Below are 63,510 nucleotides of genomic sequence, written 5' to 3'. Positions count from 1 at the left end.
TATAAAAGATGCAGAAAATTCCTAACTGAAAATAACATTTTACATATATGCATGTAAATGCATGCATATAATTCATGTACGCATGAAAAAAGAGAAAGTATGTTTGGAAGAATAGTAATAAGGCAAACATGCAGCCTATAAGCAGAGTTGTGAGATTTCCACTACACGCCCTTTTAAAATAATGCACATGGGAAAGGAATCTGGCAAACGCTTGTACTTGTATAACTGATTGACTTTGCTGCGTGGCAAAAAGTAACACAACACTGTAAATCAACTATACGCCCAAAATAAAAATTTTTAAAAAGAAATACAAACTACTAGATACAAAATTAAAAATTTATTAATACCAGGAAGTAATGTTATAGCATATGGAATATAGCCAATATTTTATAATAACTTTACATAGCACATAATCCGTAAAATACTGAATCACTACGTTGTACACCTGAAACTAACATAATACTGTAGATTAACTATACTTGAATTAAAAAAAAAATGTGTTCAAAAAATAAAATAATGCAGACTTCATATTTATTTATGCATAAATGATGACCTTGTAATTCTGTTAGATTTGGGGGTGGAGGGAGAGTGTGGAGTTAGTGTGTTTGTAATGTTGGGGGCGCCAGGAGCCGGTAAGGCGGAGCCCAGGACACAAGCGTCAGCCCAGGGCCCCAGACCCGCAGGGATCAAGGCCGCACTGATGGATTGGATCGTTAAAGCCGGTGGTGGGGGGGCCCGGCGATGGGGGTGAGGGAGGCCCCTGCAGGGAGCAGGGGTGGGGCGCAGAGAAAGGGAAGCCCTCTCACTGCCTATCCTATCTTATTTCTCAGGGAAAGCCTCTCCTCTCCTAGAAGGGGAAGCAGAAAGGAGACTTTCGCAGGGCTGAGGGTGACAGCAGGAATGGAAGCCTGATGTTGAGAGAATGCTCGTCTGTCTGTTCACTTCTGCTCCCCGCACCTCCAGGGTGCAGGGTCGGGTGCAGGCAGGAGCACCGCCCTCAGCTGCGCCCACCACCCTGCGGGCGGCCCGTGCCATCCTGATGACCCCGCCCGGGCACCTGTCACACAGAGGGAGCCCAGAGCACGTCGTGTCCTCGGGGAGGAAGGTGAGGAAGAAGTATCAGGTGCCACATTCCAGGAAAGGGCCAGATTACTAAAGATGCCGCTAGCTCAGGGAAACGGCAGAAACCAGGCTAATGAAATTCAGTCTCAACGCTGGAAGGTCAGGCGTTGGAGCAGAATCCTTAATACATTTAAATAGAGCTTTAACAGGGAGACCACTGAGCTTGGTGAGCAAAGAGCCTGGGGGCAAGATCATAACATCATCCAGAGTCTAGCTGCCCACGGGGCTTCCCTCCAGGCCAGAGGGGTTCTGAGTGCTTGGGTCTGGTCGCCTCTCACGTCTCATTTAGAATCCGGGGTGTGACGCTGGGCTCGCAGCTACTCAGAAACAGATCTTATGTTACAGAGAAGCAGAAGAAATGAAAGGGACGGTCTGCCTGCAGCTCTGAACCTGGTGTAGTATTTCTTAAAGGCATTCCACCCTCTTCCCCAACTGGGCACAGACAGAATCTCTCCCCTTTGGCTCATGTGTTGCGAGTTTCGAAGACGGGTCCCTGCAATTCCTTCCACTGTTTTCCTCCTTCTTTTGCTGACTCGGTTCTTCTTTCGGCTGTGTAATTTCGCAACAGAGTTCCTAAATTAATTGTAGGGAGAGAGCCAGGGATCTGAACCGAGAAAAAGCATATGGAATAAATTTTGAAATTAGCATTGATTGAGCAGAGTCAGGTACATATGAGCTGCGAGCAGGCTACAACTTCATGAAATCAGAAACAGCCTCAAACTACAGACCTGCCTTCAGCAGGACCAATTAAAGCCCAGACACACGAGGAGAGGCCACGGAGCGTGTGGCAGAGGTCGGAGCTGCAGGACTGTGCTCCCGTCGTCCAGCTGGAATGCCGCCATCACATGACTGATGCTGAACGCGCATCATGAGGTCCTGCTCGCGTATCTCCATGTGCCGCGAGAGAGGCCGCCTCTGCCCCGCACTGTCCAGGGCGGTGGCTCTTGGGCACGGAGAATGTGCCCGGTCCTGTAAGTGCAGGATACACACGTGGGTGTCTGAGAACATAGAATCTCTCACTAATCATTTTGATGCTGTCTGTCAACGGATAAAGGGGTAAAGAAGCCCATGATGTATATATATGTATATGTACAATGGAATATTACTCAGCCATAAAAAAGAATGAAATTCTGCCATTTGCAGCATAGATGGACTTGTAAGGCCTTGTGCCAAGTCAGACAGAAAAAGACAAATACCATATGGTGTCACTTACATGCAGAATCTATAAAGTACACACAACTAGTGAATATAACGAAAAAGAAACAGACCCACAGATACAGAGAACAAACCAGTGGTTACCATAGACAGAGGGAAGGGGGCAGGACATAATAGGGGTAGGAGATTAAGAGGTCAAACTACTGTGTATGAAATAAATAAGCTACAAGGATGGATGATACACACGGGATGTAACCAATATTTTATAATAGTTATGCATGGAGCGTGGTCTTTAAAGAGTGTGAATCACGGTGTTGCACCCTGTATGTACAATTATGTTGTACACAGTTATATAATATTGCAAATCAGCTATACCTCAATTAAACATTTTAGGTTAATTACATATGGAAATGCCATTTCTGATATGTTGGGTTAAATAAAATATACCATTAAAAAGAATCACCCTTTTCTTTTCCTTTTCTTACTACGGCTGCTATAAGATTAAAATTTTTTTTGGCCATGCCCTGCAGCATGCGGAGTCTTAGTTCCCCAATCACGGGTCGAAGGTAGGACCTTTGTATTAGGAGCACAGTCTTAACCTCTGGACAGCAGGCAAGTCTCTGTTTTAAGATTCACAATTCTCATTATATTGGAGAGCTCTGCTCTCAACATTAATAGGGTGGAACAGATTTCCAGGCCCGCAGGCTTCATTCCCCTTGTTAAATCCAGGAGATGGAACAAACTGATCAGTCAGAAGTTTGTTTCACTTTCTTTTTCTCAGGAAGATGAAGTCAGACTGCTCAGGCCTGATATTGCTGTCATCTGGAGTGGACGTTTGGGGCCAGGGAATGGTGGTGATTTAATTAATAATATTGGAGACATGCAGCTGGGAGAAATAAAGGACATTGGGGAAGACTAGTTCTTTGGGCATTGTTTCATATCAATTCACATGAATTAAACCCATAAAGTGCACACAAACCCCCATCCCGGCGTGGGGAAACACTGTCATCACAGAGAACAGAAAATACCACCCTTATTCATCCCCGCGCTGCCAGAACTGAGAAACATTAATCCGAACAGAACACTACACTCTCTGTTGCATCCGGACTGTTGGATCTGAAAAAGAAATGCAGAACTCTTTCTGATGGTGGATTTCTTTTTTTCCTGCCCTGAGTGAGTCAGAGAACAGACTGTGGTCTAAGGGGGAAAAAAAAAAAAGAGCCTTCTGCAAACGCGCAGAGGCCTGTGGACGGGTGTGGAATTATTCATGAGGCTGCAAGGCTGGTGAGCATGCCCTTCTCCCACCGCAAGGCTGTGACGGATAATTCTTGCGGTCCAGGTGGCCTCTCATTTGGCAGCTGCCGTCTGAAAGCCACAAGGAAGGCGAGCAGTCGCTCGGCACAATCTTTTCTACGCTGCTTAAGTGAGGAGACTGATTCATGTGAACCCACAAACTAACTTTGTATCAGTTTAGACAATTCCATATCCTCAATTTACCAGTGAATGCTGGTAAATTATAATTTACCAGTAAATGCTATGTGAATATAAACTACTTGGGGCTTAAGATGGAGAGCTGAATGATTTATACAAATTCAACATTCTTACTGAGACCATGTTTTTAGATTTGTTGGAAATTAAGTGACACCAAACTCTTTTACTCCCCACTTTAGAAAAATAGCTCCAATTCTACTTGGAAGCGTCAGCAGCATTTTTAACTAGATGTCAGAAATGACCTTGGGCAAACCACCGTCGGGAGAAGACATCTGATCGAAGGTCAAGCTCAGCCTTTTTTAAAAAAAAACCAGAAATGTTCTTCGTAAGTGAGTCCCAGAGCTCCCTTTATATAGAAATAGGTTACCCGGTAGGCTTTGGGGTTGCCAACGGTTCCAAATCTTACTAATCTTCTCTGGAATGAAACCAGCAAACCATTCAAAGAGAAAAGAGTGTCTGGAACATTGACTAATCCCTGAGTCCTTTTCTTTTTCTATTAAAAAAAGGATTACTTGCTTAATGTAATTGTTTCTTTTTAAAATTCCTGGCAGTGTTGCTAAACATATTTCGCTGATGTCGCTGAGTGATAGTAAAGATTTCATCAGCCACATCCAAACACAAGCCTGTGATGTGCCTGCTTCCAAGACTCTCGGTGTAACCTATATCAGAATTTAGAGAGAAAATACAAAATATGAGAGATTAAAACCACCCTTACATTTGTTTAACTCGTGTGCTTATCACAGCGTCACAGAAATGTGAGAGCTAGAAAGAATCTTTGTTAACAGCAGTTCAGGGGAGCCCTGCCGGGCACGGGGGAGGAAGCCCCATTCCCTGAGTTCTGAACTTGGCTCTGGGACCTAAATAGGCCAGGACTACCAGGCAGATCGTCTGACTGCCTGCAAACGCAGTTTCCTCCTGTGCAAGACGGCGGTGATGACGACCACAGCACCACCCCACGGGGCTGCGGAGACGAAAGGAGATAACGACACACCTCACACAAAGCAGGGACTCAGGAATACTGCCTTATTGGATAATTTAGGGACTTCCCTGGTGGCTCAGACGCTAAAGAATCCTCCTGCAACGCAGGAGACCTGGGTTCCATCCCTGGGTTGGGAAGGTTCCCTGGAGAAGGGGACGGCTACCCACTCTAGTATTCTGGCCTGGAGAATTCCATGGACAGAGGATCCTGGAGGGCCACAGTCCATGGGGTCACAGAGAGTCTGACATGACTGAGCGACCTTCACTCTCACTGGATAATTTAATCCAGAAATTGGATTCAGAGGTGAGGGAACGATACAGGGAGATTCACCTCTGGTCCCTCCACGGAGCGGAGATGGAGCTCAGCTCTGATCACTTTTCCTCCACTTCTGTTCTGGGCTTTAAAATTAATTCCCATAGTCTTGTTGCACTTATTTCTTTTTTTTTATCACGGATCCTAAAATGCAGCCAAATACAAACACCTGCAGGTTTGTTTTTTCTTTTTTTTGTACAGCCAGATAACATACCCTTATTTTAATAATTTGAAAATTATGAATTTGGATAAATTGCGATAGATTTGCATGCTACGACCATTAATTAGCATGAGTTAATCAGTTTTCTTTATCTTAACATAATAGAAGTCTTTGAATGTGCTCGCTTTACTTCTGAACACTTTCTAAACGTTTTCTTTTGGTTTGTCTCCCTCTGGTGGATTAAAGAAGTTCAGTTCAGTAGCTCAGTCATGTCCGACTCCGACCCCATGGACTGCAGCAGGCCAGGGTTCTCTGTCCATCACCAACTCCCAGAGTTTACTCAAACTCATGTCCGTCGAGTCAGTGATGCCATCCAACCATCTCATCCTCTGTCGTCCCCTTCTCCTCCTGCCCTCAATCTTTCCCAGCATCAGGGTCTTTTCCAATGAGTTGGTTCTTCACATCTGGCCAAAGTGTTGGAGTTTCAGCTTCAGCATCAGTCCTTCCAATGAACATTCAGGACTGATTTCCTTTAGGATGGACTGGTTGGATCTCCTTGCACTCCAAGGGACTCTCAAGAGTCTTCTCTATCACAGTTCAAAAGCATCAATTCTTCGGCGCTCAGTTTTCTTTATAGTCCAACTCTCACATCCATACATAACTACTGGAAAAACCATAGCTTTAACTACAAACCTTTGTTGACAAAGTAATGTCTCTGCTTTTTAATATGCTGTCTAGGTTGGTCATAGCTTTTCTTCCAAGGAGTAAGCATCTTTTAATTTCATGGCTGCAATCACCATCTGCAGTGATTTGGGTACCCCCAAAAATAAAGTCTCTCACTGTTTCCATTGTTTCCCCATCTATTTGCCATGAAGTGATGGGACCAGATGCCATGATCTTAGTTTTCTGAATGTTGAGTTTTAAGCCAACTTTTTCACTCTCCACTTTCACTTTCATCAAGAGGTTCCTTAGTTCTTCTTCACTTTCTGTCATAAGGGTGGGGTCACCTGCATATCTGAGGTTACTGATATTTCTCCTGGCAATCTTGATTCCAGCTTGTGCTTCATCCAGCCCAGCGTTTCTCATGATATACTCTGCATATAAGTTAAATAAGCAGGGTGACAATATACAGCCTTGACGTACTCCTTTTCCTATTTGGAACCAGTCTGTTGTTCCATGTCCAGTTCTAACTGTTGCTTCTTGACCTGCATACAGATTTCTCAGGAGGCAGGTCAGGTCATCTGGTACTGCCATCTTTTTAAGAATTTTCCAGTCTGTTGTGATCCACACTGTCAAAGGCTTTGGCGTAGTCAATAAAGCAAAATGCATCAATTAAAATTTACAGTCATGTGTCATCTGTTTCTAATAATTTCTCTTACACTGTCTGGTTTGGTTTTCCTAGTTATTATTGACATCTCGTCCTTTTACAGGCCAAGAAGCCAAGGGATAGAGAGGTAAAGTGATCCAAGTGGCAAGCAGATTGTATGACTTTAGATTCCTGGAGGAGCTATTATTTTAAGGAGTCAAATCCGAAGACAGGTTTGAACTACAAGGTGTTTTAATCAGCAGCTGTGTCATAGTGAGGAAATATTCCGCCTGCCTGAAGCAGGGGGAAGGGGCAGCGCTCTGACACCACGTGTATGGATGTTGGAGGAGATGACGTGTCCCCAAAGTCTAGACTCGAGGCCCCAGGGCTGGAGATGAAGTGCGCTGCCTGCGGGCTGCTCACCCTTGAACCTTGTGTGGTCACATCTGCATTCTCTAGACTCCTTTTTATTTTTAGTTCAATATTATTTTATTTTTTTTAATGAAGTATAGTTGATTTACAATACCATGTTAGTTTCAGGTGTATAGATTCCTTTTTCTTTCTTCCATCAAAAAGCATAGAAGATCCGAAGTTCTAAAAAATGCTAATCATGTTAGAGCAAAATGGAGATTAGTTCTGCTTCCCCTTGGAGATGGTTTTTCATTGCTTTCTCCTGATTTCTAATAGAGTCCAGTAAGTCCCGTACAAAAGAACAAGCTATTTCATCTTGCAGTTATTTCTAGGGATTAAGTCATAATCCTCAACCTTCATAAAGTAAAATGTGTCACCACTGCAGCAGACAGCCTGTGCATGCGTGATCGCGGTGCGTCAGTACTGGCCAGGGCGCTGCAGCATTTTGGAGAATGCTTTTAGGCGATGCAATTTAGTAGCTTACGTTTGTAGAGCATAATCCTGTACCCAGCTGCACACTAAGCACTTTGCACGCATAATCTAATTTAATCCTCACGATGACTCTCTAAGGTAGGTGGCATTTGCATCTGCAACTCCCAGATGCAGAAGCGGAGGTCCCCAGAAGTGACTTTCCCTGCTGGCGAGCTGTGGGCAGGATCTGAAGAGAGGAACACCATCTCAGTGTGATAAATAACAGACTGAAATCCCTCTTGTGTAACCCGGAGCTGGCTCACAGGGGGCTCTTGATTCTGTTGAGGATTGTTCCCGTAGTTGGAAATAAATCAGGAGCTTCATGCAGAGCAAGAAGAAGAAGAGGGACGTGTGTGCAGGAAGCGAGTCCTGTGACTGCTGTGCCAGGCGCGGGGGGCTCAGCGGGCACAGACAAAGCCCTGCTCCATCCTGTGCTCAGCCTGGGGCGGAGGCAGGTCCTCAGGCCGTGCACTGTCCGCCAGTTAATTTGTAATTGCAACTTTAATGACTTCAATTGTTGTAATATAATTTATTATTTTCCCCCTTATTTTTAACCATTTAATGCATGCTCTTATGGTAAGCCATGCAGAGTTTTTCTGTTTGGGGCCCACAAACTATTTGGTTTCTACTGAAACATTTTCTAAGAATAAATTTTTGTAGTGCAGTAAGTAACTAGGGCAAAGAATATGGATCTTTTTATGTTTCCTTCTAAAAATGATCATATTGCTTTCTAGAGGGGTCTGGTATTTACTCAGCAAGTATTTACTGAGCTTCTTTTACATGTCAGACCTTACACTAAACAGTAGGGATAGAAGTGAGTGGGTGTACACACAAAAATAATTCAGATAAAAATGAAATGTAAAACCCAGCCATTAAATGCAACCATAAAAAAAATTTAGGTATAAGTAAAAAAAAAATTTTTTCTTTACAATTTCAGTACCAGCGATTTTTGCATCAGAATTAAAAGTGCACATTTCTAGTGACAGAAACTGGTAAGTTGCTTGAGAGGAGGGTCCACACCCACTCGCTTCTCTCCCTACTGCTCAGTGTAAGCTCTGACAGGTAAAAGCAGCTCAATAAATGCTTGTTGAGCAAATAGTGAAGGAGGAGAGTGAAAAGGTTGGCTCAAAGCTCAACATTCAGAAAACTAAGATCATGACATCCAGTCCTATCACTTCAGGGCAAATAGATGGGGAAACAGTGGAAACAGTGGCTAACTTTATTTTTGGGGGCTCCAAAATCACTGCAGATGGTGACTGCAGCCATGAAATTAAAAGACGTTTACTCCTTGGAAAGAAAGTTGTGACCAACCTAGACAGCATATTAAAAAGTAGAAACATTACATTGTCAACAAAGGTTCATCTAGTCAAGGCTATGGTTTTTCCAGTGGTCACGTATGGACGTGAGAGTTGGAGTATAAAGCTGATGCTTTTGAACTGTGGTGTTGGAGAAGACTCTTGAGAGTCCCTTGGACTGCAAGGAGATCCAACCAGTCCATCCTAAAGGAGATCAGTCCTGGGTGTTCACTGGAAGGACTGATGTTGAAGCGGAAACTCCAATACTTTGGTCAGCGGATGTGAAGAACTGACTCATTTGAAAAGACCCTGATGCTGGGAAAGATTGAGGGCAGGAGGAGAAGGGGACGACAGAGGATGAGATGGCTGGATGGCATCAGCGACTAAATGGTAAACTCTGGGAGTTGGCGATGAACAGGGAGGCCTGGCATGTTGCGGTTCATGGGGTCGAAAAGAGTCGGACACGACTGAACTGAACTGAACTATAAACTTCTACTGATAAACTTCTTTTACTTGTAATATTGAAAGGTATCTTTATATCTTGTTATATTTAATGTATTTTTCTAGTTTACTACATTTTCTTTTCATTATTTTGAACTGTCTATGAGTTTAGAATTTTTATGTGTTTGTCAGTCTTCTCCTTTGCCATATCTTCTTTCGCTCTCTAGACTTGATCATTTTCCCACAGACCTGATAAATACTACATTCTTTTTTTCTGATGGTTGCTCTAGAACTTAATTTTAATAAATTTTAGAATGATTTTTAGAGAGTTTTAGAATGAGCATTTTATTATACATTCAATTTTTCTGTACATTGAGTCCATTCTAGTTTCTTTCTATCCCACTGAATCCAATTTCTTTATCTGCACTTTTCACTGTTTAAAAAAGTTACTTAAAAATATCGTTTCGACTAGAGTTCGTCTCGTTCATCTGGTTAGTTTTCAGCAAGTATACTTATTTTTTCATGCTTCAAAACCTTATTAGGATATTTCTAGAAACTGAGTGATATCTCACGAGATGGGTTTGTAATTCTAGTTACACCTCCAGCTAGCTGTCTAATTTTTCACAAGCTTAACTGTAAACTTCAGTCCCTCACTGGTAAACTGGGGAATCATATTAATATTTACCTGGTAAAATATTCAGGATTAAATGAAAAACTTCCATCTAAGGCATTCAGCGCACTTTCCATCACTAGCTTTTGCACAAGAAAGCCTAGAAAAGCGTGAATGGCTGTGACTACCTTGCGGGCAAGCAGCTATTTCTGCACAGAGAAGTTCTGGGGCGACGTGGACGGACGGTGGTCACTTTGCTCCGGGGCTGGACAAGCGCATCAGCGTCCGGGTCCTCCGCCAAGTCCCCCGAGCGCGCCCCCGCCACTCGGAGTCCGCGCCCCCGCTCCCCAAGCGCGCCCGCGCCGCCCGCAGTCCGCGTCCCTGCTCCGAGACGGCCGCGCCCCGCTCGGCGCGCGCAGCCCGGGAGGCGGGGCCGTTGTCTAGGAGATGCGCGCGCGTTTCCGGGAGGACGTGCGTGCGCGGCGCCCGGCAGCCAATCAGAGGGCGGGGCGCGCATTCAAACCGCGGGGCGGCGGCGGAGGCGTGAGCGGCGCGAGGAGGCCGGGAGCCTGCGAGGTGGGGGCTGCGGTCTGGGGGCGGCGCGTCGGTGCGGGAAGGGGTGGGGTGGTGGCCAGCTCGGGAGTCCGGGAGGGCCAGGGGTCCCCGGGGAGGGGAGGGCGGGGGGTCCCCGGGGAGGGAAGGTGCGGGGTCCCCGGGGACGGGTGCGAGGGTCCCCAAGGGGGGCGGGCCGGGGTTCTCCCGGGAGGGCCGCGCCCTCGCCGCCACGGACCCCTCGGAGGGCGTCTTCGGGGCGCGTGGCCGCAGGGCGGCTGGATGGCCGCTGAGAACCCACCCCGGAGTCTGGGCACCCCTTCCCTCCAGTGTCCCGGGGCGCACCCCCGCCCCTCCCCGGACCCAGAGCTGTCTTGCTCCTTGTAAATAGCACCCGGTTTTCAGCTGCGGGTCAAGTCCTCAGTCTCTTCTTGCTTCTGTATTTACTTCCGCATCAGGAAATCTTTAAAATTGCCTGCTTTTAGTTAGAAGGTGATGGGAGATGCTTCCATCCTGGCATGATTGTTAATGATTTAGAACTTGCACAGGTTACTTAAAAATGAACCTTTGTTGTTTTGTTCTTCCAGAGTCATGATCTCTGGGGTTGATTTTAAAAATACGAGGGTTAGTTGCTGTATTAGCAGGAAGAGTCTAGGTGGGAGCAGCAGAGAGCTGCAGCTCAGGGCGAGCTTCAAGTGAGGACCAGCTCCAAGAGAGGGGCAACTGGTCCCAGACTGTGTGGGCTCAGGGAGACTTATGAATGTTTTGTTTCACTGAAGAGTTATACATGTACTACATTGTAGCCCCTTATGTGTGTGATAGTATTATGTCTAAAGAACAATGTATGTACTTTCGTTTAGAATACTTGGTTGGTAAAAATGGTAACCATCATCAGAATCTTTAGGGAGTCCTCCTACTAACATCAAAGACCACTGGCCATAGATCACCTGGACCAGTGGCATTTGATGGAAACGTTTCAAGTGTTGTGAGAATTTCCAGAGCGTGACACTGACCTGAAGTGAGCAGATGCTCACTTGGGAAAACGGCACTGACTTGCTGACACACAGTTGCTACAAACGTTCAGTTTTTAAAAAATGCAGAAGGGGCAATGAAGTGAAGTCCCTCAGCCAGATGAGGCCTGCCTGTGTGGAGAAGAGGAGGGAATTCAATGATAGTCCATCGGGGGAGAGGGACAGCCTGGGTGGTGATGACCTCCCAGTGGCTCAGCTGCTAGTTTTCTCATTGGCTGGGCCATTGCTAGGTGAGGATGAAACTTTTCTTCCTCTTTGCCCTGGGCTGTGAAGTAGGTTCTTCATGTAGTCTGTGAAAAATAGCAAGGGATAAAACCTGAGAGCTCCTGTTCAGATACCCCCCACCCCCGCCCCTAGCTCCGTTTTAAATGAGGGTTCCTTTATTTGCCTTCACAATGAAATAGTTTGATCAGATGTCATTTTGCAAGTTAGAATCAGACATGCAAATTTGAAGACATGTTTACATCAATATAACCAGTTTGATGCAGCGTTGACGGGAAGCTAGACCTCTTAGCTGTCTCTGCTGTTCTCTTTTCTTCTAAACATGACTACTGGATAGATATTGTTGACACATATTTACTTACATTCCTGTCAACTTTGTTGTCTAACTGCTAGGGCAGGCTGAATACCTAACTGATCTTGCGTAAGTTTTCTCAACACAGCAGTTACTTTACAGTGCTTATACTTATTGTCTCTGGTGTTTATTTGGGTATGGTCTGCCTTGAGACGCCTCTCAGACTCATCTCCCTGAGGCCTCCTTGCATGCCATGTGCATTCAACAGGTGTGGAAATGCTTCACTCCAGTCTTTAACTTTGGTCTCTCAGTCCCCCTTGCTGCTCCCCAAGCTGGGGGGCACTTAAAAAAAAATCTCTGCTGACATGTTCTCTTTTCTAGCATTTATCATTTTAACCATTTAAAAATGTACATCCTTAAATATATGGTCATCACTGCCATCCACCCCATAACTCTTGTTATCGGGTCGATCTGAAATTCTACATCTATTAAATAACTCTCCGTTCTCCCTTCCCTAGCCACCACCATTATACTTTCTGCTGATGATTTTAACTACTGTAAGTACTTGATATAAGTGGTACCATATATTATTTGTCTTTTTGGGACTGGCTTATTTCACTTAATATAATGTCCTCAAGGTTCACCAATATTGTAGCATATTGCAGAATTTCTTTCCTTTTCAAGGCTGAATAATTTTCCATTGTATGAATATATCACGTTTTGGTAAGCCATTCATTGGTCAGTGGACATTCAAGTTGTGTCCCTGTTTTATCTATTGTGAATAATGCTGCTGTGAACATGGGTATAGAGATATCTCTTCATTTGAGACCCTACTCTCAATCCTTTTAGGTGTATACCCAGAAGTGGAATTGCTAGATCCTATGCTAATTTGGTGGCACTAGTAAAGAACCTGCCTGCCAACGCAGGAGACATAAGAGAGGTGGGCTCGATCCCGGGGTCGGGAAGATCCCCTGGAGGACGGCCTGGCAACCCACTCCAGTGTTCTTGCCTGGACAACCCCACAGACAGTGGAGCCTGGCGGGCTACAGTCCCTGGGGTCGCAAAGAGTCAGCCACAACTGAAGTGACTTAGTATATGCTGATTTTAATTTTTTGAGGTCATCCATACTGTTTTTCATAGTGGTTGTACCATTTTACATTCCCAGCAACAGTTTACAAGCATACCAATTTCTTCATGTTCTTGTCAATACTTGTTTTCTGCTTTTTTTTTTTTTTTGGCTCGTTTCCATCCTAATGGGTATGATGTGGTATCTCATTATAGTTTTGACTTGCTTTTCCCTAATGACCCATGATGTTGAGCATCATTTTATGTGCTTATTGACTATTCTTATATCTCCTTTGATGTGCTTTTTACATCTTTTTAAGTCACCTGGCACATTTGAACTGATACAGTCTTTATCTGTACGTTCCTTTTAGACTAAGGAAATGAAAATAGAGTTTTGTCTTTGAAATTAATAGTATCCACTAGAGGGCCTGGCACCTCCTGGGATCTTAGCACATATTTGTTGAGCAATGACTGTGTGGTCTTTGAGGTCAGAGATTTGTCTGAAGCTGCTTGGGAAGGATATCTCAGTGGAGATCATGACCTAATGTATGCCCCTGAGAAGTCACTTTCCCATGGAAGGTCCTCATGTTTTTGAAGTCTGTTTGTAATCTGTGCAGTCTAAATTTTATTTATTTTATTTTATCAGATAATTTCGGAAACTGTTGCATAAGAAATGGCCAGAAGTCAGATGAATGTCTAAAGAAGAGCTTAACATTTCTTCAGCAACATTCTTTTTAAAAATAACTTTCTAAAAAAAAAAACAAAAACTTTCTGCCACCATGTCAGCTTCCACTGCACACAGCAGAAATGACAGCGATCTCCTTGGCATTTCTTCCTCCACAAAGACGTCATCCCTGAGTGTCCTCCCCCAGGGCAGCAAGCTGAAGCTGCATTCGAAGTCGGACTTGTCAGTGTGTGAAAATGATGATCCGTTACTGAGATCTGCAAGTAAAACCAGAGGCATCAACAGCACTTACGTTATTTCTGCCTGTAAGAAAACAGAGGACACGCCCCTCTCTCCCAACCCTGTGGGGAGGCTGACACTTCAGAGGAGAGCGACCAGGAGCAAGGAACCCTCTTTGCTTGGCCGTGAGTCGGGAGACGCAGGTGCGAGAACGGCAGAAGCACGCCTTGCATTACAGCGTCGGACTAAGACAGATGGTGTGGAAAAGTGGAAAGGGACGCAGAATGTGGGCAGCAGGACAGAAGATAGTCGGCCTTCACCAGAAACTGGTATAAATGTAAAGACTGTAAACGGTGACAAAAACTTGCCTGTTGCACCTTCTGTACCTTTAACTCCAGACCCGAAAGACCTTGACATGAAGGCTGATGGAAAATGCGCAGCGACGGGTTCTGCCCTCCGCGGGGCGGGTGAGGGCGTCGCCCTCAAGTCCCTACGTGAGCGAGCGCCCACCGGTTCCCAGGGTCAGACTGAAGCTGTTCGCGCAGCGAGCTTGGCGATTAGGCCTACCGAGAGCAGGTTAGAGATCGAAGTGTCAGGGGCAGGGACCTCGCGTCACAGGGGTGCTGCGAAGCAAGCCGCGAAACTTCCACGGAGATTTGAGAGCTTAGAGAAAAGGACGCCCTCGAAGTGTATTTCAGAGCCCAGGTCGACACCCAGGCGTGGCGTCCTGCAGCCTCGGAGCCCCGCTGCCTTGGTTCTGAGAAACAGGAGGCCCACCCTTCAGGTTAAACAGACGCCCCAGAGCTCTCTGCTCGCAAGTCAGAAGGAAGGGGAGCGTGAAAATACATTCCTTCTTGAGGAAGAAACGGCACTTCAGAAAACCTCTGCAGAAACAGACCCCCTGAAGGTGGAGACCAGCCAGGTGACGGTGGCCGTCAGAGTCAGGCCTTTCAGCAACCGGTAGGTGACCCGCTTTTTATCCAGGCCAACTGCTCAGCGGGTCGGTGCGTCTTCATGCCGGCCGGCGCTGCCTGTTTACAGACGGAACTTCTCGGTTCAGTGGTAGTATGTGGATATTTTCGATGATTGGCTATAAAATAAAAAAATCGAAACCACCATATTTTGCAAATGCGAGTTTCTCCAGATATATGTTTTAAAAGTCTGAATGACTTTAGTCTCTAAGGCAGTCTGCTTTCAAATCTGTAATATATGGTGGTGTCTTCTACCTTTCTCTTAAAAAGAATAACAGCCAGTCACTCGTTCCCCAAATAGGTCCTTCCAAACCCTTTCCAGGGTGGTGGTCATCGCCTTATCGTCTGTGACATGTCGTGGTTGTGCACACTCTGTTCTGTGAGGTTTGACTTTGATGGCAAAAAGCTCTCCCCACGAGTGCCTGTGGGTGAGAAAAAGATGGACCCGCCTGGTGTGACTGTAGCATCTGATTATTTTTAAATGCTCCGAGGACAACTGTGAAGACTTCACAGAGTCAGTAGTTTTTTTAGGTCTGTTGTGGATCTAAGTGAGCTGGAGGAGGGTTTGGTGGTCCTGCGGCTTCCCAGGTGGCCAGCAGCAGAGAATCCACCTGCCAATGCAGGACACGCAGGACACAGTTCCCATCCCTAGGTCTGAAAGTTCACCCGGAGGGGGCATGGCAACCCACTTCGTACTCGTGCCTGGAGAATCCCATGGACGGAGGAGCCTGGCGGGCTACAGCAGAGTCCAGCATGCCGAAACAACATAGCATGCACGCGTAGTGACTGCAGTGTGGACAGACCCCTGGTTTGAACCTGAATGGCCAGCAGTTCAGGCAGCTTCTGCAGGGCTTTGAGCCTTTTGGTGAAAATGTGGGGTTAGTGATAAGGGAAGAGAACTTGGGGAGAGCCTTAGGACTGCCCAGGGCAGAGAAGCAGCGGGACAGCCCGCACGGGGGTTGGTCCTAAAGGGACAGAGCGTGGACCCCAAAGCAGCTTACAGCAGGGCCACGGGGAGGACGAGAAGGGTGGTTTCCACAGTGAATTCTCATCTAAGCAGAGTTGGGGTCAAAAAGAGAATTGTGTGGCCAGACAAGGGCTCATTCTGTTTTTCTGCAGCTGTAGGGCAAAAAGATTTCCTCCTGAGTCTGAGATAGAAGCGGGGTGGATGTGAACAGTCAGAGTTTTAAGGGAGATGATTTTAAGGAGGAAGGACCTTTGCAGTCACAGAGACGTACCTAGCTTCCCAAAGACACTTCAATTCAAACTTGTATCTGAGTTTGTGGAAACTGTGCTTTTGTTTTTTGCCAGCTTTGTATAGATTCGTACCTCCAGAAATTCTTTATGATGTTTTTGAATACATTTCCAGGTTAGAACAGGCAGATTTCAGGGGACAGGATGAGAAAAGGGAGAACTTAAGAGGAAAAGGAAGAAGATGGAAAATCCTGTCCAAGTAGGGGAATTTTCTGGATAAGAAATCTGCAATTCCGCTTTTCCTTTGAGCAGTGGCACTGGAACTGCGGAAATAGATTTAGGGAACTCACTATCATGATGTGTGCTGCTCTGCACGTCCCACAGAATCTAAAGCGCCGTCTTGCCCTGGAGGAACGTTATACTTTAGTCTGAAGTCCTTATTATATTCTGTGGAAATAATACTCAGAATAATTGCAATAACGATAGTTTTCTCTGTGCTTCTTTTGAAAGGGAGGAGAGAGAAGGAGCGCCTCAGGTGGTCTTCCTGGACGGGGAGGAAATCGCCGTGGAGCACCCTGGCACGCGACAGGTGTACAGCTTTGCGTACGATCTTTCCTTTTGGTCCGTGGACGAGCGCCACCCGCGCTTCGCGAGCCAGATGGCCGTGTACCAGGCGCTGGCGGCCCCGCTGCTGGGACAGGCCTTCCAAGGCTTCAACACCTGTCTGTTCGCGTACGGCCAGACTGGCTCTGGAAAGTCATACACGTAAGCTGTGTTGTGAAATCCGACCTTCCAGAAACATTCATATCTTTTATGAGAAGAACATAGTTTGATAGAATATCTTTTTGAAACTGCACTGCTCTGGGCTAAGTCTCATCCATTTTACACTCCAGTTCTGCAAGTTGCTTAATTTCTGGGCTTCTGTTTATGCGTGAGATACTGTTTCCCTTGTCAGTATCATTGACCCCGCTTTACTGTAAATTCTATCTCTTGTGTAAACTGAAGCTCAGAGAGGTTATTTTGGAAATTGTGTTGTGAGAATCACAAGCAAGTCATCTCATCAGTGGTCTGGCTCTACTACCTGTCCTGGGAGGAAATACCTGAATTTTAATAGTAGCTAACATTTATCGAGTTGTTACTATATTCCAGGCCCTGTGCTAGATGACTCTGAATTAGATAGTTCTTAATTACCCCACTTTATTCTTTTTTTTTACCTACCCCACTTTATAGAAGAGGAAATTTAGGTTTACTTTCCCTGCAAAGAATGTTAAAACCTAATTAGTTTTACTCCCCCCAACTCATAATGTATTTTGTAGGATGATGGGCTTTAATGAAGAACCAGGAATAATTCCAAGATTTTGTGAAGATATTTTTGCTGAAATAGCCAAAAAACAAACCCAAGAGGTATGTTGTCATGGTCTCTGTAAGCCTTCTCATTTGAGTAGAAAACGGTCAAACAAAGTTAAAATCAGAGCCGTGGCCGCTAAGGAAGAACTCGGCAGACGGTGTGCTCTCTGGCCCCTCTGCCCGGGACGGTGGCGTGGGGAGCGGGCTCCAGACGCGGGGCGGTTCCTCCTGGGGGGCAGAGACGAGGGCGCCCTCCCGGTCTTCTCCGCTTCCTCGGCTCTACCAGCTGTGCGGACGGGGTGTGCAGTGACCCCACCATCGCGTGTGTCTGCGGTCGGGGCGCATGCCCCCCCAAGGACAGCAGGGGTCAGGGTCATGGCAGCGGCAACAGGAGACTGGGGGGCGGCCTGCAGACTCAGCCCAGGGTCGAGGTCCCCGCCGCTCACGCCTGGGCCTGTCCCGGCACCGGCTGCCCACGCCCTCACCCCATCCTGCGTGCGCTCAGCTGTCTGCCAGGCAGCCTGCAAGACCGGTTCTGCCCATGTTTGCTTGATGAGAAGAGCCCCCCAGAATGTGTCAGGAGGCCGTCGTGTGCATGTATGTGTGTGTACCTGCTGAAAAGCTGCTGGAGATTCTGTTTCGTTTGGTTTGGAGGGTAGTCTGAGACTTTGTAATTTTCCTACAATCCTGGACACTTCCTGCAAATGGAGTGTCCTGCAGCCTGAGGTTCACGAGGGTACAGCAGGTATCACCTCTTCGTTCCTCCTTGTGGGTCAGTAGTATTCCATTGTATGTACACACCGCGTGTTCTTTATCATTCATCTGTTGATGCTTCGGCTGTTTTTATCTTTTAGTTATTGGGTTGGCCAAAAAGTTTATTTACACCATCTGATGGAAAACCCAAAGGAACTTTTTGGCCAACCCACTATCTAGTGCTGCTGTGAATATTGGTGTACAATTTTTATTTGAGTAATTTTTATTTGAATTTATTTGTAAGTCTTTGGGTAAATGTGAAATTGCTGGATAAAGTCTATGCCGAACCTTTTGAGGAACTGCCAGCCGTTTTCCGCATCACCGGGACCATTTTACATTCCCAGCCGCAGGCCTGGAGGTTCCGATTCCAGCTCTCACCAGCTTCGCTGTTTTCTGTTTCCTTGACTGCAGCCGTCCTCGTGGGTGTGAAGTGGCTTCTGACCATAGCTCTGAGCTTCTTTTTCCTGCTGACCTGCGGTGTTGGGCACCTTTTCTTGTGTCTGTTGACTGTGCATCTGCTTTGGAGAAATGCCTGTTCACTCCTTTGCCTGTTTTAATTGACTGTTTGTCTTTCTGTTGTTGAATTGTAAGAATTCTTTATCTGGAGATGTGTGTATGCGCGCTGCCTGCTAAGGCTCTCAGTTGTGTCCGACTCTTCGTGACCCCGTGGACTGTAGCCCACCGGGCTCCCGGTCCATGGGATTGTCCAGGCAAGAGTACTGGAGTGGGGTTGCCATTTCCTCCTCCAGGGGCTCTTCCCCACCCAGGGATCAAACCCGGGTCTCTTGTCTCCTGCCTTGGCAGGCGGGTTCTTTACCACTGAGCCACCTGGGAAGCGCTTCTATGGGGATCATAGAGCCTTAAGAGATCTGATGTGTAAGAAATCCAAGGACTTTCAGATAAACTGTTTGCTTTGTTTCTGTTTCTGCTAGGTCAGCTACCACCTTGAGATGAGCTTCTTTGAAGTCTACAATGAAAGAATTCATGACCTTCTTGTTTGTAATGGTGAAAATGGGCAGAGAAAGCAAACGGTAAGATTTAAAAACTTACTGTTTTTAATTTGTTTTTATTGATGCATAGAGTGACATTAGTTCTCAAGATGATACATGGCTTAATTACTGCAGTGCTCTTATATGATAGCACATGCTTCGATGTGCAGTCTAACTGTGTTGCCACTTACTAAATAAGCTGAACATTATTGTTAGTGGACATTAAATGAGTTATTAACTGTAACCTCATTTTACTTAAGCAAGTACTGTGTCAATATTAAAGATGAAATATTCCAAGATTTAGTTGGACCACACATGTCAAATATAAAATGCCTAAAAGTATGTGAAGCCAAAAAAAGAGTAGCAGTTTAAAAAAAACGGCCTTGTTTTTGAAGAATATGTATTTCACTGGATTATTTAGCAAGCTGATACAGATAAGATTTTCTGTGAAATAGAAAGTTTCACAAGGCATAAACTTTTTAAAAACCTGCAATTATAATGAAAAGATTTTTAGTTTTGAAAAGGACCGTGGAGATTTGAGAAGCTACAATCTGAAGAGGTCACTTGCTCAAAGTCACTCAATCTGCCTTTGGCAACATCTAGAGACTTAAGCAAAATTTAGCATTTCCTTCTAAGACTTCTATGTGTTTTAAAATTTCTGCTCATAAAGTGTAATATGTATAATGTGAAACTGAAAAAGGTGTTAACTGAAATTAATTGAATGTATTGTGGAAAGCCACTTAAGAGCACATGAACAGTAGCTACGGCAGGACTTGAGAATAACAAACCTGTGAGATATTCGATGTCACAGTAAACACAGCCAGACGCTGCGGATGGGACTGGTTCCTGGTCCCCAGGCAGTTTCCTGGTGCCTTGCGGGTGTGTTTCTGTGAGAACCTTTATGTTTATTTCTGGGCAAAGTGGAGACAAGTCTTTTTACTGTAGACTCAAAATACAGAAGAAAAGATGATTAGAAGCCCATTTTATATAGAGTATCTGTATTGTGCTAACACAGCCTGTGTTTGCCCACAGCTGCGAGTGCGCGAGCACCCGGCCTCCGGCCCGTATGTCGAGGGCCTGTCCACGTGAGTGCGGCGTGTGGGCAGGGGGCGGGGCCTGTCCACGTGGGTGTGGCGTGTGGGCAGGGGGCGGGGCCTGTCCACGTGGGTGGCGTGTGGGCAGGGGGCGGGGCCTGTCCACGTGGGTGTGGCGTGTGGGCAGGGGGCGGGGCCTGTCCACGTGGGTGTGGCGTGTGGGCAGGGGGCGGGGCCTGCCCACGTGGGTGTGGTGGGCCGGTGAGCGGGGCCTGTCCACGTGAGTGTGGTGGGTGGGCATGGAGTGTTGTATTCCTGGGCGCCCCCCCCCCCCCCCCCCCCCAGCAACTTGCAGGAGCTGCGTCACTGCTGTCTTCTGGCCTTAATACGCTCCAATTAGACGTCCCTTCTTTTTCCAAATGGAGAGTTAGCTGCTTCTCTTTGTGTTTCTCTCTCAGGGCGCCTGTGAAGCGTTCTCATAGAGGACTAATCACACCGAGTGGGAGTTACCTGAATTTTATCTGACTTCTCTCTCTCCCCTGCTTACCCACTAAGTTCAGCCTTCCTTCTCGAGCTGCTTGTTTTATCTGTCCCTTTAAGCCGAGGAGTGGAGAAGGCATGGAGTTGAATGCTTAGAGTTAGAACTATACTGACAGTCATTTGTTTGGCTTTCAACTCCAAATGCTTTTTTAAGGGAACAGAAAAGTGATGAGAAAAGATTTAACTCCATTTAGTAAATCTGGAATTGTGCTGAGACCCACGACACCCGCAAACCCACACCCATGTGTACCTGTACTTGAACATAACACCTTTGCTGAACCACACCCTATGTGTGTATACGGGTACCTCTGCCAACATAAGGGTTAAAGTTTATCTTTTGGTCTCATGTCTTAGACTTGGATATTCCAATGTTCAAATGCTAAGGTTCTTCATTATATTAAGAAAAATCATATTTTAAAAAATTAGATAAAATTAAAGCATTATATTTTATTTCCTACCTTTTAGAATGGAGAAAATGAAAGGCTCTGTCACAATCAATATAATAATATCTATTCCATTGTGATATCCATGGAATAATTATGTAATTGATAGGTGGTGGTTTTATAAGAGCAGGGGTGTGATGAATCATCAGTAAAATGGATTTTGTCTTTTTGCTTTTTTAAAATAGGAATGTTGTCAGTTCTTATTCTGATATCCAGGTAAGGTTGATTGTATTTTGTCTTCTCTCCATTAGATAGAAAGATCAGAGTCATAAATACTCATGAGAATATTTCCCCTTACTTTCTGTTCTCATAAATTAAAGGTTAATCTTGTTAATTTATAATCAACTGATTTTGTTTGTGTAAACTTTAATAAAAAGAATTACTCTTCTAAACTAAAAACTTAAATTGATTATCATGTCAGTTTAGAGTTGTAGAAATAACCTTTTCAAGGTATCTCCTGATTCAAGTTTCTGAGACAGAAAAAGAAAACAAACAACTGGAAAATGGTAATACAAATGAGTAAATAAATATGTATTGATAATTTTATTTTGCAAAGTGATTATTGGTGTGTGTGTATGTGCTTGCTTCATACTTTGCCCCGGTCGGCACGTCTGAGCTCTGGCCTGCCTCCCTCACCAGGTCTGGCTGCAGCTGGGGAACAAGCAGAAGGCCACGGCCGCCACCGGCATGAACGACAAGAGCTCACGCTCTCACTCCGTGGTCACCCTGGTGATGACCCAGGCCAAGGTACCCTGTCGCTGAGGGCTTGCCTAGGAAAGATGCTCACTGTGTTCAAGTTGCGTGTTGTCCTTATTTCCTCCTTTAAATCAAAGGTAAAAGCATGGTCACATAAGTATGTAACATAACTGGGTTTTAGGACATACACGCAATGACTCACATCATATCAATATATGGTAATATATTATCAATAATACATAATACTTGTATCTGAAGAAACATGTCAGAAAGTAAAGGATTTTAAATAATGCAGGGACTCCCTTGGTGGTCCAATGGATAAGACTGTGTTCCCAGTGCAGGGGACCGGGTTTGATTCCATATGTTGCAGCTAAGACCCAGCACGTGGAAACATCTGAGCCTTGTCGCTCTAGAGCCTGTATGCTGCAACTTGGGAAGCCCATGAGCCACAGTGAAGACCCAGCACAGCCAAAATGAATTTAGCCATAGGTTCCACCACTCAGATAAACCCCCTCAACAGTTTGGTATATAATCTTTCAATTGTTTTACAACCACACATCATAAATTTACAAAATCTGTAGCAATTTCATGGCTTTAAAATTATTTGCAAAATACTGTTTTTCATAGCTACATAGTATTCCTTTGACTATTAAAAGTCCTCAGGTTTTTCTCAGATGTTGGACATTTATGTTGCTTTTAAACATTTTGCTACTTCAATGCTGGGGTAAACAACACTTTTATAAATTAAGCTTCTTCTCTATTTATTGTTGTTTCCTTAATGTAATTGAGTAGTTACAGGTCTCTGGCCCTTTGAAGTCACTGCTTTTATTTTGGTGTAGTCCAGCGCTGCTCAGTGTGTTCTGATGAGTTGTCATGGATTCACGGAGACAGCTTCTTTATCCCTTGTGTTTGTGATCTTGTGTAACTCTCTGTTTTGCAGACTTATGGTGATGGCAAGTCATGAAAGAACTTATGATGTATTATTTTGATGCCTCTTTTCTCCAGACAGAATTTGTGGAGGGGGAGGAGCTGGACCACAGAATTCGGAGCCGCATAAACCTCGTGGACCTGGCTGGCAGTGAGCGGTGTTCCGCAACTGGGACCATTGGGGAGCGGCTGAAGGTAACGCGCCCCCTCGTGCTGGGGAGCTCAGGCCTGGGCTGTGTTTTTAGGAGATTACAAGCTCAGCATACTTAACCAAAAAAACCCCTCTCTGAACCTGCACTTCATAGACTACGGTTTGAGGCTCAAAAAGGGACCCATAGTTCTTGGTTATGATTGCTTTTCAGAGACAGTTGGTAGACTTTGAGTCCAAAGGGAGTGAGTAGATTCTGAAAGGAAGTATTTACTCAGTAATTTTCAGTTCAGTTCAGTTCAGTAGCTCAGTCATGTCTGACTTTTTGCGACTCCATGGACTGTAGCACTCCAGGCTTCCCTGTCCATCAGCAACTCCCGGAGTTTACTGAAACTCATGTCCATCGAGTCGGTGATGCCATCCAGCCATCTCATCCTCTGTCGTCCCCTTCTCCTCCCACCTTCAGTCTTTCCCAGCATCAGGGTCTTCCAGTGAGTCAGTTCTTCACATCAGTGGCCAAAGTGTTGGAGCTTCAGCTTCAACATCAGTCCTTCCAATGACTATTCAGGACTGATTTCCTGTAGGACTGACTGGTTGGATCTCCTTGCAGTCAAAGGGACTCTCAAGAGTCTTCTCCAACACCACAGTTCAAATGCATCAGCTTTCTTTATGGTCCAATTCTCACATCCATACATGACTACTAGAAAAGCCACAGCTTTGACTAGATGGACCTTTGTTGGCAAAGTAATGTCTCTGCTTTTTAATATGCTGTTTAGGTTGGTCATAGCTTTTATTCCAAGGAGCAATTAGGGAAGAAATATATTTTGTGAGATAAATTTGTTCTGGAGCAGGTTTGATTAAAATGTTTGATCTTGTCCCCAGGAAGGCGTGAGCATTAACAAGTCGCTGCTGACCCTGGGCAAGGTCATCTCTGCACTGTCCGAGCAGGCTGGCGGGCGGAGCGTGTTCATTCCTTACCGCGAGTCTGTCCTCACATGGCAAGTAGCTCTTGAAGAGTAAAGAACTGAACAAGATACACTGAGTAGTGTGGGAAAGGGGCATAGACCGACTGCATGTGACTCTCCTATGGATTTAAGAGCCAGGCTACCTGGACTTGACCTTGATAGTGCTCCAGCCTGTTTCCTGTCTGAAATAACGGGTATATATCAAGACGTATCTTTAGGGTTGTGTGTGTATGTGTGCTCAGTTGCTCAGTCATGTCTGACCCTTTGCAGTCCCATGGACTGTAGCCCGCCAGGCTCCTCTGTCCATGGGATTCTCAGGCAAGAATACTGGAGTGGGTTGCCACTTCCTCCTGCAGGGGATCTTCCCAACCCGGGGACCGAACCCGAGTCTCCTGCGTTGGCCAGCAGATTCTTTACCACTGAGTCTCCTGGGATAGTGAGGGTGAATGATGGATGTCAAAAGTCTTAGAGGCTTCCCAGGTAGTGCCGTGGTAAAGAGCCCACCTGCGGTCAGGAGACATAGGAGACACGCAGGTTCGATCCCTGGATTGAGAAGATCCCTAGATAAGGAAATGGCAACCCATTCTCATATTCTTGCTGGAAAATCACATGGACTGGGGAACCTGGTGGGCTCCAGTCCATTCATGGGATCACAAAGAGTCAGACATGGCTGAGTAACTGAGCGCACACACGTACAGAAGCTCTTAGTGCATGGTGTGTGCTGCGTCAGTGTCAGCCTCTGTGACTGTATTTACTATTATTAGTGCCTGACGTTTGAGCTTGTGTGCTGTCACCAGACACACTGCTGTGTGTGCAAAGTGAGGCTTAGCACACACTGGCTGGTTCAGAAAGTAGTTTTTCATTAATGAGTGCGTATGTAACTTCAGATATGTTACATTCAGTTTACATCTGTATATATTTAATGTTCAGTTCTGAGAAGGACATCTCTCTCCTTGACAGCAGTATATCTTTATACTTTATTATATTGTAATCGCCACCTCAAAACCTGTCAGAGAACAGTCTGATTTTCTTTAATGCCTCTTGAAAATTAAGAATAACTTTTGAAAGTTGAGACTGATTCATTCTGCATTCGTAAAGATAGGCTTTTTAGTCTCATAATTTTTTTCCCTCTCAAGTAAGGCTTTTGCATATATTAGTAACAGAGAACAAAATTTGTGTTTATAAGGTTCATCCATCATTTTCTGCACTTCCAGGCAGGTGCTTTGAATCATCATGGTGGCTCCAGAAACCCAAAAGCAACCAGACACGGTCCCTCCCTGAAGCAGCTCCCAGTCTAGTGCAGGGAGAGGAATTTCACTAAAGATTGGATAGTTACCCACATTTTAAAATCTCTGTACAGACTATTGTTTCACAAAACAGTATACAAAGTGTGAGAGGAAATAAAGTGCTCAGAGACCTAAAAAGAGCTGCTGCTGCTGCTAAGTCGCTCAGTCGTGTCCGACTCTGTGCGACCTCATAGATGGCAGCCCACCAGGCTCCCCCGTCCCTGGGATTCTCCAGGCAAGAATACTGGAGTGGGTTGCCATTTCCTTCTCCAATGCATGAAAGTGAAAAGTGAAAGTGAAGTTGCTCGGTCCTGTCCAACTCTTTGCGACCCCATGGACTGCAGCCCACCAGACTCTTCCATCCATGCGATTTTCCAGGCAAGAGCACTGGAGTGAGCTGCCATTGCTTTTCTGTAAAAAGAGCTGCAAGTACCAGAAACATTCTACATGGCTGAGTGAGGAGTGGAACAGTGTATGACGCTATCCCGTTAGCATGCTTCGTACTTTCCCGGTACCCGTCGTTATTCGGTCATTGCAGAATCGAAGTCTGACGGTGGCTGTTTTCTGCCCAGGCTGCTGAAGGAGAGTCTGAGTGGAAACTCGAAAACCGCCATGGTCGCCACGGTCAGCCCGGCGGGCAGCAGCGTGGAGGAGACGCTGAGCACGCTGAGGTACGCCGCGCAGGCCCGCAGCATCGTCACCGCCGCCAGGGTCAACGAGGACCTGAGCGCCAGGCTCATCCGGGGTGAGCGCCGCCTCAGACCTGAAGGTCGCTGGGCGAGTTTCATCTACAATACTCACTGTAGTCGTGAAAAGAAGCGGTTTAAGAGAGTTGAGGGTTTTCCTCTCAGGCTGGCTGCTGCTCCTCATCACCTTCCCACGCTGACGGCGGACGAGACCACCATGGGGCGCGGGGCGGAGGGGCCGGAGGTGGGGCGGGGCCGCGGCCTCTGTGGGAGCAGCGGCCGCCCCGGCTCAGCTCTGCCCGGCCCGCCCAGCGCCCCCGGCCGCGCTTCGCCTGCGTCCCTCCCACAGCGGCTCGACGGTGCACGGAGCCCGCGGGTGCCGGCTGGCTCCCACTCAGTCTTGCCCCCTTTGCATCTCCTCTCTCCACCAGCGGGAGCATTTCCATTAGTCTTCTGAATTCCAGCTTGGAAACCTTTGATCTCTAGCTCTAGTCTTTATGGGTACGCTGTGCCAGGGTTAGGGTTAGGGTTAGAGGGCTGTTTGTGTCGTCCCAGACGAGTGCCCGGGCCCTCTCAGAGGGGCCCTGCGTTGGACATTTCGTGGCCATCCTGCTAAGAGGGAGGGATTCATTAACAGCGGAGCGGTTTTTCAGGTTAAGGCTAGGTAAGGATTTGTAAGTAATTAAAGTAAAATTTCACTTAGTGGTTCTTAAGACTTCAAATAGAAGATCAGCCGTTCATGTCTACTAGACTGTATATCAAATGTTATTAATCAGGTCTCTTTACAAATGTTTAGAATTGAAAGCAGAAATTGAAAAGTTAAAAGCTGCCCAAAGAAGCAGTCAGAACATTGACCCTGAACGATACAGGCTCTGCCGGCAAGAAATCGCGTCCTTGAGAATGAAGCTGCATCAGCAGGAGAGAGAGATGGCGGACATGCAGAGGTGCGCGGGCGCCAGGCGGCCGGCTATGGGCGGGGCGGAGGCGGGGCTCTGTGTGATGGGGCGGGGCCCGGGGTGGGCAGGGGCGGGGCTCTGTGTGATGGGGCGGGGCCCGGGGCGGGCAGGGGCGGGGCTCTGTGTGATGGGGCGGGGCCCGGGGCGGGCAGGGGCGGAGCTCTGTGTGTGATGGGGCGGGGCCCTGTGCTGCTCGGGCCCCCAGGGCGGGCAGGGGTGCGGGCTCTGTGTGTGATGGGGGGGGACCCTGTGCTGCCTGGGCTCCCAGGGCTGGTAGGGGTGGTGGCCGGGGCTGGCGGGGAGGCTGAGGAGGCACCTGAGTCTGAGTTCATCCTCTCTTCCATATGAGTGCAGCAGCTCATCCCCAGACCATGACGTTTGAAATATTCCCAAGTGGTTTTCTAAGTTTTGTTGACTATCTCTTGATTCTTAATCATTTATATATCTAGATATTTTTTTAACTCTTTTAAACTCTTTTGTTTTTATTTGAAAAGAATGTGGAAAGAAAAACTTGAACAAGCTGAAAAAAGAAAACTTCAAGTAACAAAGGAGTTACAGGTATCATTTCAGCTCTCTAAACTGATTTGAAAATTTGCAAAGAAGTATGCCAGTAAATATGCAGATGTAATTTCTCAAATGCTCATTGTATACTGACTGTACAGAGCAAAATGTTAGAGGGAATCCTTGTGAGGAGCTTTAAGAGCGGGATTGTGATGGCTTAGAGCCTATGAGCTGGTTGGAAAGTTAAAATATAAACAAACTCTCTAGTTCTCTTGATGTTAGTTCAACAAACATGAAATGTTTGTGCTGTGCCAGGCCTGGGGAGGCCGAGGTGAATCCAGAGCATGTGTGACGCAGAGGGAGGTTTACGGAAGTGTCGTGTGATGCGAGGGGTTAAACCACCTGGTAGGTACACGGTGGTGGACCCTGGCTGTGTCGTGTGAGTCACCCTAATGCAATGGGCGGAGGAGCTGGACACAGGAGGGAGTAGTTCTCTGTGATGAGGGCGGTCACTGGGAGGACTTGGAACAGAAAGGAACAACTAAGCAAAATCTCGTACAATGAGCAGGAGCTTGTTGGCTACCAGAGTCAAAACGTCTAAGCAAAGAAATAGCATGATTAGCAGCACACAGGGCAGCCTGATGCCCTGAGAATTAGGAACAGATGCGTGGCTGCAGGGACGGGTCAGACTGGAGAGAGGCACAGCCGGGCCACAATGCAGGGAGGACCGGTGGGCGGGCCGCGGCGGGTTTTAGGTGGAAGGAGGGCCGAGCAGCATGTGTCTGGACAGGTTCTCCTGGTGAGGCTGTGAGAGAGGGTTCAAGGGAGGGAAGACGAATGCCGGAAAAGAGACCCATCTTGGAGCTATGGCTGAGGTTACGGGAGGAGGTGACGAGAGCTCGGGGCAGGCGGTGGGGGGACTGGGTGCATGGGCCGGAAAGGAAGAGAGCTGACAGGCTCAAGAGGGTTTTCCTGAGATGTGTGTAGACAGGGAACTGGGGAATGGTGCCTGAAAGGTGCGCCCTGCATCATGGGATCAGGAGGTTATTGTCACGGTGAGGGGACCCGGTGATGGCTGCAGAGATGCGGTAGCAGGACCCGACCCACTGTGGATGGCTGCGGGTGAGGACAGGTGCATGGAGCCGCCAGGTTGAGCCCTGAGTGGGATGAAGGTGGTGAGGGACACAGGGTCAGCGTCACCCTGGGAGACTTTTAAGAAGTATGCCGGTCACACAGCATACGGTCACACATACACATACGCGAGGAGATGGTCTAAGAGACCATTAATTACCCAGTCACATGTCCTGTGACTTTCACGTTTAACGCAGACCTTTCATTTTAGGTGGATTTAGCAATTTCATGCTCCTGATCAAGGTTAACTTTTTTTTGACTTCCACTAGAAAGCAGGAATTACCTTTCAAATGGACAACCATCTGCCAAACCTGGTCAATCTCAATGAAGACCCTCAGCTGTCGGAGATCCTGTTATACATGATAAAAGAGGGAACGACCACCGTTGGAAAGAACAGACCGAGCTCCAGCCACGACATCCAGCTGTCGGGGGTGCTGATCGCTGACGACCACTGGTGCGTCACTCCAGATCCTGCCCACCTGCAGCTCCCTCCCCACGCGTCTGCGTTCACGCTGAGGCCTGGTGTCACTCAGAGTGCGTCTGTTAGCCAGGAAGGCAGACATTCCGGGTGTTTTGTGAGGACGGCAGGGCAGCTGTTCTCCTGTGAGAAGTGATGTATGAGTAGTGTGGCTGTGTTTCTGGGTTATGCATGTGATGTGGCCAAGGGGTTATTTCTTGGGAGTTATAATCTTAGACATGAAACTTCCATCCATCATTTATGGAAGGATTTTTGGTCAGATGATGAATTTAAACTTCTGTTCCTGTGAGTGGAGTGATGCTGCATGTGTTGTTGGGGTGATGGCTCATGTGAACTGTTTTAGCTCCATGCTGTGTTTTCATGATTCATCCTTGTTGATGTGCTTGTTTTTTCCCAGCTGCAAAGTGTCGTGTCGTATGGACTTCCCTGTCTATTTTGTTGGTAGACGTTTGGTGGTTTCTCACATTTCACTCCCACAGCACTGCTGTGAGTGCTTGTGACACGTCTCCTGGTACACACGGGTAGCGCGTCCCTAGAGTAAGTGTCAACAGGTCAGACAGGGCCCTCGGGGCAGCCTGGCCCGTCTTTCTGCCCCACGTGCCGTATGAGCGTGGCACCTTTGCACTGAGCATGTCACAGTAATTCCCCAGTTTGGGAAGCAGGCCTAAGTGTGTGTCTAGGAGGGGAGAGAGCAGCCTGCAGGATGTGTGCAAATTCACCTTCACGAGGTGATTTCAGATTGCTTTCCAGAATGATCGTCAGTTCTGCCGCAGTTGGCACTGAGAGTTCCTGTTGCCCTCAGACCCTTGCCAACACTTAGCGCAGTAGAGTGGACACGAACTGGCGTCTCGTTGGGCATTCGTTTGCATTGCCTTGACTAGTAATCTTCACATATTTTGGCCGCTTTTGCTTGCTCTTTTGTAACTTGTTTGTAACTTGTTCATGTCTTTTGTCCATTTTTCAATTGTATTGTTTGTTTTTTCCTTCATAATTTGTAGCAGATCTTTCTGTGTTCTGGTTGGCAAGCTTTTGTGAGTTTCACGTGTTGTAAATCGCTTGTTTCTAGTGCGTGGCTCATCTTTTCTCTCTCTCGGTGCCTTTCGATGGATCAGAGTTCCTAATGTATCACACAAGTGAATCTTTTCCTTTATGGTTGTCAGTTTCTGTGTCTTGTTTAAAAAAACCCTTTCTGTATTGAGGTTATAGAGATAGTTTCCTAAATTATCTTTTAGATGTTTTGAAATTTTGCTTTCACATTTAAGTCCTTAAGTAGTCTGGAATTTTTTGTTTGGTGTGAAGTAGGGATCTAAATTTCATTTATTTTCCCTGTGAGTAACCAATTCTGCCAGTCCTATATATTAAATAACATGTGGCTTTTTTTTTTTTTTTGATATGTGGTGTTCATGCAAAAAATTTCTAAAGATACAGAGTGAGTTTTCTCACTAATATCGCATGGTCTTAGTTATCTGAGTTCCACAGTGTCTTTGTACCTGGTGTGGTTTGACTCCTTGATCTGTTCCTCTTGGTCTTCTACTAACTGTTTTCTGTAACAAATAAGTCCAGTATTATTTACTCTTTTGGCAAAGATACAGAACATGCCTCCAAAGAGTAAAGAGTCCAGCAGGGGGCCAGGAAGTCCCCCACTCACCTGGCCCTTGGTTTTAGTACACGGGTCAGTGCTTGTAAGTATTTTAATGTATTTTCCTTTAATGTTTGTGTATTCATTTTTCGTTTTGGGGGGAGAGGGGTTAGTATTTTTTTAAGTAGTTTTAATCGTAATACATACAATGAAGAATTTTCCCACCACTGCTGGATAGAATTGTTAGAGAAGCCAGGCTTTTTTCAGCAAAGCTTCAAAATCTAGTTGAAGGAAAATAAGAGGATTCTTATACATTACTATTGTCATAAATTGATAGCAACCTTAGCACTGAAGGAACACCCCAAGGAGCATTATTTGTACTGCCTTTTCTTCCTTGTCAGTCCGTCCATCACGGTAACCATGGGCACCCTGTCTTCACAGCACCATCACCAATTCCGCTGGGACAGTGAGTATCATCCCAGCTGGGGAAGCGAAGTCATACGTAAATGGAAAACTGATTTCGGAGCCCACGGTGTTACACCATGTAAGTTGGCTGCTGCTGAGATGCGGGTAACTGTTCCCCTTTGGGCACGGGATTCAGTTTGCTGAGCCTGGTCCTCTCCTCTGAGGTCAGAGAGCGAGGGGAAGGATTCTCGGGCTCTCACGTTCTCTCTCCTGGCGTTTCACAGATTGCCTGGCCTCGTGCAGAGACCCGCGCCTCGGAGCTGCCCAGCGGCAGCACCGTTCCATGTCCCGGGCAGAGCTGGGCTTCGGTCAGAGCCCCAGCCCTGCCAGCTGCTGTTTGACCTTTGAGAAGTTACGAGGCTCGGGTGACCGTGTGTCACCCTCCCCAGGCACTTTAATGGTGACGTTAGGGGAACAGGCGTAAGTGTTCTGTTGCAGGCAAAGCAAGGCCTGTGGTCACCTGGTGTATGTATCTCTCTCTCAGGGAGGGTCGAGAGAGGCTGCTGGAAGAATTAATTCGTGCCTGGTTCTTAATGCAGTGTCTGCAGACAGTGAGCTCAACCAGTGCTTAGCGCCATGGCTGTTAACGTCTGTGCTCTGTTAGTTTCCTCATCCCTAGAACTGGGTTAATAATAGGCACGTAGGCAGTCTGCCTGCCCCAGTTCTTGGCATATGGACAGTGCGGTAGCTTACGGTGAATGATGTCGAATTCGTGATCTCCGAAGATTTAGCTTCAGGAGCAGGGACCAGGCTTGATCACTCAAGAGCTTTTGTGTAGCAGAGTTTTTTTAAAGTGAAAAAGGAACAGAGGAGGCTTCTGACACAGACTCAGAAGGGGTGGAGAGTGCCCCCTGCTCGTGTTAGCAAGGGGGTCACATGCTTTTCTAATTAGTTATTACAGTAAGTTGATAGAATGTCTCAAGGTTGTAAAGACCTTATGAGACCCACTCCCGTAGTTTACATTTTAAGGTGACAGGATCAGCCAGAAGGTTTTCAGGAAGGAGAAACTCTCCTCAAGCAGGATACATTGTATGATCCTTAGTGTAGAGTTTAAACTGAATTTGTTGTGTAATCATCAGTTCTGTATCATCATGTGTGTGTTCAGTCACATCCGACTCTGTAGCCTCCTGGACTGTAGCCTCTGTCCGTAGGATTTTCCAGGCAAGAACACTGGGGTGGGTTGCTGTTTTCTCCTCCAGGGGATCTTCCCAACCCAGGGACTGAACCCACGTCCCTGGTGTCTCCTGCATTGGCAGATGGGTTCTTTACCAGTAGCTCCACCTGGGAAGCCTGGTTCTGGGCTTAAAGAAAAAAATGTTTTATGTGACTCAAGAGTAAGGAATGTAGAGAAAAAAAAGATGTATGTCCTTTCCTCCTCCTTGAGAATTCCAGATCCCTATCTCCTCTTCGAGAGCCCCAGACCCCTTTCTCCTCCTCGGGGACCATGGACTTATCAGCCTGCCTAGGAACTGACCCTCTCAGGTGTTTCATAAATGTTAGCTGCCGTGATTCTTATGTTTATCATTAGTGACACTGGATGGTATTGAATTGTATAGCATGATGATTTGTCCCATGGGAATTTTTGGTTCAGACTCACCTCCAGTGGTCCATTTTTTGTGTGCTTTAGGGTGATCGGGTGATTCTTGGTGGCGATCATTATTTTAGATTTAATCATCCAATGGAAGTCCAGAAAGGGGAGCAGCCACCCAGCAGAGAGAATCCTATGAGCAAGGGCCCAGAAGACTTTGAGTCAGCCAAAAACGACTTGCTGATGGCCCAGAGGTTACAGTGAGTACTCGTGTGTATAGAGCAGAGTGGCTTAGAAATAGGCGAATTTTTGTCCTTTTATATTTTCTCTTCTATATTTTGTGTAAACAGTTCTCGAGCTAATACAAATTTAAGAATGCTTTTGACAGAAAGTCAGAAATTTTAATTTTGAGGTTTGAACTTTGGTTTAACTGAAAACGTCTTAGTACAGTTGAAAGTTCTGGTGTGTGAAGGTTGACGGCACCCCCTGTGGCTGTTCGCTGCCTTGCAGGCTTGAGGCGGAAATCCAGGAGGCGCAGGTGAGAGCCAAGGAGGAAATGATGCAAGGCATCCAGATCGTGAGAGAAATGGCCCAGCAAGAGCTCTCCTCTCAAAAAGCTGCGTACGAGAGCAAGATCCGAGTGCTGGAGGCGGAGCTGGTAGGAGGGCCGTCAGGGCGTCCCGAGTGACCTTAGGTTTCTAGATGGGCCTGGGGCGTCCTGGGGAGACGCCGCTCTCGGGGAAGAGGAGATACCGAGGGGCTCCGGCCCCTCCTCGGGCCTTGGCGCTCTCATCTGCTGGACATTCAGCTTCCCTGCACCGTCCAGGGGTCAGCGCTTGGGAGGGTGGGCAAGCGATGTGGTTCTTTGCAGCCGGTTCGTCAGCCTCGACGAGGCGGAGGCGCTCCAGGGCCCCTTTTCCACCGTGAGTCAGTTTCTTGGGCACTGATTTTAAAAATGGGACTTTTGTACTTTTTTGATGTTTTTCAAAAATTGCTCTGTATTTTTGCCCTGTTTGTGTGTTAGTCACTCAGTCGTGTCCAACTCTTTGCGACCCCATGGACTTTAGTCCACCAGGCTCCTCTGTGGAATTCTCCAGGCAAGAATACTGGAATGGGTTTCCATTTCCTTCTTCAGGGGCTCTTCCTGACCCAGGGATTGAACCCTGGTCTCCTGCACTGCAGGCAGACTCTTTACCAACTGATCTTGTTTTTGAAGAATTGCTCTGTACTTTTACCCTATTTACTTTTTACTATTGTTGCTTAAAGAAAGAAGAATCTCAAAGGAAGAAGATTCAGGAAATAAATAACCAAAAGGCGAATAACAAAATTGAGGAATTGGAAAAGGCGAAGCAGCGCTTTGAGCAGGAAATTCATGTCAACAGAAAGCGGCTGGAAATGGAGGCTCTGGCGACAAAGCAGGTGACTTCATCATGCAGCTAGTGTAGTCTGGAGGAAAAACTGGACTTAAAAAATATTTATTTATCCATTTGTTTATTTTTGGCTGTGCTGCATTTCCACTGCAGCAAGAGGGGCTACTCTCTGGTTGTGGAGTGCGGGCTCTGCGTTGCAGGGGTTTCTATTGTTGCAGATCACGGGCTCTAGGAGCGCGGGCTCAGTAGTTGTGGTGTCAGGTCCAGCCGCCCTGCAGCATGTAGGGTCTTCCCAGACCAGAGATGAAACCTGTGTCCCCTGCACTGGCTGGCGGATTGCTAACCACTGGACTGCCAGGGTAGTCCCTGGGTTTTGTTTTAAAGAACTTAGGGTCTGTTGAGGGCAATGGCCAGCTCCAGGTCTGAGGGTGAGAGGGATCTCCCAGCCGAAGTGTCCGTCCTACCCCATCGTCACACGGATGCCGAGGGACACCAGATTGACAGAAGTGAGTGTGATACAGGAGTGACAGGTGTGAGTGTGACACAGGAGTGACAGGTGTAAGGGTGATGGGAGTGACAGGTGTGAGTGTGACACAGGAGTGACAGGTGTGTGACATGGGAGTGACAGGTGTGAGGGTGACAGAGGAGTGACAGGTGTGAGGGTGACAGAGGAGTGACAGGTATGAGGGTGATAGGAGTGACAGGTGTGAGTGTGACAGGAGTGACAGGTGTGAGTGTGACAGGAGTGACAGGTGTGAGGGTGATATAGGAGTGACAGGTGTGAGTGTGACAGAAGTGACAGGCGTGAGTGTGACACAGGAGTGACAGGTGTGAGGGTGACAGGAGTGACAGGTGTGAGGGGACACGGGAGTGGCAGGTGTGTGACACAGGAGTGACAGGTGTGAGGGTGACAGAGGAGTGACAGGTGTGAGGGTGATACAGGAGTGACAGGTCTGAGGGTGACAGGAGTGACAGGTGTGAGGGTGACAGAGGAGTGATGGGTGTGAGTGTGACACAGGAGTGACGGGTGTCAAGGTGATACAGGAGTGACGGGTGTGAGGGTGACAGGAGTGACAGGTGTGAGGGTGACAGGAGTGACAGGTGTGAATGTGACACAGGAGTGACAGGTGTGAGGGTGACAGGAGTGACAGGTGTGAGTGTGACACAGGAGTGACAGGTGTGAGGGTGACAGGAGTGGCAGGTGTGAGGGTGGCAGGTGTGAGGGTGACAGGAGTGGCAGGTGTGAGGGTGACAGGAGTGGCAGGTGTGAGGGTGACACAGGAGTGGCAGGTCTGAGGGTGGGGGGGCGTCTCCCTGCCTGAAGTGTCCGTCCTCCCCCATCGTCACGCCATCACACAGATGCCGAGGGCCGCTGCGGCACAGGGCAGAGGGGGTGGCGCCCTCCTGTACCGGGTGCGTCCCCGTGCCAGGACGGGAGGAGCAGCGGGCAGGCCCCGGGCCGCCGTGGGAGCTGGGACACTGTGTCCCTCGTCTCTCTGAGGGCGGAGGCATCTTCCGGGCGGTGGTCTCCAGGCGCTGGACCAGCGGCCCCGCATCGCCTGGGGGACATGAGATCCTGGTGCCTCCAGCACTGCTGGGTCAGAGCTCCGAGGGGGGCCCCGAACCCCTCATGAGTGGCCCCGGAGCGGGCACCGCTGATCTTGGAGGTAGAGACCCTGCTCTCATCTCCGCTTTGCCTTCTTGTGCCTTAAAGTTTGACTCTCAAACGGCAGTTTTTTTTTTTTCTGTCTGAGTTAATAGTGGAGGTGGGGGTAGAGAGGATAACGTCAGTAACCTAAAAATGCCCCTACTAGAGTTTGGGGAGAACACGTGTATTAGCAGTTCCAGAACCAGAGCGGCCAGGGAGCCATCTCAGAGAGTTTAAGAGCAGTTTACATCTTGAAAACAATTACTAGTGGGCTATTAGATAGCTTATTAGTGTCACACAAGGTCTTTAGGTGGTGTTTTCATTTAACTGTTTAATTTAGTCAACAGATGTTCTTGAGTGTGGGCTTTTTTGAGTAGTTTTTTTCCCTGAAGATTTTTATACTCCTATCAATGGTAAGAAAAAGATTATGTCATCAGAAATTCCTCCTGATTATGTGGAGGGAAAAAAATCATTTTCTAAAGATACTGTATAAGTCGTTTTTTAAAAGGCTTTCATGCTTAATAAAACGCATCCTGTGGAGTGAGGATTATTTCATCCAGACTGCCGTTATCAGCCTGGTTCATAATTCCTCTCTTTGCATGCTCTTGTGTGTGGCTTCACATGAATGGATCTCACCCAGGCTTTAGAAGACCACAGGATTCGCCACGCAAAAATTCTGGAAGCTCTAGAAACAGAGAAGCAGAGGATTGCTAAGGAAGTGCAGATTCTACAGCAGAATCAGAGCCACAGGGATAAAGCCTTCACAGGTGTGTGCAGGATGGCCTCAGCAGGCATTCTAAACTGTGCGTTATTTCATAAAATTACTAAGATGTCAGTTATCCTTATATATTCAAAATGTTTTATTCTACGTGTTAAGTGACTTCTCTGGATGTAGATAAATTTGTATGAGCTATTATTTTTAGAATATTTAGTTACATAAGCAAATAGTAAACAGAATTCCAAGTATTATTTTCATATGTATCACGTATTTTAAAATGTCGTAATGTAATTCTGAATTCTTATTTTACAAGAATTATCTAAGTTGTGTATAATCATTGCACACATCACTTTCTTTCTTACTTGGAAGTTATTTTTTTGTACATTTCTACATTCCTGTGTAGAACACAGCATGTTTTCAGTGTAAACTTTTATTTTTAATTACAGAAAATGTCAAATAAACTGTGAAAGCCCAGAGATTGGTTCAGTAAACCCTTACATGCTTCTTGCCATCTCCAGCAGCTCCCCACCAGGCTCAGTCTTGTTCCAGCCCCTGCTCAGTCCCCTGCCTCCTGGAGTGCTCTGAAACAAAACCCAAGCAACCTATCGCTTGATCTGCAAATATGTCCCTATGTGTCTCCAAGTGAGATAAGGTGTCTTTTCTCTGTCACTCTTTGAAGCTTAACTCTGATGTTGTTATCACAACTGAAGTATTAGTAATAGTTGCTTATACTCATCAGATATCTAGTCCATATTCAAATTTCCTGGATTATTTGATAATTTTTAATATATATTTGTTTGGTTTGTTTGGATCAGCGTACAAACGTGGTCCATACCTTGCGTATGGTAGACGTGCCTTTAAGTCTGTTTTAATCTGTTGACAGGCTCTTCCCTTCTCGCTCTGTCCCCTTGTGACTTGTGGACGGGAGCAGCCAGGTTGTTTTGCTGGCAGGTCTCCAATTCTGGGTTTGCTGACGGGCCCCAGGCTGTCACGCAGCTGGTTCCCACAGGGCATCATCCAGGCTCTGTGCTTCAGCAAGGACACCTGGCCGTTGTGCCAGATCCTCTCCGTGGCTTTTGTTTCAGATGACTTTGCAGTAGTACTCCTTCTGTCTCTTGCAAGAGATAAGAACATTTTCTTAATTCATCTTTTTGTTGCTCTTGGGTCCTAAAATAGTGCCTTGCCACGAATAGTTGATTTTTTTTTTAGTTGAATTTGAATAATTCACTTGAATAATGAATTTTATTCTTAAAAAAATGCTTTTAATGGAATATTGGTTGTAAGTTTGACTGAACAACATAGAAAGTGTCTATGATAAAATCTTAAATCTTAATTAGGAACATGGAATTGTGGACTAAAATTGTTTTTGTTTCCTGATGTATTTTTATCTCTGTCTATATTTATCTATCTATATACTTGAAAATTTCAGGCAAAATATAAAGGATTGTGGTTCTGTGTAAGTTAAGGCTGTAGTACAGTTTATCTCGGAGAAGGGAATGGCAACCCACTCCATTATTCTTGCCTGGGAATCCCGTGGACAGGGGAACCTGGGGGGCTGCTGTCCATGGGGTCGCACAGAGTCAGACACGACTGAAGTGACTTGGCATGCATGCATGCATAGTTTATCTAATTCTTTAACTTAGACATTAGGAAAAAGAGAAGATCTTTAAAAATACTAGGAGGAAAAGCAGCATCTTTGGCACTTCCTGTCTCTGTGAACTTTACTTTTCTTCCCCGCCCCCTCAGGTGAAAGACCTCATTTTGAGTGAAGAGCATTTCATTTCGCCATGAGGGTTGTAGAAAGTCCCTGCTTACCACCCTTCCCTCTATGATACACAGTTAGAACCGTTGGTGTGAAGCTGATGCTTTCAGGAGGTGTGCCCGGGGGTCCGTGCTCACACCCACGTCCTCAGCCTTCTCTGTTGCCTTCTGCCAGTGCAGCCCAGCTGGAGCTCCATGAAGCTGTCCGTCATGATTCAGGAAGCCAGCGCCATCAGCAGCAGGTTAAACAAGAATTATGTTTTTGGCAGGTGAGTAGTTATCTTACTAGTAGACTAACTCTTTGTTTTAAACTCGTTGCCGTTTCTATGGTTCTTGTTGTTGCTGAGTTTCTCTAGTACCCCACACGCCCGTCTAGGAGCGAGCAGGTGTCAGTCCCCAGGGCCACTTCCCGACTCCCCTTTCAGAGCTCACTCTGGAGTGAAGAAGGCCTTTTAAAATATTTTATGAACAGAATTATTTTAGCTGGTTTAGGAATTTACTGATTTTCTTTTGAGTTGAGAATTTATTAGTATTCCGCATTTTAAAAGAAATGTGCAGTATTGAATTTTTAATTTAAAAAGTTATTATGTAAAAAGTTATTTTAGTATGTAGTATATCCTACACCTGACTATAAACAAAACAGAAATACTTAACTCTGGAGAGATTTAATCGGTGGACTGAGGTTTCTGGGGGCTGTGTTTCCAGAATCTCTCAGTTATGTGTATTTCTTATGTGTATTTTAGACGAAACATTTTTTCTTTGGTTTCTCTTTCAGACACGTGGTGTCAGATAAAGGAAGCAGTTCTGACACTTGTATTCGGGTCCGTAACCTGCAGCTCGGGGTCTCAACCGTCTGGAGTCTGGAAAAGTTTGAGTCTAAGCTTGCAGCAATGAAGGAACTTTATGAGGTTTGCGGTATCATCAAAATCTCTATAAACTTTTGAAATGAAAAATGCAGAAGTGACATGTTCTCACTGAGGAAAATTTGACAAATATTAATAAAAGGCCGTCCACATTAGCCAAGCCAGCCAGTATTAATGATTGTGTATATTTACTTTTGCCTGTAGAAGGGGTTTTTTGGGTTTTAATGTAGTTATAGCTGTGTAAGACATGCTTCCCTGGTGGCTAAGACGATAAAGAATCTGCCTGCAATGCAGGAGACCTGGATTTGACCCCAGGGTTGGGAAGATCCCCTGGAGGAGGAAACGGCAACCCTCTCCAGTATTCTTGCCTGAAAAACCGCATGGACAGAGGAGCCTGGTGGGCTGCAGTCCACGGGGTCTCAGAGAGTCAGACACTACTGAGTGACTGACACGCTCACTTTCACCGCTGCATGGAGAAGCTTAGCACTACATCTGCTCGGCTGTAACAGCGTGTTCGTTAAGGCTTGCACGTGCGTGCGGGGGGCAGGGTGTGAGGGCCCCAGGGCGTGCGGCGGCTCGGTGCTCCGCGGGGCTGGCGGCCTGCGTGCGCGGCGTCCCCAGGCCGCTGCTGTGCTCCCGGGGCTTCGGCGCTTTGCTGCTTGAGAAGTCGCAGCTCCGCACGTGAGTCTCTGAGGTCTTATTTCCTTGTCTTCGGTTTTCTGACACTGCATAAGTAAACCTTATAAATACTGTATAAATAGAATAAGCTTTTTGTTCTATTTTTCTCACTGACAATTTGCCTGCCAGGAATATTGCCATTTACCAGTGTCCCTGGTTTAACTCACATTTTCATAAGTAGTGACTGAGGATTTGTTGCTTATTGGTAAAGTGTGTGTTCACGTCCTCTGAAGTTTTTGGCAAGTGAAGTGTGAGTAGTGAGCTAACATCTGTAAGCTTTCTTAACATATTTTGATAATAAACCTTTATTAAAAAAAATAACCTTTATTTTATATTTATCGTATTCGTTTCCCCCTGGCTATGTCGACATCTCCAGGGTTTCATTTTGTTGTGCAGGCATTTTTAATTTGGCTCATTTGAACCTATTAATTTGCAGATCTTACTGAAACAGCATCCACTTCTGTGCATTTTTACTTTGATAAATGCAGCAAAGTAGTTAAATCTTTTCCCCCTTTGTTACTGGAAACTCTGTATTTATTTCCTTAGAGCCATGGGAGTAGCTGGGGTGAAGATGTCTTTTGTGACCCTGAAGATGAGTGGGAACCCGACATCACCGATGTTCCTGTTTCTTCCTTTTCCAGAAGGAGGTGAGCGTGCTGGTGCTTCTGGCTCTCTTGTTCTGGGTGTAGACATGTGTCACTTCCTGTCTACAAGACCTGTCTGCTGTCACGGCGGGTATCTGTGGCGGGAAGCCGTGTGTCAGTGATCAGATTACAGCCGTTAGGGCATTAAATTGCTTATATTCAGTTAGTCTATGAAGGAAAAGTCCTCAGTATTTTACCATATAAGCTTTAAGAGCAACTTAGACTAGCATAAATCCAATTGCATGTAAAACCGAGCAGTGTTTATTACTTTAAATGACCCTTTCTCAGAAGCCTGGCATATTCTGATATTCTATCGTAATTTGCGGAGGGTGAGACGCAGTCAGGTCGGTGCGCGCATCTCGGCACTCGGTCATGGGGACCGAGGCCGTCCGTGTGTGACACGTGCCGCTTATTAACTGAGGCAGGGGGGAGGCATGGCTGCCCCTGTTACCACGACCCCTGGGCTACAGAGAGGCCAGTGTGCCCTGGAGAGGCCTTCATCCCAGGCCCGGCCCCAGCGTGGTTTGGAACCAGGCCTGCCGGTTGCCGTGTCTGGGGATGCCAGAGAAAGGCCTGGCGCGCCCTGTCCTCCAGGACCGGTGGGAGGAGAGCAGGTCAGGGCCGGTGATGAGGGCCCGGCCTGAGCCCCGAGGGAGGGCAGGCTTCACATACATCCCGGAGGCTGGACCCTGGGCCTGGGTGTGGGGATGCGGGCGGGTCCAGGGGACAGACGGGGGAGCCGGGTGCCCTGCGGTGGGGCTGGTGTGGATGCAGTGAGGCAGGTTCCCGGATGGGGGTCTCCTGCAGTCTAAAGCTTTGAGGAGGAGATTGGGGGTTTTCAGGATGTGGAGGTCACAGCGGTTCATCCACCGGAATCATGGTCATCAGGGGAGTGTGTTGAATGTCTGCTGAGCAGCAAAGGCCCTCCTTACCCCCAGTTCACGGACGAAGTCGCTGAGAATTTAAAGAGCTGAGAACCTTGTCCAAAGGCCTACAGCTGCTAAGGGAAGGGCTGGTGCTCAAGCCCAGGTCTGAGTGATCCCCGAGCCCCCGACCGTGACTGTGTTATAGCCTCTCTGTCGCAGAGAACAGTGTCTCTTTGGTTACAGTCTTTTTAACTTCATCACCTTCAGCCGCAGCTCAGAATCCATCTGGGCCGAGCCTCCCTCTCGCCGTACAACCCGCCTGCCTCCCCGTGTGGCTGACCCCTGCCCTGGGGGTGGGGGGCCTCCGGGGCCACGTCCTTCCCCAGAGTCCTGCAGGCCGCGCCCCAGCCCCGGTACTTTCACAGCGCGGCACTCGAGTGTAGTTACGCCTAATTCCTCTCTCTTCCTGTGGACCTTAAGCTCAGTGAGCCCAGAAGCTCACTGAAGTGCTTTAACCGCAGTATCCAGAGCCTGTGACTAGTGGGACGGTTGACCCTGAACAACACGGGTTTCCAACAGGAACCCCTGCAGGCCTGGGTTGGTTGGGCCCACGGATGTGGCGGAACCTCACGCACCGGGGCTGACCGTAAGGTACACGCGGGCTTTCGGCCGTGCCCAGGGCGTGTGACCCCTGTGTCGTCCAAGGGTCACCTGCATCCTCTACATATTGATTCTGCCCAGTGAACTGGAGGGTTAGAATCCTACCTAGAGACAGTGAAATTCTTATTCAATGGGCAAATTCACTTAGCCCTGATGAAAACGTCTCCGTGGGAAGCACACCCAGGGATGTCCGTTTTCTTTAGGGTGTTTAACAGCAAGCATTCTAGCGTCATTGCATGTGACGTATTAATGTAACTGCTAACCTGCTGGGGTCTGTTTTTGCAGGAGCAGGAGCCTGATGAACAACAGGAGGGTTTCCGGCTGTCTGCACGACGTCGAGGCCCACGCGGGCCAGCACCTGCGTCCCTCACGCGCCGCAGGTCCTTTTCCCGTCGGATTCTGTTGTTTGCTGAGAGCAGCTCCCAAGTCTTGTCTCTGCCACCATCTTCTCTCCGGTCCTTGTGCAAATCCTCTCCTCTCCTGGGAGCTTCCGTCTCGTCTGTAAACGGGAGGGTGGGCCGGAGGCCCTCCCGCTTCTGAAGCTCTGTGCTCTGTGGTGCATTTCCAAGTGTTAATCGCGTGACTGGTTCAGATGGGGAAGACGTGTGTGTTCATAAATGTACGAGGATACTGTTTCCTTCCAAGTGGAGACAGGCCAAGTGTGGAAGATGGTGTGTTACAGGATGTCACTTGTGTGAGGACGGGGAATGTGCTTGCTCGTGAACAAGTCTCCGGGAGAGCTGCCCTCGGCCTGAAAGTGCTGCTTGTCCGGGGCGCGTGGGGTGACGCGGGGCAGGGAGGGGGCGTCCTCGGCAGAACGCACCCCCGTCTCCTGGATTTCGTGTAACACACACATGTCATCTGTCACAAAATTACTTCCAGTTTTAATGGTTTAAAAGAAAAAGTTATAGGACTTGTTCCCCTGAATAATTATTTTATGCCAATATTGACCATAATATCAGTTTTCATAAGGAGAGGGGGGACACACTTTATATGTGTAAGTACCTGTAATAATTAAAGTTACTACTTGGTAATAACAAACAACTACATAGTGACAAAAAAGAACCACTGATTCGTGACACCACCTGGGTGAGTCCCAAAAGCAACATGTGAAGTGCTCCGTCGTGTCTGACTCTTTGCGGCCCCGTGGACTACACAGTCCATGGATTCTCCAGGCCAGAACACTGGAGTGGGGAGCCACTCCCTTCTCCAGGGGATCTTCCCAACCCAGGGATCCAACCCAGGTCTCCCGCATTGCAGGCGGATTCTTTACCAGCTGAGCCACAAGGGAAGCTCCACATGAAGTATAGGAAACTGTATAATGAAGAGTGCATTCCATATGGTTCTATTTACGGAAAGTTCAAGAACAGGGAAAACTGAGCCGCAGTGACAGCAGATAGAGGAGCGGGTCACAAGGGAGCCTGTCAGGGGCGATGGGCTGGGGTGTGTCCCCCTCGCTGGCAGTTACGTGGTGTACACGGGCGTAAAAAAGCTGCACACTCAAGATGCGAACACTGCAGAGTACCTTGGTAAACTGAGTTTAAAAATTAATACGTAGCATAAGTCTATAACAGTATCAGTGGGATATGAGTAGCATTGAAAGAAATTATACTTCATCTTGACTTTAAAGATATTAAGAATTTATTTTTTAATCATAAACTTATCTTTTAGGAAGATAATTATTATCTTACTGCTTGTTTAATATAAGTCAAAGCAAAATATGCCATGGACTTTTTGTTTACCAGCAAAATAAAAGGCCGTGTATCTGTGGTAGCAACTTATTTATGCAGTACTACTTAAGAGTAAGATGTTTTATAAATGTACCTTTTCCGGATAACTAAACCTGTCTCTTCTAGGGTCTTTTTTTAAATTGAAGAATAGTTGATTTACAATGTTGTGTTAGTTTCACGCACTGAAGGGTCATTTTTAAGTGCCCTTTAAAAAAATTAAGATACAAGGAGAAGTTAGCATTAAGAGCTCTTTGCCTGTTTGCAGTTTTCCGAGAGGGAGATGGAAGCCCACCTGTGTGTTTAGTGTGAACCCACCTGGGTGGATGCGTGGTGGGGGCAGGACCATGCCCGCCGGGGGTTAGTGGGGGTGGCACCTCCCGACTGTAGAGAGTCAGCACGTGGCTGAATGTCTCACCCGAGGGCCTGTGTTCTGAAACTAGACTTGCACAGATCTTTGTGACAGGCTGCAGCTGGACTTGATGCATTCAGACAGGCGTCTCATGAAGCAGGTGATGGGAGGTCACTGTCGTCGTTGTCACCCTGCAGTGACAGAGCTCTAGGCGTGGCAGCGTTTCTGTCTTCTCCCAAATCAAGCTCTTATTTTGGCTCTGCACTTAGCAGTCCCCGCCCCGTGCTTGTGTTTTACTTTCCTTTGTAGTTTGCTGTTTCTAGTCGCTTGTGGACTGGACCGGAAGACTGCCCGTGTACGTTCAGTGAGAGCTCTACTCGGGCTAGCGTTCTGGGTGCAGTTACTTCCAGAGGTGCCGATGAGTGCTTTCACACTTTCTACCTCTGGCTTCGACGGTGCTTAGAAAGTTGTTCAGAGAGTCTGTCTGCCTAAGATGTGACAGACTGACTGTGGATAGTTGTTTGGCTTCCTGCTCTTCTGGTTGTAGGATACCTGGAGCAAGAGGTGCTACACGAAGAGCTGCCGGGACCTTTCTTCCATTCTTTGCTCTGCTACTGCCTGCTTTTCCAGCATGTGGTTTATTCCTTACGTTTATCGTGTTTATATTATTTTGCTTTATGCAACTACCATTGTTTTCACCAGTTCACACTTCCTTAGGTGTTGCCAGTAAGTAAATTATGGAGATGAAGTCAGTGGTTACATGGGATTTGTGGTTTCCCTGTTACCTGCTTCTGTAGCTGCTGGGCTGTGGATGGATGGATGCTGTTGAGAAGCTGGTTGGGTCCTCTGTGGGGCTGTCTTCCCCTTGCTGTAGAGAAAGGAGGATGTCTTGAAATGGAAGCAGCCTGCTTGGCATGTGTGCCCAATATTGTACTGATATGTTTGTTTGCAAGCGTTGTCCCTGGAAACAAGCCTCACGGTGGCTGTTTTCTGTCCACACAGGCTTAGTGGGGAAATCCAGCCCCGTTTACCCGGATTCAGCAGAACCCTTCCTTCCTGGAATTTGCAAAGAGTTGATCGGCTCGTCATTAGAGCTTCTCGGACAGAGTGATGATGAAGAAGGCACCGTGGCAGACAGCCTGATGAGTAATTTCCTCAGAATCCATGATGGGGTACTGGCCGTGTCCAGAGCCCACGAAGAGCAGGACGAGGACAGTCAGTGTAACCGTAAGTGTCTGCGCTGACCTGCCCGCGGGCACTGCTGCGTCCTGCGCGTCCTCGGTGGAGTGGTCACCTCTGCCATGTGTTGTCTGACGCTCGTGGTTGCGTGGCAAGCGTCTGTGAGCTCTTTTACTGGGAGGTCATTTCTGCTCATCACTTTTCTTCTTTCCAAGTGTTCTCTGACCGAGCAAACCAGTCGCTTGCAGTCCAGGTGACAAGCGCGTTCGAGCAGGTCGCGGTGCTGACGGGACCCTGGCTGAGCAGCGTCCTCCCAGAGGCTGGCCGGGAGGCCCTGCCAGCTGAGCTGCGGCGAGAAGTGAGGACGCTGGGGGGCCACTTGCAGCTGTTTCTGCAGGTAACGGGGCTGCAGGTCCCCCTTAGGACGCCTCTGCTCAGCAAGTGTTTGTTGACGTCCTCTCATTTGCGCCTTGCCCAGGAGCAGACCTCTAGGGTTTTCGGAAGCGCTTTCTGTGTGAAATCAGTAGACTGGATGTTTAATAATTGACTTAATGAACCAGGACTTCCAGGGCTTTCTGTGGGCCAGGCTGTGGCAGTGCTGTGTGGTTTATGAATGTTCACTCCTCTAGTTTTCGCTGCAGCCCCAGACGTGTGCACTGGTTTGTCCCCTTTTTAAGAAAGGAAGGGAGGGCCAGGGAGGATGTGTTCACTGTTCACCACTGCTAGGCATAGCCTGGAGTCCAGAGTGCTCCTGACCCCGGGGCCCCAGCAGGGCTGGGGAGGGGCGGGGCCTTGATATGGGGCTGGGAGAGGGGGCGGGGCCTCGCTCTGGGGCTGGGGAGGGGCGGGGCCTCGTTGTGGTCAAAGGTGGTGAGTCAGTCACAAGCCTGCTGACCCAGGGCAAAGAGTATTTCTGTTGTCTCTTCCCTTAGATGAGGTTTGGCTGTAGGAAGATGTAAGGTAGAAGCTTCCTTTCTCTCGTAACATCTGGGTGTGGGCCTGGCTGCCTTGGGGCCCCACTTGCTCCCGTGCAGCCTATGGCTGGCCCGAGCTCCATGTCCACTCCATGGCGGGGCCCTGGGGAGGTCAGCGCGTGGAATGGGAGAGGGGACAAAGGTCGGGGCCTGGGGGTCTTCAGGGAGGTTTCTGGAAATGGTCATGTGACGTTTCTGTTCACACATCTTTGGCCGGAGCGTCATCATGTATGGAGCCGGGGTCCCTGGGACCTGCGTTTTTATTCAAGCAGCCATGTGCCCGGTGAGGATGGAGGAGGGGGAAGTGGGAGCAGAGGCCCTGAGTCTGCCGATGCCCAGACCTCTGCCGAGAGATGCCCACACATCCAGGGGGCCAAAGTGGAAACCCCGAGAGACAGCGAAGCTTCTAGATGTTGGCCAGATCCTCTGGTGGCTCCCAGGCCTTCCCAGTCCTCTCATCTAGTGGACACTTGTCATGTCAGGCCCTTCCCGGGAGGGACTCTGCTGCACTGACTGTAGGGTACGGAGCTAGAGAAGGCGAGGTTCAGAAAAAGGACGAGACGGCGCTTTACAGGAATAGACCGCCTTTAATGAGGCGAAAAGGGGCAACAGTCAGATTAGTGAGCTGCTGCGTTAACGCAAGAGAAGAGGAGGTATATATGGGCATATATGTGGAAAGCTACTGTCTTAAGGGGCCTGTTCCTCTCCAAGGTGGTTTGGAGTAGTTATCTCTTAAATGGCTGGGGCAAGGAATTTTGGAGATTGGCCAGAGGCTGGACCAGCTGGGAGCTGGGCATAATCAACCTTAATTTTTTTTCCTTCGGGTGACAGAGTTCTTTGTTTTCCATAGAATGGTGGGGAGGACCTGGAGGGGAGTTTTAACTCCAGGCTATTTTGAGCCATGTAACTCTCCTTCGCTGACTGATCTGAATTCCGCACACCTCGCTGCAGCCTGCTCGTCTGTTGGTGCAGAAGCTATTCGAGGGTCCCCTGTGTTCTCTCGTCCTCACTGTTAGAGGCTGCCGGGCTGCACGCTCTCTGGTTCTGATCGGACTCTTGTGAAGCACAGCCACTGTGGCAGTGGGCGCAGAACCCGTTTTCTTTGGTCTTCTTGTCCTTCCCTCCCCTCATCATCTCAGATATCTGACACCTTGGGCCATTTTTGTCTTACAGGGATGCTCTTCGGATATTTCACCGATGGTCAAAGAGGCTCAAAAGCAAGTGATCCAAACCATACACCGAGCCGTCGCGTGCGTGGCGCGGTCAGCGGCTCTTACCGGGGAACGGCTGCACTTCCTGGAGAGCGGTGCTCACGGGGCCGCCGGCCTGCAGGTAACGGCCGTGCTCACTCGTGGTGACAGCCTTCGTCTCAGGGAGCAGCAGCGTTTCCTGTCAAGGGGCCACGAAGCAGGAGAAACGTTTACTTTTCAGAGCTGCTCATACCTTACTAGTTTGCAGAAGATGAAAGCTGTTACAGTCTGAGTGGATAAATGTACCCGATGATTTGGGATCCTGCCCGTACCTTCTGGGTCTTTGGCTTGATGGTTCCCGTCTGCTCTGGAGACTGGGTGCTCAGCCAGTCAACACGGAGAGTGTATTCATAATCACATTGGCGTGTGATTCTACAAAATGTGTGTTTGCTTTAATTGTTCATGCTACTGAAAACACAGTGTTATATTAAAATGTTTGTTCTAGCCACATGGTGTCCTATCTAAGATGACAAACACTCTTTACAATCTATGTAGAATACAGAAGTATAGACTTGCTGTTTTTTTTTTCTTACATACTGTTCTTATTCTAGCTTTAGTTGAATTAATAAACTAGGAATGTATTACAGTCCTAAAATAAGCATAATATTTAACTTAATTATTTGATAATTTAAAATATATATAGAAATTGAACTTGCCAGTTAACGCTTAAAAACTTTTTCTAGGATGATTTTGTGGGTGCCGTTTGTGATGGTGTAGACTTGGGAATAAAGAGTCTCCTCGATTCTGGACTAAAAAAAGCAGAAGAGCTTGAACATGAACTCCTAAGGCAGAGTCCCCAGGATGAGGTAAGACAAACAAAGGAATGTCCTGTATGGTACCAGAGAGTAGATAAAGTTGGTTTCTAAAGATAGTTTAACTCAGTGAATGAGGTCTTTATAAATTTATATATTTTAGTTGGGTTATTTTTTATTGAAAAGGCTGTTGGCATCATCACTCCTGGTGAGTATCCCACTTTTACACCTGAGTCACCAGCCGCTCTCGAGGTTAACTCTGTGTGGGTCTTGCGGTGGCCGTGGTTGTTGCCAGAGAGATTCAGCTGCGGATGAAACCGAGAGGATGGAGTGTGTCAGTGACCCCTAGTGGCCACGTTCCGCTTTTCTTTTTTCTCCTTTGATTGGGTCTCTGCTTTTCCACTTGAGAATGGGAACTACTGTTTGTTTATTTAGTTTTGTTTTTATAATCTTTTTTTATATAGTTTTATTTTTTTTTTACTTTTGGGTCTTTGTTGCCGCGTGGACTTTCTCTAGTTGCGAGGAATGGGGGCTACTCTTTGTTGCAGTGTGTGGGCTTCTGGTTGCAGAGCACAGGGTCTAGGAGAGTGGGCTTCAGCAGCTGCGGCCCCCAGGTGCTAGAGCCGGGCCCAGCAGTTGGGGCACACGAGCCTAGTCGCTCCGCAGCATGTGGGATCCTCCCGGATCAGCGATTGAATCGGCGTCCCCTGCATTGCAAGATGGACGCTTAACCACTGGACCAGCAGGAAGACTCTTGTATCCACATTTAATGTGGGACCAGTGTGCAACTTATTTAGAAAGTCCACTTCTGTGACTTGGACACTCTGGCTACTTACTTGTCTCAGTAACTGAGCCCCAGCCTCAGACTACTGGACGAAAACTCTTCTCCCTGGCAGATCCCATAGAATTCTAAACAGTTTCAGAGAAGGCAATGGCAACCCACTCCAGTACTCTTGCCTGGAAAATCCCATGGATGGAGGAGCCTGGTAGGCTGCAATTCATGGGGTCGCAGAGAGTCAGACACGACTGAGCAACTTCACTTTCACTTTTCACTTTCATGCATTGGAGAAGGCAATGGCAACCCACTCCAGTGTTGTTGCCTAGACAGTCCCAGGGACGGGGGAGCCTGGTGGGCTGCTGTCTATGGGGCCGCACAGAGTCGGACACGACTGAAGTCACTTAGCAGCAGCAGCAAACAGTTATTTACCAACTAAGCTATCAGGGAATTGCAACCAGTCCATCCTAAAGGAGATCAGTCCTGGGTGTTCATTGGAAGGACTGATGTTGAAGCTGAAACTCTAATACTTTGGCCACCTCATGCAAAGAGTTGACTCATTGGAAAAGACCCTGATGCTGGGAAGGATTGGGGACAGGAGCAGAAAGGGGACGACAGAGGATGAGATGGTTGGATGGCATCACCAACTCGATGGACATGAGTTTGAGTAAACTCTGGGAGTTGGTGATGGAGAGGGAGGCCTGGTGTGCTGTGATTCATGGGGTCGCAAAGAGTCGGACATGACTGAGCGACTGAACTGACTGACTGAACTGAAACAGTTATTTGTATAATATTTTAACATTCTCTGTAGGTTACCAAACAGATGAAAGCTAATGCCCTGGGACTGATCGAATCCCTTGGAAACCTCTTCGCTGAATGGAAAACAGTAAGAGAAGCTCTTAATTGTTTTCGTGTTTGGTTTTGTTGAGTGTGTTTTTCATCTCACTGGGCTCCGGCGTGGATATGCTTTTGTTTTAGTTTCTGTCGCTTGCTGGTGACTCCTCTCTGCCTGTTTACTGGAAACAGGCAGGTGCAGGAGCTCTCAGGCATCTTCCTCTTGGTGTCTGACTTGGTTGGTTTAGTGATGGATGAAATAGTGTGCAGACACTGAGCGTATTAATGTGTCATGCCTGTTTCTTTCTGCTGCTGTCAGCTTTTGCTTGAATAATCACCATAGGCTAAAAAATTATGTTTAATAATCAGTATGCTCAAAGATTTTAAAATACAGGCAAATTAGACAAATTATTTTACTCATGTCACAGGTAAATAGAAAAATATAAACTAAATATGGAATCAAAATTTCTATAGCTTGAAAATGTTAAAATAAGCAGGAGATATAAAGTTAAACTCTTAAAAATTAAACAAATTTATCTTTTATGATAATTGGGTAGTAAATGGTAGGTACTATTGTTTTATTTCATTTTCATTAAATAGGAAATTGGACTTTGATTTTTAAATTATTTAAAACTTTTTGTTTCTTTTGAATATAGTAATTGTTCATATCACATTTTGGTCTTGAAATTAAACTCACTGTCTTTTTGAAGGTAAAATTCTGGCAATTAAAATTAATTTGACTGAGCTTTCCCTCCATGTAACCTATTATGTATTTTTTAAATTATGAACTTTTTTATGCAGAAAAGCTTCAGAACTCAAGTACAAGAAGAAAATTCTGAATGTGAAGATTTGAAGAAGATGATTAATCTTGCCCAAGAATTCTTGAAGTTAAAATGTGGCTTAGAGCAAACTATTCAAATTATTATTTCTGCTCTGAGAGGTATGTAGTGCAAATGGAATTTGTGGTTAATCGGGAGTTGACAGTTTGAGGAATCTCAAACATCTTCTCATTTCTAGTTTGATTCACTCACTGAGGCCTCATCAGTGCCCCTTGTTGGCATTATTGACTTGTAGGAACTTGTATGATTGAATTCCCACTTAACATCTGTAAGTTCCTCTGCCTAAACTACTAGATCCTGAAGAACAAGTTGCTTACTTAACAGATGCACTGAATGCCCTTAAATTGCCTGGAGTTGTCCCAGTGGGTCACTTGGCTAGACGTCTTGGGTCACATCTCGGAGCCGACTCCCTGGGGAGGGATGGCGAGGTGACCACCTCTCCCCTCTCCTTGCACAGGGCGCCGCGGGGACCTGGCCCTCCTCCAGGACTGTGTGCATCGTCTATGCAGCTCGGCCCGGGGTCTCCACGGCGACCGGAGCGGGAGCCCTGAGGACAGCAGGGCCCGAGCCGGCCACTGGGAGCTGGAGTCTCGCGCCACCTCACTGCTCTTGGGTTTTGAATTTGAAGAAGGACCTGGTTTGTGGGGGCCCTGGGAAGCTTGCAATCAGGGTCCCAGAGCAGCAGGACGAGAGCAGCCTGGGTCGGACAGGCCCGGCCCCCAGAGGACCCGAGGAGTGCCCAAGCGGGTGTATGAGCTCCCGGGCCCGGCCCCGGGCGGCTCGGAGCAGGTTGTGCTGCCCACCCGGGAGGGCGCCAGGGAGGGGTCTCCTCCCCACAGAGAGCAGTGAGCCCACTCCAGAGCCGGCCAGTCTGTGGGCGGCCTCCTCCTGGGTGTTGACGCTGATTTCAGATGCCTGAATGTGCAGCTGCAGTCTTCCCTGCAGACGATGTAAGACAGGTACTTACCGTGTCAGAGTCTCATGGCAATCGGATAGAATTGGGATTCAAAACCAAGTGAGAGGTCCTTGTCCATTGCCTGGAAATGTCGATGTCCGTCTTTAACACGGGTGGGCAGTCTCGGGCTGGCTCACTAGCCTGTGTGTAATGGTTCTTATGGGGACTGTGGTGACTGAGGATAAGTTATTTCCTGTGAGTGGACACCTTCATGCCTGTATCTTCACTCCCTTGTAAATACAATAGCTACGATGAGTTTTATGATGAGGCTGCCAAAGCAAGTCTAACCAGGGCAGCTTAACCTGCCTTGTTGAATCGACAACCCTTTTCTTGGAAGATTAACTGGTTGCCATTCTGAATGGTGTGTTCAGGACACAGTTTCCTTTTTCTTTGCAAATTATAAGTAGCTTCCTAATATAGTATAATTTATATTAATAACCTGGTTTGCTGGCATGCCAGCTCACTTCTTTATCTGCCAGGGGCTTCGTGTTAGGGGCTGCGTGAATGTCACTTCAAACCGATTGAATATTAATTCAACTATTGGATGGGGTTGGGGAATCAGAGGCCAGGTCTTCTCTTGATAACTCTTGTCTGATGAAGACATAGGGAGTTTGTACATGATTTGATGAAGATTTAAGACCCTTATTATATCTCTGAACTTAAAAAAACCTTTATCTACAATCAGGTAATAGAGGTCATATTGCACTTTGGGGCTCATCCCTCAAGGAGATTGTTTGACATTTTCGGCTGCAGAAATGTGTGTAAACTGAAGAGATACCCAGTGGCCTGGCGTGGGTGAGGTCGAGCAGGTCTTGGGCAAGAATTATTTTGAGTGACCGGATCTCCCCCTTGTCCCCCGCACATGCAGACACGCTGTGAGCCCGGAACGGCTGTGGGAGTCGGTGCCGGGGCGCCTTGGATGGCTTTCTCGTTAGGCAGAGTTAATTCTCACACAGCGACTGGTTCTTACTTATGATGCTAATGAACCATGTGTTTTCAGGTGCTTTAAAATAGTGCAGTCTAAAAAATGTGCTTTTGTTTTCTTTTTTCTTTTATTTTTGGCATTTGAGCTTGTATTCGCTCTGAGGGTCCATATGCTTTGTCACAGTCAGTGCTCTGCCAAGTGGCTCTTTGCTGTCAGGTTTTAGGAAGAGCAGGTGTACAGACAAGGACCTCTCCTGAAGGTTGTTCCTCTTGGAGGAACTTGCTGCGGTATTACTTTGGTAGTTTTTATCTTGATGTTCACTATTTAATCCTTTCTGCTTTCTAAACTCAGGACTTCATTGGTCAGAAACCTTTTAATGTCTTTGTAAAATTTTGTATATACATATATTTATATGCTGGATTGTTACACAATATTTAAACCAACTTTGATAAGTATATTTCCTGTTGGAATCATGTGCGCTGATGAGATGTGTTATAATAAATGGATGGCTGTGGAAAGTCGCCTCTTGGTCTGTGGTCTCGCTCCTGTGGTGTCTGACTTTCCCATCGCCAGTCATGAGACCCTGTCCCGTGCCCACCAGGTCGCCCTCGGGGAGGCCCCGCCTCGTGTGGACGGTCACTGTCAGTGTCGGAGCCAGCCCCACTCCACTGCCCTCCTCATCCCGGCCCGTGAGCTGGACACCAGCCCCGCTGCCCGTCCTCCACGGAGACCCCACCTGCCCCTGATCTGCGCTCCCTCGGGGCGGGGAGCTCTGCCCAGGCCCCATGTCACTCCCGTCACTCCCGCGCCCGCGTCACTCCCGCGCCTGCCTCACTCCCCGCCACTCCCGCGCCCGCGTCACTCCCCGCCACTCCCGCGCCTGCGTCACTCCCCGTCACTCCCGCGCCCGCGTCACTCCCCGTCACTCCCCGTCACTCCCGCGCCCGCGTCACTCCCGCGCCCGCGTCACTCCCCGTCACTCCTGGGGCCCTGCCTGCTCTGCCCCGCGCCGCCCTCCAGGAGACTCCTCTTAGTCTCTGAGCTTATCTCCTGACTCCCCTGAAGAACTGCCTCCAGGATGACGCCCGGTCACGCGCGGCTCACTCCCGCCGCCAGCCTCACGGAGCTCAGTCTGCGCAGCCCGCGCGGGGCCCTTGCGCCCGGCCTCGGGTTGGTGACACAGGAACCTCCCTCCTCCTCCCCAGCTCGTCCGGGCCTGCCCGTCCCTCAGATCTGGAAGGTTCTCCATCTTGTTCCCTGAGCGCTGGTGATGGGCGGGCAGGGCCCCGAGACGCCGGGAGACAGCGGCCTTGGGCCCTCGGGAGGGACGATGGGTCACTGCAACGATGAGGCGGCTTGGCCGGGCCGCAGGCCCCCCCACCCACAGGCTGAAACCTGCGAGGTCTGACCTGGGACACGGCGGGCAGTTGGCCCGCTCTGGGCAGAGTGAACACCGCTGCGGGGCAACTGCGCGTGCGCGCCTGCAGTGCGCTGGGACTGGGCGTGGCCTGAGGTGGGGACTCGGGGCGTGGCCAAGCTGGAGGGCGGGGCCTGGGGCGGGGCGTCTCACAGGCCATCAGGAGAGACCTGGCCCCACAGCCTGGACCTTGCGCGGTTAAGCTGGGAAATGATCTCAAATTTGGACTCTAGGAGCATCCCTCCGTGTGGGAGACAGGGCGTGGGGTGGGATGGCTGCGGGTTGTTCTCCAGGACGCCTGGGCCAGGGTCACTCAGCTGGACAGTGAGTGGGTCCTGGAAGCGTTCAGGGGGCAAATGGACCAGATGTGGTGACCTAGTGAAGGGAGGACATAGGGAACGGAGGGAGAAGACTGGAGTCCAGGTGTTGGGCCCAGCGGCAGGTGGGTGGGCACCGTTTCCTGGGATGGGAAACAGAGGCGAGGCTGTGGGGAGGTGGGCTTGCCCGTCACAGCTGCCGTGACAGATGCCCCACACCTGGCGGCTGAAACAAAGGGAACTTAGTGTCTCACAGTCTCACTGCCATTCTGGGTATCGTCACGAGAGCATCAACTGTAAGACATTCACGGTTTAAATGTCTTCTCATTTTTTATCCACACTTGGTGAGACATACTCCCTGGCAAGCTCAGTTTTCTTCAAATTGACTTTTTAATAGAAGCATGACAAATACATAAAATGCACAGATCATGTGTCCTGCAAGGATTTTCACCATGGGAAGACATCAGTGTACCCACGACCTCGTTAAAGAAACAGAATGCCACAGACACCCAGAGACCCTCCACATGCCCACTCCTCTCATTGCCCCCAAAAGGTGACCACCACCCAACTTGTGACACTGTCCTTAGTTGTGATGGTTTGACCTCATACAGATGGAGTTGCACCTGTGAGCTCTTTAGAGTCTGGCTTCTGCTCACTGTTAACGTTTGTGACTAGCAGCTTGTCACTCCTTTTCACTGCCTTATAGTAGTCCACCATGTGACCATATCACAACTTACATACATATGGGTGAACTGACCACCCCGCTTCCACCCTGGGTCCTGTACCCTTGGGCCCGTAAACTTTCAAGCCTTCCCCGTGAGGCTGGGTGAATTCCCTGCCACGGCTGTGGTTGTCTGACTGCCTTTGGCCAAGAGGACAATAGCAGAAGTGATGTACCGCCTTGGAGAAGTGCTGTGAAGGTGGGCTGGTTAGCTCTTGTATGACCACCGTCGCCCCGGGACCTGCACGTGCAGGCTGGTTGCAGGAGGAGGATGAGAGGGGCTTGACGCAGAGGCTCCAACCCTGCCAGCCCTGAACACCTGGCAGAATATTACTGATTCATGAGCTAAAACAAGTGCCGCTGCCGCTGCAGAGCCTGTGCACAGCTGACCCCGTGTTCCACCGTGCCCCACAGCCTGTCCGCTTGGCAGACGGCTTATTCCCTGCTTACTCCCCAGCTTTGGTTATTATAGTAATAGTGGCACGGACTTCCTTGAACCTGTCTGCTGGTGCACACACCTACAGTTCCCCAATGGCTCAACGTTTTAAAATTGAATAGAAGAAGGAGATAGAATGCAATTTCCTTTAACAATTTTATTATAAAAATATACTGTATTCTCCAAAGTAGAAGTTAGGCCTTTGGTTTCATCCAAACCTCTAGAAAGATGCATGTTAATTGCAGACAGACAGCCCTAAGGGTGGAGGTCGGTGGTTAAGCACTCTGCCTGTGGCTGCCCGCTTGCTCGCAGACAGGAGGGGCTGGTGGGAGTGGGGTCCCGGGATCCACGTGGGGCCGCTCTCTGCCCCTACAGGCTGCACCTGACTGCTGCTCCCGGTGGGTGTGCTCGTGGGGACCACCTGCCACCAGTGCACCCCCAGCGGCCCCCAGCTCCCCGTCACCCTGGGAGCAGGGCCTCCCTGAAGCATGGCCCCTACAGATCCGCCGAGCGAGCTGCAGCCTCGTCACCTCTTCGGGTGAGACTCCACTGAGGTGATAACGTGGGAGGGCCACGCTGTGTGAGCCGTGGGGTCCAGGAGCTCAGGTCAAGAGAGAAAGGTGGGCTCAGGTTGGACTGATGTGGCTGTGAGTGTTGTTTCATGATACAAAGTTTACCTCTGATTTAGAAAGGAATTTCTTGTGGGCAACAAGTCAGGTTCAGGCTAAGAGAGGTGGACGGGGTAGACATCCGTAACTCTTGGAAGATATATTACTGTTCTTGATACTTTCATTTCATTTTGCAGTATGCCAATCGGGGGCACTACAAAATTGGCCTGTAAGCAGCGTTTTGCAGCCGCCAGGGGGATCAGTGCAGACTGAGCTCTGGCTCTGCCCCCTCTGTTTCGGTGGCTGGAGCTGCGTCCTCAGACGGCCTTGCTCTTGACCTCATGTTTAGATAACAGAGTGGCAGTCATGATGCATAAAGTGTTAACAGCTCCCATGAGACTTTGGACCTCAGGAAACCCGTCGTGTTTAGGCAGAGGGGGAACAGGGATGTCTGATGACCAGGAGCCAAGAGTTGGCTGGAATAAATCGGGACCCAAGTTGGGGGAGGTGTAGCTGCCTTTGTTGTTCAGGAGAGAAGAGGCTTTGTTCTGCGCAGCTCCCGCTAGACGTGGACAGAATATTCTGGTGACTTGATAGCTGTGCCTGACTTCATTAAACATAAAAGCGAGGCTCAGTGCTTACTACTCATCCGTTATCTCACTGAATCCTCACAACAGCCTTGCAAGTTAGCTACTATTCTCTCTCTCTCAAAGTTGAGAAAAGTGAAGTACAAAATGGTTGAGTGACTTGGCCAAGGTCACAGAGCTGGTAAATGATGAACGCAAGTGGTCTGCATCCAGACATTCTGCTCTAGACCACTGAGGGGGGCTGAAACATGGCTGCCCATCAGCACCACCCGGGGAGATTTTAAAAACTACTAACCCCTAAGCCCCGATGCCAGAGATGTTTTATTTAGTTGGCATGGAGTGGGAATGTCCGTTATTGTTTCTCAGTCACTCAGTTGTGTCTGACTCTTTGCAACCCCATGGACTGCAGCACACCAGGCCTCCCTGTCCATCACTAACTCCCGGAGCCTACTCAAACTCACGTCCATTGAGTCAGTGATGCCATCCAACCATCTCATCCTCTGTCACCCCCTTCTCCCGCCTTCAGTCTTTCCCAGCATCAGGGTCTTTTCCAGTGAGTTGGCTGGGCCCCCACTGTGGTTCTCACCCAGGGACTCTCGATGCCACCCCAGCCTGGCTCTCCCTGGCTGAGGGCACAAATCCACACGCAGACCAAGATCAGGATGGCACCTGATCAGCTCCTTCACACGTCCACTCGGCATATGCAGAGAGAATCAGGAAGCAGCCATTCCTCTGTGGGTTTTCTATTTAACTAGCGCAGAACAAGAGTATAAATCAACACACCAGCAGTGCACATCCTTTTGAGTGTATTAATGTTTCCAATGTCGTTGAAGCACCAGAAATCATCTGAAAGTGACCATTCCATTCTCAGTGCTAATATAGATCATAGATCATTCCGAATAACACTTGATTTTAGCCCAAAGCTTTTGACCCTATTAACATTTAAACACTGAATGGGATTATAAAATACATATGTGTAATTTCAGAAGCTGAAACTGATAAGCTTTTTAAAATATGATTGAATACTTGTAAAATTTATGTGAGATCTTAACTTCATCACAGGCAGCTGTTTTGTATAAAGGGTTATACATTTAATGTCACAGACCTGTAAGTGTTGTGTCAGATAATGACAATGCTGTGGAGAAAATAAAGTTGATTGAGGGGGGGTGGAAGGTGCCGGCGTGGTGACGGTGGGGTTGTGTTCCATGCCACAAGTGAGGCACGAGGGAGGCCTCGCTTGTGGGGAGCTGTGAGCAGAGACCCTAGGACATGCTGAGGCTGAGCAAGGCCCGGGGCAGTGAGGGGCCTGGGGATCGGGGTGAGGGCGAGCCCAGGCGGGGCGGAAGAGGAAAGTGTGGTCAGTAAGAGGAAGGGCAGTCTGCGGAGGAAGGAGGGGCGTGGGGTTGGGGAGAGCCCCCCACCATGCAGCCCCAGGGGGTGCAGAGGCCCTTGGGTCTGCTTGCAGGAGGCACAAGGATGAGGGGAGTCCCGGGGCCCAGGCTGTCAGGCTGGGAGAGGTGTCTCACACACACACGCGCATGCACACACACGTGCACATGCACACACGCAGGCACACACATGTGCATGCACACACGAGCACACACATACGAGCACACACGCACACACGTACATGTACACACGCATGCACACACATGTGCATGCACACACGAGCACACACATGCAAGCACACATGTGCACACATGCAGACCCACGCAGATTCCATTGCAGGTACCAGATTTCAGCCCCCACCACGTCGCTACCTTCCAGGTGGGTCCCCACCGAGGGCCGTGGGCTGCCCAGCCTCACCCCAGGCCCCCCACCCCCATGGCTCCTAGAGCAGCCTGCTTCACGGGCGCCTGGAGGAGCGGGACTCACATCTGTGAGCAGGGGCCGTGGAAGGCCCGCCCTGTGAGTCTCTAGACCCAGCCTGTGGGGCCGTGGACGGTTCCAAATCCAGTTCCAGATCAGATCCGGGGGCCGTGGGTGGCTCCTCAGCCCAGGTGACCCAGGGCCATGCACCAGGCCTTGACTGCTCCAGGCCTGGCTTACAGAACTCCAGGTCAGAGTGGAGGTACTGGGGGCCAGCGTTGTGGGGTTGCAGGCCTCCCGAGCCGTCCCCCCTAGGCTGATTCACACCAGCACGGCTTCCACCAGTTCCTAGTAGGTGACCGAGTGGCTGGCACTCGGCTGGTGGGGACGAGCCGAGCTCCCGGCCCTGGGTGGACAGGGGGAGCCTCCATCACCCTGTGTGTTGCAGGAGTTGCCCTGAACTCCCACCCCACTGTCTGTTGAGACGCGAACATGGCCCCGGCCCTTTGTCCTGTCCTGTGACCCAGCGCTAGCAGCGATGCTATCCCATGCATTTGCTTTAGATCATTGTAAGGACGTTTTCAGGTTTATAGCAATTACTCCCATCTGGGTATAAAAGCTTGGTCACATGGTCCTTGCAAACACATTGTTCCTTTGGCATTGAAGAGTGGTCGAGGATTCACATATTTATATACCAACACTCAAAATACTGCGGGAAAATACATACAAAATGTCAAGTCTAGTTAAAGTTCACGTGACATTTCCAAGAAGCACTGCCAGGGAGCGAAGTTACTGTGCGTCTGGAGACACCTGGATACATTCGGACCTTGTCAGTCGTGTGATCAGCCAGAAACACAGGAGCCCTTCCGAAGGTTCACGCTCTATTTTACATATGCTTAGCATTTTCTGGGTTAGTCTCTTTGCCTCCAAAGTACACAGGCAATTATCAGAAAGTTCGCTGGTTTCTGTAACAGAAACAGCTAGTGTTTCCGTTCTTTTCGTTTTGTTTCGCTTTGCGTCTCATCACAGAAAGTTGAGAATAAACACAGTAATGCTCCTGCAGTTGACTCAGCAGGTAGGAGGCTGCCGTCTCAGCAGTTGGTTTCCTTGCCTTTCTCCTGAGTAGGATGTGAAGTATTGGGGCTGACACCCTTTAATCTGCCGGCCCCCAAGCATAATCCCAGTAATAGCCGTCGGAACATGCTCACGCTGTGACGTAATGGATGCTTGACTCCCGGGGTTTTTTCTAAATCCTCCAGCAGGAATGGTCTCCTTTAGAGCTGCAGTGGTTTATGTAAAGAGACTTGGCTCCTGGATTGTCCCCTGAGCTGTGAGCGCACAGCATCACAGAAGCACGTGGGGAAAAGGCCTTTGCAGGGACGCTCTTCCGTGAAAGCGCGCAGCCGGGGAACCTGAGAACTCCGGGGTTTGCCTTCGACTCTTGGTCTATAGAGCTGACTTCAGAACAGATTTGTGTAGAGAAAAGGCAGGGCCCCAGACATGAGGCAGCTTTCGGGGAACCAGCGCTGGTCCTGGTGGGGCCTGGCGTGCCTGCCAGACACTTCCTGGCTCTGATGCTGTTCTTCAAGACGTGCCCCCTCCAGCTTCCCAGGGTCAGAAATGATGGCCTCTCAACTGGTGCTGGCTGCCACTGCTTTTTTCTTTTTTTTTTAATATTGATTAATTTGGCCGCTCTGGACCTTAGTTGTGGCACGCAAGATCTTTGGTCTTGATTGGGGCCTGTGGGATCCAGTTCCCTGATCAGGGATTGAACCCGAACTGCCTCGAGAGAGTGGGGTCTTGGCCACTGGGCACCAGGGGAGTCCCCGTTGCTGGCTTTTGTGTCCCTAGGCAGTGTGATCACAGGGAGGCACACCCCCAAAATCCGAAACTGGGCGAAGCACTGGAGTGAAAAGACAGACAACCAGGACGGGACTTCATTTTGTTCTGTCTTATTTGATAGAATCCAAGTGTTTCTAAATTGTCAATTTTTAAAAAAATTTTAAAAAATACTTTAATTTTTACTATACATACTTTTCTATGGATTAGTCCTTCAAGTCTCAAAAATTTTGTTTTCTACTTGTAAGTTCATGAACATATACCAACAATAGAACAACAATAATTATTAAATTGTCAAGTTTTGTACAGAAGCGAAGGGTAAATTCTTCGGCGCTCAGCTTTCTTTATAGTCCAAGAATTGATGCTTTTGAACTGTGGTGTTGGAGAAGACTCTTAAGAGTCCCTTGGATTACAAAGAGATCCAACCAGTCCGTCCTAAAGGAAATCTGTCCTGAATATTCATTGGAAGGACTGATGCCAAAACTGAAACTCCAATCCTTTGGCCACCTGATGGGAAGAACTGAGTCATTGGAAAAGACCCTGATGCTGTGAAAGATTGAGGACAGGAGGAGAAGGGGACGACAGAGGATGAAATAGTTGGATGGCATCACCGACTCAGTGGACGTGAGTTTGATAAACTCTGGGAGTTGGTGATGGACAGGGAAGCCTGGCGTGCTGCAGTCCATGGGGTCGCAAAGGGTTGGATACGCCTAAGCAGCTGAACTGAACTGAACTGAAGTGTAAATAAGCAGAGGCCAACATCCAGAGACAAGGCTAAGCTTTTTAAACTTTTGTCCTATTCCCCCTCTTCCCTCCCCACACCTTCTGCTTCTTCCTGGTGGCCTCCTCGCACTCCACCCTCCAGAGCGCCTAGACAGGGCCTCGCCCAGCCGCCAGCTTGCAAGCTCCTCCCGCACCGTGGTCTGCAGTGCCTGCTCCAGGGTCCCGACTGGTGCGGGCGGGACGTCCAGGAGCCGCTGGACTTGGGGCTGCCCAGCTCTGCTGAGGGTCCTGGGAACCAGCAGAAGCCCCTTGGCCCCAGCGCTCAGATCTGCAGAGGACGGAAAAGCAGGTTGGGACAACAGTCAGCAAAGACAGTGTAAGAGGCTGTGTCGACATGTCGTTTACTGTCCGTCAGCATTGTCCTCTTATCGGTTCCCCGGCGGGTCTCGGTCCATCCAGAGGGCCAGAACGGCTACAAGGCCTCCTCTCTGGGGGGCAGGCCGGCCACTGTCCCAACTTCCAGGGGACAGGGTGTCCAGGGGACAGGGTAGGGGGGAGCTGCCTAGGAGTCCCCGTCACAGACTGTGTCCTCAGGAGAATGTTGAGAGCGCAGGGACCCTCACCCACAGGGGTGCAGGGCTCTAGCAAATGGAATATCTTGGATTCAGCCTCCTAGAGCTGCTGAACGTCTTACTAAACTTTATGGCCCGCACATCTCGCCTTCCAGAGTATGATGAATGCGAATACGTTTTTCTAAGGATCAAGTTTTTTCTGGTCTGATCATGAAAATATAAGAAAGTCTTTTGTAAAAATATAAGATAAATCGAGACAGTAAAAAAAAAAAAAAATCACCTGCCGTCCTTACTCACAGAAATAGTAACTGCTCCTAAACGTGGTGAATAATAACGCGGGCCTTTTTACGCACACAGGAGGTTTTGGCAGCACGCTGCACCTGGCTTTCCTCATTTACTATTTTATATTTCACGGATCCTTTCCTGTTAAGTGCTTTTTAAAGACACCACCGAAGTGTCTTCATTCGGAGCACACGAGCAGGTCTTCTTCGGCTCGGGCCCTGCAGGCCGTGGCGGCGCCGCCCGGAAAGTCCGTTTTCTCCGGGGACGTGAGGGGCTGACGTCAGGAGACCCCAGGCGAGGGGCCGCGCATACTGTGAACACAGCTAGCAGCCCATTTCTCACACTGAGGAGCTCCTCCCCCTATGATACAGGGGTGGAATAAAAATCCTAGTTAGTTTAGATCTTCCCCGAGGCCTGAGGCAGGGGCATTGCGGGAAGCCAGCTGCGGGGTCCCCGAGCCCCGGGAGGCGCCCGGGATGCCCTCTTGCTCCCGCAGGCTCTCGCGGCTGCAGGTACGGTCTCCTTCACCGCATCTCCTCTCACTCCTGCGGAGACGAAGCCAGCTCCTGCTCGGACACCTGTGGGCTGCTTTCCTTCAGGAGGACGAAGCAGAACAGGTCAGCTTGTCACGGAAAGAAAATGGGCCTGGATCAATTCATGGCACGTGGACACCCGCGAGTCCAGAGGAGCCACAGGACAGAGGTCAGAGGCCAGCATTGCGGGCGGGAGGCCATGTGACCTGGGGCATCACCCCCCCCCCCGACCTGCCCTGAGCCTCCTTTTGAGGGGGGCTCTTGGGAACCCTCCTGCCACTCAGAGTTGATTCTGTCTCAGGCTCCTGGTGGGTGGGGGCCGTGTCTGTGTGGTCACTGTGTTCAGTCCCCGGACAAAACCTCTTACCCTGTCACCAAGGAAGGTGTTAAATCTAATTTATTTCCTGATGAAGCAACTCACTCACCAGGTTCTAAGTCCAAAAGGCACCAAATAACATCTGATTAAAAAGCCCTCTTCCCACTCTGTACCCCAGTCACCCAGATTTTCAATTTCTTATGGGTCTTCCTGTAAATATTTTATGCATTTATAAGCAAATCCATGCATGTTTTAATTTTTCTCTTTTTTAAATCAATTGGTGCATTCTGTAGACACTCAACTTTGTTCATGTAACAGGATCCTGTAAGTCATCTCAAAATTCACAAAGAGCTTCCTGATTCCATTTTATGGCACATGGAAACCCTCTGTTTGAGCCAAAATTTAGCTAACAATATTTTCCTCATAAATTGACATTTGGGTCGTTTCCATCTTTTGCTATCACAAACAAAGCATCAAAGGATAATGGTGGGACAAGTCATTTTGTACGTCTGATGGAATCATGTACGCTTTTGAATCTCACTAAGTGGACTGGTGATCTGACTCGAATAGCTGACTCACTGGAAAAGTCCCTGATGCTGGGAAAGATTGAGGGCAGAAGAAGAGGGTGCCAGAGGATGAGATGGCTGGATGGCATCACCGATGCAGTGAACATGAACTTGGACAAACTTGGAGAGATGGTGAAGGACAGGGAGGCCTGGCGTGCTGCAGTCCGTGGGGCTGATGAGAGTCAGACATGACTGGGCGACTGAACAACAAAGTGGGCTGGAAATGGAAAGGAATTAGCTGAGGGAAGGCAAACGTGGTTTCCCGGTAAGGTGGGCGGGAAGCCAGCAGGTTAGACTTCTTCCTCGGGCACACACAGGGCGCTGCCCGGGAGGGGGTCTGGCAGGTGCAGCAGAGGGGAGGCTGAATGTAAGAGCCGAGGCTTCGGCAGGGCAGGGGCAGCCGGCTGTCGGTGCCGCATCCCCAGGATGCCTCTTTCACGCCAGCCCCATCTTCTTGCATACCTGTTTTACTTATTCTTTATTTCTTTGGCCGTTCTTCCTGGCCTGTGGGCTCTTAGTTCCCCACCAGGGATGGAACCCAGTCCCCAGCAGTGAAAGCACCGAATCCTGGACCACCA

The 63,510-nt window shown here is 48.4% G+C and overlaps 1 protein-coding gene across 1 annotated transcript; it reads left to right on the top strand.

Annotated features, from left to right (window-relative positions):
* The first annotated feature begins 10,285 nt into the window (after positions 1 to 10,285).
* Positions 10,286 to 52,704, top strand: KIF14 (kinesin family member 14). Its single transcript, XM_065936333.1, has 30 exons — positions 10,286 to 10,329; positions 13,562 to 14,779; positions 16,495 to 16,749; positions 17,301 to 17,388; positions 19,017 to 19,115; positions 20,106 to 20,158; positions 21,276 to 21,306; positions 21,730 to 21,837; positions 22,792 to 22,908; positions 23,744 to 23,859; positions 25,685 to 25,857; positions 26,595 to 26,742; positions 27,249 to 27,312; positions 28,656 to 28,840; positions 30,885 to 30,987; positions 32,536 to 32,696; positions 32,947 to 33,094; positions 33,703 to 33,855; positions 36,095 to 36,221; positions 38,109 to 38,202; positions 38,709 to 38,841; positions 40,021 to 40,121; positions 41,930 to 42,024; positions 44,726 to 44,950; positions 45,118 to 45,299; positions 47,050 to 47,208; positions 47,810 to 47,932; positions 49,465 to 49,539; positions 50,289 to 50,427; positions 50,784 to 52,704. The coding sequence occupies exons 2-30, from the start codon at positions 13,695 to 13,697 to the stop codon at positions 51,173 to 51,175; spliced, it is 4,932 nt and encodes a 1,643-aa protein (XP_065792405.1). The 5' UTR covers positions 10,286 to 10,329; positions 13,562 to 13,694; the 3' UTR covers positions 51,176 to 52,704.
* The last annotated feature ends 10,806 nt before the right edge of the window (positions 52,705 to 63,510 follow it).

This window comes from Muntiacus reevesi, chromosome 5 (genome assembly GCF_963930625.1).
Source record: "Muntiacus reevesi chromosome 5, mMunRee1.1, whole genome shotgun sequence".
Classification (NCBI taxonomy): domain Eukaryota; kingdom Metazoa; phylum Chordata; class Mammalia; order Artiodactyla; family Cervidae; genus Muntiacus; species Muntiacus reevesi.
Note: the sequence above shows the minus strand (reverse complement) of the source record. Positions and strands in the feature narration are given on the sequence as shown.

Coding starts and splice junctions, on each gene's coding strand:
- KIF14 (XM_065936333.1), top strand. CDS start 13,695: ATGTCAGCTTCCACTGCACACAGCAGAAATGACAGCGATCTCCTTGGC. Junction 16,750..17,300: donor GGCTCTGGAAAGTCATACAC/GTAAGCTGTGTT, acceptor TGTATTTTGTAG/GATGATGGGCTTTAATGAAG. Junction 19,116..20,105: donor ATGGGCAGAGAAAGCAAACG/GTAAGATTTAAA, acceptor GTTTGCCCACAG/CTGCGAGTGCGCGAGCACCC.